A 72,089-nucleotide genomic window follows, 5' to 3' on the forward strand; every position below is an offset into this window, starting at 1 on the left:
TAGGAGTATGAATCAGCCCTTAGGTTAAACAGCGGTAAAATAGCAGTATGAATCGGCCCTTAGGTTAAACAGCGGTAAAATAGGAGTATGAATCGGCCCTTAGGGTAAACAGCGGTAAAATAGGAGTATGAATCGGCCCTTAGGTTAAACAGCGGTAAAATAGGAGTATGAATCGGCCCTTAGGGTAAACAGGGTAAAATAGGAGTATGAATCGGCCCTTAGGTTAAACAGCGGTAAAATAGCAGTATGAATCGGCCCTTAGGTTAAACAGCGGTAAAATAGGAGTATGAATCGGCCCTTAGGTTAAACAGCGGTAAAATAGCAGTATGAATCGGCCCTTAGGTTAAACAGCGGTAAAATAGGAGTATGAATCGGCCCTTAGGGTAAACAGCGGTAAAATAGGAGTATGAATCGGCCCTTAGGTTAAACAGCGGTAAAATAGGAGTATGAATCGGCCCTTAGGTTAAACAGCGGTAAAATAGGAGTATGAATCAGCCCTTAGGTTAAACAGCGGTAAAATAGCAGTATGAATCGGCCCTTAGGTTAAACAGCGGTAAAATAGCAGTATGAATCGGCCCTTAGGGTAAACAGCGGTAAAATAGGAGTATGAATCGGCCCTTAGGTTAAACAGCGGTAAAATAGGAGTATGAATCAGCCCTTAGGTTAAACAGCGGTAAAATAGCAGTATGAATCGGCCCTTAGGTTAAACAGCGGTAAAATAGCAGTATGAATCGGCCCTTAGGGTAAACAGCGGTAAAATAGGAGTATATGAATCGGCCCTTAGGTTAAACAGCGGTAAAATAGGAGTATGAATCGGCCCTTAGGTTAAACAGCGGTAAAATAGGAGTATGAATCGGCCCTTAGGTTAAACAGCGGTAAAATAGGAGTATGAATCGGCCCTTAGGTTAAACAGCGGTAAAATAGGAGTATGAATCGGCCCTTAGGTTAAACAGCGGTAAAATAGGAGTATGAATCGGCCCTTAGGTTAAACAGCGGTAAAATAGGAGTATGAATCGGCCCTTACACTCTCTGCGTGTGCCGGCAACAGACCTAACAGGACCTCACAGACCTCACAGACCTCACAGACCTCACAGACCTCACAGACCTAACAGACCTCACATACCTCACAGACCTCACAGACCTCACAGACCTAACAGACCTCACAGACCTCACAGACCTCACAGACCTAACAGACCTCACAGACCTAACAGACCTCACAGACTTCACCCAGAAAACAAGACGTGACCGAGAGGTGCTTCTGTGGCGACTAAATGGAAACCAAATGAAAACTAAAACTAAGACTAAATCAACAAATAAAAACTAGACTAAAATGTCAGGAAGGGACTAGTGGACAAGAGATCCAGTATGAGTCATTTTACACTTGGTTGCATGCTGAAAATAGCCGATCTACAAGCTTGTAGATCGGCTATTTTCAGCAAGTGTAAAAAACACATCAAGGCCCGCCAAAATACATTTCAGTCGACTAAATCAACTGTAGATTTAGTCGACTAAAATCTTATATTTAGTCGAGTAAAACTAGACTAAACACTGAGACATTCCAGCTGACTAAAATGGGACTGAAACTAAATTAAAACTACAGCGCTGTCTGCTATTTTTAGAAAAGACGTGGCACAAATCTTTGACCATAATATACTTTCAGAGCAAACGTTTTTAAAACGTTGTTCAGATCTTTGCTTCTGGGGGGGGGGGGGGGGGCATGTTTTCAGATGGGGGTCGGCAGCCAAATACAGACAATTCTGGAGGTTCATTGACATGATATAGAAACATGAGGTTTAACCCTGTGAGAACCACTGATATAGAAACATGAGGTTTAACCCTGTGAGAACCACTGATATAGAAACATGAGGTTTAACCCTGTGAGAACCACTGATATAGAAACATGAGGTTTAACCCTGTGAGAACCACTGATATAGAAACATGAGGTTTAACCCTGTGAGAACCACTGATATAGAAACATATGGTTTAACCCTGTGAGAACCACTGATATAGAAACATGAGGTTTAACCCTGTGAGAACCACTGATAATATAGAAACATGAGGTTTAACCCTGTGAGAATCACTGATATAGAAACATGGGGTTTAACCCTGTGAGAATCACTGATAATATAGAAACATGAGGTTTAACCCTGTGAGAACCACTGATATAGAAACATGGGGTTTAACCCTGTGAGAACCACTGATAATATAGAAACATGAGGTTTAACCCTGTGAGAACCACTGATAATATAGAAACATGAGGTTTAACCCTGTGAGAACCACTGATATAGAAACATGGGGTTTAACCCTGTGAGAACCACTGATAATATAGAAACATGGGGTTTAACCCTGTGAGAACCACTGATAATATAGAAACATGGGGTTTAACCCTGTGAGAACCACTGATAATATAGAAACATGAGGTTTAACCCTGTGAGAACCACTGATAATATAGAAACATGGGGTTTTTCAGAAAACTGTCAGGATTCAGAAGCCTTTTTAGTAAATTGACCTCAGTCCAAAATTGGTGACAGTAACAGTAACATTCTGGGACTCTAAATGAATACTGGACAACTCGCCCCGGTGCGTGCCCGTTTTTCCTCCCGGAATCTTCCCCAGTGAGGGGGATAACTTTGTAATATGCTATTGGCTGTTTGTAAATATAAAAAGATACTCCTGTGGAAAGGTTATATTATTTGACTTATATTGAACCTATAAACAATTTGGTATTATTTAGTATATGTAAGGTTTTGCCCCCTCAAATGGTACCTCGTCAGATAATCCCCACATATCCTACAACAACTTCTGTGAACAGACTTCACTGTAGTAGCTTTTCATAAATTATATTTGTACTTAGGCTGTTCTGCTGTCATGAAAGTTTATAGTTAGAGAAATTCAAAGTCCAGCCGTCTGCTGTCCAGCCTCACCCACCCCTCACTGGGGAACATTCTGGGAGGAAAACAGAAACGGGGTGAGTCTTCTTGTTACCCTCCAAATAACCACACTTGGAGAGTATTCAAACACGTACAGGTCTTTACTGAGTGACTCTCCAAGCAGAACTGAACAGTAACACACTCAGAGGCTACAACAGGCTGCAGGCGATCTATGCTAATCAGCACAGGTGGAAATAATGTTCTCAATCAGTGGCGTGCTCTTTCACCTAGAAGACACTCTATTACAGTAACTATTACAGTAATAGTAACATATTATAGCAAAGGGACATGAAATAAATCTAAATCTAAATATAGAACCCATCGTAGAAGAAGGAGAAGTTCCTACGGCGTGAGAATCAGAGACTGAAAAGGAGATCCTTTGTCGGGGTTTTTTTTAATCAAAGTGATTAAAACGTATTTGACTAAAAAACTAAATTAGCATCTGTGATCAATACAGACACCCCACACACACACACACACACACACACACACACACACACACACACACACACACACACACACACACACACACACACACACACACACACACACACACACACACACACACACACACACACACACACACACACACACACACACTCTAGATTTCAAAGGTCACGGTCCAGATGTCCTGCCTTGCATAATGACCGCTGGCCATTGTGTGTGTGTGTGTGTGTGTGTGTGTGTGTGTGTGTGTGTGTCTGGGGCCAGAGCTGACCCATGACATATGACCTCCGACCTCTATGCCCCCCCCCCCCCCCCCCCCACACACACACACACACACACACACACACACACACACACACACACACACACACACACACACACACACACACACACACACACACACACACACACACACACACACTTCAGCTGGACTTGAACAACAGCCGTGACCTCCAGTGACCTCTAGGCGTGGGACCGACCCCCCCCCCCCCCCCCTCTCCCTTTGCTGTCCAATATGCAAATATAAATGTGACCTGCTCTATGCTAGGGGTTGGGGGTGGGGGGGGGGTTTGGGGGTCCACCAAAGTCAGAGTCATCTAGGATCAATAAGTAAAGCTAAAGAACCTAACAGTGGAATATCTATATAATTAAACTACACACTAAACCCAAGCGTTTGATGAATTGAACAATGTGGACCCTGTTGTAAACAAGTGTAATGCTTAATTGGGTCGTCCACTCACAGTTAACAGTCTCTGTATTGAGTTTGTGCTTGAAATGTACTGTAAATTCTGCAAACTGTTAATAAATATTTCAATCAATCAATCAATCAAAAAATGTTTAAGTTTTAAAAACTTATTTGTAACACTTTTTAAACGTGTGACAGTGTTTAGATTATAAACAGAAGAACATGTTTAATCGCCTGTAACACTTTTTAAACACATAAACGTGTTTAGTTTTTACAATCAAAGTCAGTCATATTATAGGTGTTTAGAATTTGAACACTAGGTGTTCTCGTGAGGTGTTAGAGTGAACTCGTGTTCTACCGGATTTTATGACCATTAATAAACATTTGGCATTTAATTATTACACACATGGTGTTTAGGTTTTAAACGCGTCACATGTTCCAGGGATTTACAGTGTATGAGTCTACTCTACACTATAGAATGCTATACGTCGTTGGTCTTGTAGATCTGCAATTTTTTGAAAAATGGAAGAACGACTGACATAGAGAAACATAGCTTTGTTTACAAACTAACCATATCTTGCTCAATTTTCAACCGATTTTCAAACGGTTTGGTTTGTTATAAACGTCAGAGACGTCCGCATATACTTATATATGCTTTTATAAGACATTAATGTAAAAAAAAAAGGAACCCGTTTTGGTGTTAGCATTACGTTATGCTTTAGCTATTGGAAAATAGCAGATCTACAAGCTCAGCAGATCTGGCGCGCTACGAGCTTGTAGGTCTGCTATTTTTTGAAAAATCGAAGAACGACCGACATAGAAACACAGCTTTTTCAGAAAACTGTCAGGATGTGGAAGAACATTTATATAATCTGATCTCAGGTCAGAAAAGCATTATTATTATGAATGTGCGTATACGTGGCGGTACGTTTCTCTCTCGGAGATGTTTTCACCGTCTTTCCGTCACCGTCAAGTTTGTCTCTTTAAACTGAAGGCCAAGAACACAAAGACCCCTCCCTTTCGCCCCCCCCCCCCTGTCCACCCCCCCCCACCCTGTCCACCCCCCCTGAGCCCTGATTCCTTCTGTTCCCCTTGACCCCCCCCCCCTCCCCCCCCCCCCTAAACGACCCCTCCCCTCCCCCAACCCGGACACCACAGTGGTCAACACGCCTCCTACTCACACAGCAGCCTGCAGCCTTTCACAGCAAATTTACATTTTAGTTTTAGTCATACTACACACTAAACCCAAGCGTTTAGGTTATAAACTGTTTTAAACACATATTTGTAACACTTTTTACAGTCACAGTGTCACAGTATTTAGATTATAAACAGAAGAACATGTTTAATCGCCTGTAACACTTTTTAAACACATAAACGTGTTTAGTTTTTACAATCAAAGTCAGTCATATTATAGGTGTTTAGAATTTGAACACTAGGTGTTCTCGTGAGGTGTTTGAGTGAACTCATGTTCTACTGTATTTTATGACCATTAATAAACATTTGGCATTTAATTATTACACACATGGTGTTTAGGTTTTAAACGCGTCACATGTTCCAGGGATTTACAGTGTATAGTCTCTTGAATAGTTTTCATTTAGTTTTAGTCACATTTTAGTCACCTGGCTAGTTCGTTGACTATATAGCCTATAATCTACAGTAGATTTAGTCGACTAAAATGTATTTTGGCGGGCCTTGATTGCCGTCGTAATGACTGTTTTTATACACTTGCTGAAAATAGCCGATCTACAAGCTCACAACGCGACGCGTTGTGAGCTTGTAGATCTGCTATTTTCAGCATGCAACCAAGTGTAAAATGTCTTATACTGGATCTCTTGTCCACTAGTCCCTTCCTAACATTTTAGTCTAGTTTTATTTTTATCGACAATATTGTCAGTATATTTAGTCTTAGTTTTAAGTCATCATGGTTCAGTTTTCATTTAGTTTCCTTTTTTCCCCCCGTCAGTTAGAAGTTAGAAGTATTTCCATCTGGGATGTAGTGAAGTAGAAGTATTTCCAGTTGAAGTAAAAGTATTGGATTTGAAAATGCTTAATAAAGGCCTACCTCAAAATCCATCACTCCATCACCAGCGTTATAGCACCACCCAGAGGCATGTTGAGGTATTGTCTTGTTAGATGGCTGACTAAGACCTCCATATGGGCATAAAGTAGCCTGGCTCCAGCCCCTGAATCGCTAGCCACCCTTTTTGCAAAATGTTAATGACGTTTAGAAGCTTTAGAACACTTTCCTGGGGGTCTTTTTGTGTGTAATATGTGGTTTTAGAACACTTTCCTGGGGGTCTGTATGTGTGTAATATGTGGTTTTAGATATTTTAGATTGTAGCAGTGAGCCTGTTGTCTCTGATGTCATGGACACTGGGCTCACTTCCTTCCTGGACTACATGTTGTCTCAGTAAGACAGATCTCCCCCTATCCACAAGGAGGAGCAGTGCACCAAATAATTATGGGAATTGTAGTCCAGGAAGGTAGTGAGACCAGTGTCCATGACATCAGAGACAACAGGCTCACTGCTACAATCTAAAATAACTAAAACCACATATTACACACATAAAGCCCCCCAGGAAAGTGATCTAAAGCTTCTAAACGTCATTAACATATATTTTTTTGCAAAAAGGGTGAAGTGTCCCTTTAAAAAAATATGTTCAGGCGATTTATGGAGTGAAACTAAATGAAAATTGAGTGTCAGGCTAGGCATAAAGGGGACAAAGACATAATAACTGGGTGGGGAACTTGCATCGTTCCAAGTAGGCCAGTGCCCACCGGGCAGCGCTCTAGTTTAGCAAATACATTACATTACATTACAATACAATACAATACAATACATTACATTACATTACATTACATTACATTACAATACAATACAATACAATACATTACATTACATTACATTACATTACATTACATTACATTACATTTGTGTAAAACTAGTGTAGGTTTTTTTAAGGGAAAGATTTATTATTATGGATATAAATAAGTAAACACAGTGATTCTCTGGCCAATAGATGGACATTGTATTTGTTTGTATTCATTGATGTATATATTGATGTATATATTGATGTATATATTAATGTATATATTCATGTATATATTCATGTATATGTATATATTTGATGTATATATTAATGTATATATTAATGTATATATTAATGTATATATTAATGTATATATTAATGTATATATTAATGTATATATTAATGTATATATTAATGTATATATCAATGTATATATTAATGTATATATTGTATGTATATATTAATGTATATATTGATGTATATATTAATGTATATATTGTATGTATATATTAATGTATATATTAATGTATATATTCATGTATATATTAATGTATATTAATGTATATATTGTATGTATATATTAATGTATAATAATTAATGTATATATTCATGTATATATTCATGTATATATTCATGTATATTAATGTATATATTGTATGTATTTATACATCAGATCCCAGGAGGAAGTATCACGTCAAACTTTTGGCGTTCAGTGACGCTGGAGACGGTTACCATGTCGACCAGACCGTCAGCACGCCTGGATGTGTGTGTAAGTGACGCACACACACACACACACACACACACACACACACACACACACACACACACACACACACACACACACACACACACACACACACACACACACACACACACACACACACACACACACACACACACACACACAAATATAATCACATTTTGTGTACCAGCGTCTTAAGGATGCTATTATAAAGCTTGGCTACAGATGTAAACTACGTGTGTTCATATTTGGAAGCCTCGGTAATGTCCATAAATCAGTGGTGAGGGGCAGGGGGGCAGTCAGCCAGATATTTCGTGAAGCCTCATTTGAAATCGGTAGTTCATATAATGGCCTGTTGTGGCGCTGGACTGGACCCAAAAAGCCCCATAGCTCCATAGAGGCCCATGTATTTTGGCCCAACTTCACCTAGACTGTATTACCTTAATAAACATGGTCATGAATACTTTCTTCTTCCAGTCACTAGTTTAAAGTCTCATTTCTAATGTCATAATATTCTTTTTGGAAAATTATGGTCCCATTAATTAAAAAAATGACCATAAAGTCGCGTATGTTCTGAGGGGCGTGGCTACCGTTACAGTCTATGATCGGGATTCCCCTGCCACTCAAGAGTCTTCTCCTCCCACTCGAGTCAAAATAAAAACCAACAGAGAAGAAGGGGGGAAGTCCCGCCTCGTTGTCTGGGCAGCCAATGACCAGCTGGTACAAAACGGAGCCAGCCAATGGCCAGCTGGTACCAAAAGATGGCGACTTACATCAGGAATTAGCATATCATTACAGGCTTCATTTTACGTTCATGTTAGACCCGGGGAACGCTTTGTCCATATTTTTTACAGTCTATGGTGAGGGGCCTGCAGATTGCAGGCATGCCCAATAAGCCGAGAGCTGATCAGGCATCGGCAAAATTCTGTTCTAGTGTCTGCAATAATTGGCAGTCTCCATATATGGAGAAGGCGATGCTTTCTGTATCCTGAAGCACTTGTTGTAGAGTTTTCTTTCTCAAGTTTGCGCATCCACTATTGTTTGTGTTCAAGACATTTCTTTGTAAAATGTGAACGCAAATAAAGACGTTAAATGTGTTAAATGTGTTCAATGCGTTCAATGTGTTCCTCAGCCCCGCGAGACCACCCGGTCGCCACGCCGCTCCCGCCCCCCCCAGACCATGTGACCGCCGTGGCCGCGACCAATCACAGCTCTCCCTCCTCCGTGTTGCTGAGCTGGAGGCGACCGGACTTCCCGAACAGCCGCCCCGTGAGCTATACGGTCCGCTGTACGCCCGTAGGGCCCCACGAAGACACCACCGTACGCTACGTTACCATGTAAGATATGATCTGTACGGCCGTAGGGCCTCATGAAGACACCACCGTAACGCTACGTTACCATGTAAGATATGATCTGTACGGCCGTAGGGCCCCCATGAAGACACCACCGTAACGCTACGTTACCATGTAAGATATGATCTGTACGGCCGTAGGGCCCCACGAAGACACCACCGTAAGCTACGTTATAGGCATGTAACGATACACTCAACTCGTACGATACGATACGTATCACGATATGAGGTTCACGATACGATTTTTCACGATATTTTCAACACGATTATTTTCCAGACAAATTACCTTCTTTTTTTTAATGATTTATCTTCCCCCCCCCCCCTCCCAAAGCTGTTTTCACAATTTTTATTTAACTACATTGCAAAGATAATTGCCTTCCTTGATGTGTTAATGAGCATCAATAACGACCATCACCTGGGCACAGTCACAGACACACATACAGCTCCCCTCTGCAGGCCTCTACTGTCTCATTCCTCTACAGTCACAGACACACATACAGCTCCCCTCTGCAGGCCTCTACTGTCTCATTCCTCTACAGTCACAGACACACATACAGCTCCCCTCTGCAGGCCTCTACAATTTACAATTTACAATTTAGGCATTTAGCAGACGCTCTTAATCCAGAGCGACTTACATTTAAGCAAGAACAAAAGCATGGGAATACATCACATAAAAGTATTTATCATGAAACATGCGTAAGCTAAGAAAGTAACTCTACTGTCTCATTCCTCTCCACAATCATGTGAATATGATGGAATATGTTTACAGCTGACATTTCTTATCACACACTAGCCCCCCCTAAAAAAAATATATATATATCGATATAATATCGATATATCGCGATATACGATATATCGTTACATGCCTACTACGTCACCATGTAAGATATTATGATATCTACAGCCGTACATCACCATGTAACGAACACACAAACACACCAAGCTGGCCATAGGGGGCGCTAGCTCCCCTCAAAGAGCCAGAATGCAAAATGCTTGCCATTCAGCCTCACTTTGAGTTGCTCAGTGGACTGTCTTTCACACAGCGATATGGAGAAACATATCACACCCGCGTGACGTGAGCGGCACTATTATCAGCATACATCACATTCCGTGCTCAGCCAGTCAGCTTGAGCACATTCCGCGCACGCGCGCATGCACACACAGCCTCAAAATACAACACAAGTGTTAGGGAACCTTGTAGCGTGTGGAAGACCCATAGATCCATAGATCCATAGATCCATAGATCCATAGACTCCAAGGTAGCCGCAATTAAGTAATAAATATAGCAATAGAGTTCAAAGGGTGCAGATGAAGAACAGCTGCACTAATTGGCGTCGTTAAGGCGTGCATGGCAACAGTTTGTGTCTTGTGTGATGTCACACCAGAAGATATAAGATGATGCACCGTGTTGAAAATGACTGTAGACGTCGAGAGAGAGAAGAGAGCTAGACAGACAGACAGACAGACAGACAGACAGACAGACAGACAGACAGACAGACAGACAGACAGACAGACAGACAGACAGACAGACAGACAGACAGACAGACAGACAGACAGGGTGATGTTGTCTTGGACCGTTTCCAAAGCAGGAGGACAAAAGCGAGCCCATCATGCTGCTGTAGCAGTGAGGAACAATCTGTATTCATTTGGAGGCTACTGTGATGGAATGACCTCCAACATCATGGAACAGATGGATGTCCATGTCTTCAACACAGTGTCTTTATGCTGGAAGAAGTTACCTCCAGTGGAACCTGGAAGAGGAGACGGTGACCTTGAGGTTCCATTCAAGCGCTACGAACACATAGCTGTGTTGGTTGAAGATACAGTCTACATCTGGGGAGGCTATCCTTACTGCAATGTGCTTTATGCATTTGATGTTGACTCCCACAGATGGTCCCAACCCAGGGTTTCTGGGACTGTTCCAGAGGAGAGGAGCTACCACTCAGCATGTGTGTTGGAGAAGGTCATGTTTATCCATGGAGGATACACCAAGCTGACTGAATGCACTAATGACATGTACAAGTTGGACACCAGCACAATGGTCTGGTCTTTAATTAACACCAGAGGAACTCCACCTCCTGATTCATCAGCTCACTCTGCCACCATCATTGGTACCAAGATGTTTGTATTTGGGGGCCGTGGGTCCCAGGGGGGCTACAACAGCATCAGAGTGTTTGACACAGAGACAAACGCTTGGCTTGACACAACTTCTGCACAACTTCTACCAGAAGGACGCTGTTGGCATTCAGCATTTATCTACAATGGAGAGCTGTACATATTTGGTGGCCGGAACGGTTACCAGACCTTCAATGATGTGTGGAAATTCAGTCCAGAGACCTTCTCCTGGAAGAAGGTTGAGCCCAAGGGGAAAGGACCATGTCCAATGCGTGGTATGTGCTGTTGCATTGTGGGAGAACAAATCATCTTCTTTGGAGGATACAAAGGAGATCAAACTATGTCTGATGAGCTGTTCATCTTAGACTTGAGTCCTTGTCTTAAGACGTTATGTAAGCTAGAAGTTATTCAGTACGCTCTGGACCAATCAGAACTCCCACACGACATCAGGTGGGAACTGGCAGCCATGGCAACCAACAGACGACAATAGCAATAACAACCGAGACCACATTCCAGACGAAGGAACAGCAGAAAGATCAAGAAATGATGGATCAACATCTCATCCCACCTGATTGTGAGCCACCTCTCAGCATCTCTTACTGAGATTCAAACCTCAGGAGACTCCTTCTCTCCAGACAGGCTCTCTAACCATTCAGCTAGGCATCAAACAATGACAATTGTTCCGTCCAACACAATGCGGTGGAAACACAAACCTGTGTCTGTATGTTCCAAACTGAACACAGTGGAACTCTCTTTATTGTATATTTATTTCTATGATATTTTTTAATTTAAACGACCAAGGAGTCCTGAAAGGACTTGGTCTTCTATTGTTATTGTTAGTTTTTTTTTCCTTCTCCTTCTGCCAAAAAAATACCAGTTTTAGCAAAACTTTTTTTTTAAAGGGAAAAAAAAGGATTATCGGCCTACAGAAAAAACAAAAATCTTAAAGACTATCTGGTACACAGCAAGCTAAAAGGAATCAACACACCAGCACGCCAGAGACCAGAATACTTCAAACCCAAACAAATAGTTAAAAATAGAACTACAAAATGCATGTTGGAGATTAAACAACAGATAACAGCCAGCACCAGCAACTGTGTTTATTTAATCACACGTGAAAAATGTGGCTTACAATATGTCGGAGAAACGAGTAAAACAATAGCTACAAGGCTGAGACAACACAGATACAATATTAACAATGCAAAAAAGACAACTACAAGGATTGTTCAACATTACATGGCACATGGCATTGAAGCTCTAAAAGTATCTGGACTTCAACACAATCCCAACTGGACAGTAGGACAAAGACGTTTTAATGAAAAACAATGGATCAAGAACCTCAACACGGATTCTCCTGGAGGTTTAAACATGCCAAAATATTAGACAAGTTGTTTTGATTTTGTACCAAAACTCCACAGCCACATAGATACTAAAACACAACCAACAATCAATGGAAATCAGACTTTGAATATAGGGGACAAATTAGCACATTCCACACCAAGCCAACCTGGGACACGAAGCAAGAGGTGTCACTGACACCCAATGGGCCATTAGACACCGGGCCCAGGAAACAAAAGAGAAACTCATGACAGGGACACCTTGACATATAAATGTTAATTAGAAGAGCCTGGGTTTTTTTTTCTTTTTTAAATGGAAACAGTAAAAACTCAAATAACAAAAAAAATATCTAGTTTTAAAGAATAGACCAAATACGTGAACCTAAATCCCAACGCTAAACCTAAACCTCACAGGAAGCCACGAGCTAGTCATAAAACCTGCCACTGGCTAATTGAGGAGCCATGGGGTGAATTAACCCTAAACAAAGCCCAATAAGGCTAAATAAACTAATCCTAAAACAATAGGGTAAACTTAAACTCAGGGATAAACTGGAGAAAATCTAAGAGTGGTTAGATCAGGCTTCCTTCAGATAAAGGGCCAATGCACTCATTCCTTGCATTGTACTTACATAATGTAAGCGACAAACCTCGCCATGTAAGAACACTATCTGTACGAGTGTAGGGACTCACTACGAAACCCCTCCCCCTCTCTCCTCAGGGCCAATCAGAGCGCTCTCATCGGCTCACTTTGAACAGAACAGTGTTTATGAGCTGGTGTTTCGTCTCATTACCATATTAAACCCCTCCCCTCTCTCTCTCTCTCTCTCCTCAGAGCCAATCAGAGCGCGGTTCTCCAGAGTCTGGACCAGAACAGTATGTATGAGCTGGCGGTTCGTCTCACCGTGGACCAGAGGTCGTCTCCATGGAGCTCTGTGGTGTTATACCACACTCCGCCACAAGGTGGGGCTGTTTCACATGGTTACGCCGCACTCCACCACAAGGTGGGGCTGTTTCACATGTTTACACCGCACTCCACCACAAGGTGGGGCTGTTTCACATGGTTACACCGCACTCCACCACAAGGTGGGGCTGTTTCACATGGTTACGGCGCACTCCACCACAAGGTGGGGCTGTTTCACATGTTTACACCGCACTCCACCACAAGGTGGGGCTGTTTCACATGTTTACACCGCACTCCACCACAAGGTGGGGCTGTTTCACATGGTTACGCCGCACTCCACCACAAGGTGGGGCTGTTTCACATGTTTACACCGCACTCCACCACAAGGTGGGGCTGTTTCACATGGTTACGGCGCACTCCACCACAAGGTGGGGCTGTTTCACATGGTTACACCGCACTCCACCACAAGGTGGGGCTGTTTCACATGGTTACACCGCACTCCACCACAAGGTGGGGCTGTTTCACATGGTTACGGCGCACTCCACCACAAGGTGGGGCTGTTTCACATGGTTACGGCGCACTCCACCACAAGGTGGGGCTGTTTCACATGTTTACACCGCACTCCACCACAAGGTGGGGCTGTTTCACATGTTTACACCGCACTCCACCACAAGGTGGGGCTGTTTCACATGGTTACACCGCACTCCACCACAAGGTGGGGCTGTTTCACATGGTTACACCGCACTCCGCCACAAGGTGGGGCTGTTTCACATGGTTACGCCGCACTCCACCACAAGGTGGGGCTGTTTCACATGGTTACACCGCACTCCACCACAAGGTGGGGCTGTTTCACATGGTTACGCCACACTCCGCCACAAGGTGGGGCTGTTTCACATGGTTACGCCGCACTCCACCACAAGGTGGGGCTGTTTCACATGGTTACACCGCACTCCACCACAAGGTGGGGCTGTTTCACATGGTTACGCCGCACTCCACCACAAGGTGGGGCTGTTTCACATGGTTACACCGCACTCCACCACAAGGTGGGGCTGTTTCACATGGTTACGCCGCACTCCACCACAAGGTGGGGCTGTTTCACATGGTTACACCGCACTCCGCCACAAGGTGGGGCTGTTTCACATGGTTACGCCGCACTCCACCACAAGGCGGGGCTGTTTCACATGGTTACACCGCACTCCACCACAAGGTGGGGCTGTTTCACATGGTTACGCCGCACTCCACCACAAGGCGGGGCTGTTTCACATGGTTACGCCGCACTCCACCACAAGGTGGGGCTGTTTCACATGGTCACTCCACCACAAGGTGGGGCTGTTTCACATGGTTACGCCACACTCCACCACAAGGTGGGGCTGTTTCACATGTTTGCTATGAGGCTGATTTGAATTATTTTACGTGGCATTTCTTCCTCGGCCTAGTGGGATTGTGTGTGCATATTTTCACGGAAATCGCACGCTGTGGCCATGGTTTGTGGCATTTTGTTCATTTTGTCCTGCAAACTTTGGAAGACAATCCTTAGCCAATGGGGATGGGATATGGGGAAGCGGACAGGGCCGTATTGATCACATGACTATGGAGATAGTGTATACCGATTTACGTGATGTATGGCTAAAATGTGTACGAGTAACGTAATCAAATGTGCTTAGCAAACATCGGCCTCCTGGTGGCGCTGTAGGCGCTCAGGTTCTCCATTGGCATCCGTTGGGGAATGTAATAATAATAGTGTGCCCCCCCCCTCCCCCCCTGCAGCGCCCAGCCGCCCCCCCGCGGGGTTAAAGGTCATGCTCATCGAGGAGGACACAGCGTTGGCGTCGTGGAGAACGCCCGAGGAGAGCAACGTCCTGGTGACGCGCTACACCGTCCGCTACGCTAACCGCTACGCCGCCACGGAGGGACGCTGGAAGGTGCTGCATGTAGAGGGTGAGTCTGACAGCGCTACGCTGACCGCTATGCTAACTGCTACGCTAACCGCTATGCTAACTGCTACGCTGACCGCTATGCTAACTGCTACGCTGACCGCTATGCTAACTGCTATGCTAACCGCTATGCTAACTGCTACGCTGACCGCTATGCTAACTGCTACGCTGACCGCTATGCTAACTGCTACGCTGACCGCTATGCTAACTGCTACGCTAACCGCTAACTGCATGTAGAGGGTGAGTCTGACAGCGCTACGCTGACCGCGATGCTAACTGCTACGCTAAACGCTAACTGCATGTAGAGGGTGAGTCTGACAGCGCTACGCTGACCGCGATGCTAACTGCTACGCTAACCGCTATGCTAACTGACTGCTACGCTAACCGCTAACTGCATGTAGAAGGTGAGTCTGACCGCTATGCTAACTGCTACGCACAGGGCCCTGCAAACTGAGGGCCCTGGAGGCTGTGGGCCCTGGAGCACAGGGCCCTGACAGGATCTTAACCCATTCTGACCTGAGATCAGATTCTAAAAATGTCTTCTACATCCTGACAGTTTTCTGAAAAAGCTATGTTTCTATGTCAGTGGTTCTTCGATTTTTCAAAAATAGCAGACCTACAAGCTCGTAGAGCTTGTAGATCTGCTATTTTTCAATAGCTAAAGCATAACATAATGCTAACACCAAAAGGCGTTCCCGACCCAAAATGGGTTAAGCTTCCAGTCAGTTCCATTCCAATTGTTAATCCGGGCCTGAGGACAAGGCAGAGTTCAAAGTGAATATGAATATAAATCTAATATTTCCACCAACAGGCAGTAACAGCATGGCTCTGCTGGAACACCTCACGGCGGGACAGACGTACATGGTCAAAGTCTCCGCCTCCAACCAGCGGGGAGACGGACCCTTTAGCCTAGCGGTGGAGCTGGCCCCTCCCCCTAGCCCCCCGTCGCACCGCGGTGGGGGGTCCCACCGCAAGAACCGACACTCCCACCCCCCCCTCCCGGAAAACATCCCCCCCGCCCAGGACACCCCAGGTGAGACACCCCCCCCCCCCACCCATTTAATGGTTTTATGACATTCATTTTAATTTATTTTTGTTTATCTTTTTTGTTTTAGGTTTTATGACCTCAATTACACCCAAAAAACCTGAACTTTGAACATTCAGTGGATTTTCTGTGGTCTGGAGTTTTCTTTGGGTTTTTTTGGGCCGTTTGAGCTACAATGAAAACAGGCAACACAGTGAAAACAGTGACATCTGCTGGCAAATCCCATAGAGCACCGAAGTCCTGACGTAACTCGCTCATCCCTTCGATTTCCCTGGTTCACGGAAGTAATTTCTCTATGGAGAATAACATGGGGTGATCTTAATATCGTCTACTATAAGCGTTGTGGTCCAAAAATAAACAAGCTGTCTCGGCGTTATTGTCAGGGAGGTGTCTCTGTATCGTTTGCAACAGTCAGTCACTCATATATGATACAGTCTGCTTCTAGCGAAAATCTAACTAATTCAGCAGCAGTAACATTAGCGTTTTCTCTCAGTCAGTTGATTCTTCATATCCATATGAGTGAAGCGGCCGGGATGACATGTTCATTTTTCAAACACAGTTCTTATATGAAGCAATCTAAAAATCCTCCTATGGTGATTTCAATGCAACAAAAAAAATACATGAACCTGGGGACTGACGCCCTCTACTGAAAGTGACGTCAGACTTCGGTGCTCTATTGACATATATGGGATTTGCAGGGTCTTACATCACAAACTGCCAGCAAATCAGAGCACCTGTTTGAGCCAGAAAACCCCAGATCACAGAAAATCTACTGAATGTTAAAAGTTCATGTTTTTTTGGGTGCAATTGAGATTAGAAAACCTAAAAGAAATAAGAACAATTCCAAAACCTTTTTTTTAATGTCACAATCCCTTTAAAATGTAGGCATTTAGCAGACGCTAAATGCCTACATTTTGCCTACGCTTTATTACATAAATAAATAAATAAATGTACACAAAACACAACACAACAAAACAAGATATTTCCTTGCTTGCGGTACTGAAATATTCCATGGAAAACATGGAAGCGAGTTGATCAAATAGAATCAATTTTCTCACTCAAAATGTTTTCTAAAACATTCTTGAGAGCAACGTGTGGTTCCAGATTATTTTAGAGTGTAGCAGTACGTGAGCCCAGTGTCTCTGATGTCACGGACACTGGGCTCACTTTACTTCCTGGACTACATGTTGTCTCAGTAAGGCAGCCCCTCCCCCTATCCACAAGGAGGAGCAGTGCACCAAAGCATCATGGGAACTGTAGTCCAGTTTTTTTTTGCAAAAAGGATGAAGTGTCCCTATAAGTGTGTATGCCGGTAGCTTCTTAATCCAGTGTTGTCAGACGGTCTATACATTAACCCTGTGTGTTCCAGACGGGCCGTACCATCCTTGTATAAATGAACCCTGTATGAACTGTATTAACCCTGTGCGTTCCAGACGGGCCGTACCATCCTTGTATAAATGAACCCTGTATGAACTGTATTAACCCCGTGCGTCCCAGACGGGCCATACCATCCTTGTATAAATGAACCCTGTTTGAACTGTATTAACCCCGTGCGTTCCAGACGGGCCGTACCATCTTGTATAAATGAACCCTGTTTGAACTGTATTAACCCCGTGCGTTCCAGACGGGCCGTACCACATGGACCAGCGCAGCGTGACGGGCGTGGCTGTGGGCGTGGTCATCGCGTTGGCGTGCATCGTCACGTGTGCCTTGATCCTCATCAGCAAGAGCCGGTCCGGGTAAACAAACCTCCTCATATCCATGATTTACTAACAACCACTCAGAAAACAGTTACTTGTAAACCTGTTTTCGACGTGCTAACACTGGATGGTATTTGATGATGGTCTCGTCATTCTGTGTGACACACAGGAAGTCGTTCAATCCCAAGGCGGGGGGCATGGGGGGAGGCCCCCCCACGGTGCGGGGGGGCATGGGGGGAGGCCCCCCCATAGGGCGGGGGTCCGCGGGGGCTCGCCCCCCCGCCGGGGGCCAGCAGCGTCCCGACAACGCAGAGGTCCTCGTTCCCATGACGTCACCTCAGCTCTTCTACCGCGACAAGGTGGGTCGTTAAAACGAGGGATTTATCAAACACTCTTAATCACATCAGTCCCCACACCCTACCCCAAAACCCCAACCCTAAACCTATATAACCTCACAGGAAGCCACAGGTTAGTTTTAACCTGCCACACGTGTTGGGATGAGCCACGGGTGAGTTTTAACCTGCCACGGGATAGTTGTAACAATAGCAGCGCATGTCGGTGTTATCGGACTAATGCCTGCTGGACTGTTAGTATGTGTCTAATCTCTGAGGGCTTAGAAAAGAGCTATGAAAATGTAACTAAAAAACATGGCATGGAACCACCTGGGACGCATCCTCAGTGATGAGGTCATCACCTGGGACGCATCCTCAGTGATGAGGTCATCACCTGGGACGTATCCTCAGTGATGAGGTCATCACCTGGGACGCATCCTCAGTGATGTATCCCTAAGGTCACCACCTGGGACGTATCCTCAGTGATGTATCCTGAGGTCATCACCTGGGACGTATCCTCAGTGATGTATCCTGAGGTCACCACCTGGGACGTATCCTCAGTGATGTATCCTGAGGTCATCACCTGGGACGTATCCTCAGTGATGTATCCTGAGGTCATCACCTGGGACGTATCCTCAGTGATGTATCCTGAGGTCATCACCTGGGACGTATCCTCAGTGATGTATCCCGAGGTCATCACCTGGGACGTATCCTCAGTGATGTATCCTGAGGTCATCACCTGGGACGTATCCTCAGTGATGTATCCTGAGGTCACCACCTGGGACGCATCCTCAGTGATGTATCCTGAGGTCATCACCTGGGACGTATCCTCAGTGATGTATCCTGAGGTCATCACCTGGGACGTATCCTCAGTGATGTATCCTGAGGTCATCACCTGGGACGCATCCTCAGTGATGTATCCTGAGGTCATCACCTGGGACGTATCCTCAGTGATGTATCCTGAGGTCACCACCTGGGACGTATCCTCAGTGATGTATCCTGAGGTCATCACCTGGGACGTATCCTCAGTGATGTATCCTGAGGTCATCACCTGGGACGCATCCTCAGTGATGTATCCTGAGGTCATCACCTGGGACGTATCCTCAGTGATGTATCCTGAGGTCATCACCTGGGACGTATCCTCAGTGATGTATCCTGAGGTCACCACCTGGGACGTATCCTCAGTGATGTATCCTGAGGTCATCACCTGGGACGCATCCTCAGTGATGTATCCTGAGGTCATCACCTGGGACGTATCCTCAGTGATGTATCCTGAGGTCAATGGGGTTCCGGGTCTCCCAACATCATACCCCTCACTCAGGCGACCCAGCCCGACTTGCGTCCCAGTAGCTACCCTCGATCAGTCCCACTAGGGAAAAACCTACTCCTGCCAGGGCTGGGAGGTACACTTCTGGCAAAATGCAATTAATTAAATTATGAATCCATTATTTCTCGTCACCGTTCCAGGATGTGGTGGTCAGCGTGAGCGACGCGTCTGGCCAGAGGTGGGCGCTGTTCAACAACAGAGACGGACACCTTCCCAACAACGAACACCACGTAAGATCACACAACGAACACCACGTAAGATCACACAACGAACACCACGTAAGATCACACAACGAACACCACGTAAGATCACACAACGAACACCACGTAAGACACAACGAACACCACGTAAGATCACACAACGAACACCACGCAAGATCACACAACGAACACCACGTAAGATCACACAACGAACACCACGTAAGATCACACAACGAACACCACGCAAGATCACACAACGAACACCACGTAAGATCACACAACGAACACCACGTAAGATCACACAACGAACACCACGTAAGATCACACAACGAACACCACGTAAGATCACACAACGAACACCACGTAAGATCACACAACGAACACCACGTAAGACACAACGAACACCACGTAAGATCACACAACGAACACCACGTAAGATCACACAACGAACACCACGTAAGATCACACAACGAACACCACGCAAGATCACACAACGAACACCACGTAAGATCACACAACGAACACCACGCAAGATCACACAACGAACACCACACAACCACACCACACAACGAACACCACACAACCACACCACACAACGAACACCACGTAAGATCACACAACGAACACCACGTAAGATCACACAACGAACACCACGTAAGATCACACAACGAACACCACGTAAGATCACACAACGAACACCACGTAAGATCACACAACGAACACCACGTAAGATCACACAACGAACACCACGTAAGATCACACAACGAACACCACGTAAGATCACACAACGAACACCACGTAAGATCACACAACGAACACCACGTAAGATCACACAACGAACACCACGTAAGATCACAGAATGGGACCAGTTACAATGTAGTTACAATTTACAACGTATAGGCATTTATCAGACGCTCTTAATCCAGCGCGATTTACAGTAAGCTCGTTGAGCCTTTGCATACGCCTGTAAGATCGTCGAGGCTAGGGCAAGTGCTACGGGCTAAGGGCCGATTCATACTCCTATTTTACCGCTGTTTCGGCGCTGTAGAGCCGAAATGATTTCGTCTCGTCAGAAATTTTCAGTAGCACCGAAGAGCCGACTTTAGGACGGTACCCCCCCCCCCCCCCGAACCTCAAATGACGTCACATTGTAGGCTCTACAGAGCCAAATGACGTCACATTGTAGGCTCTACAGAGCCAGATGACGTCACATTGTAGGCTCTACAGAGCCAAATGACGTCACATTGTAGGCTCTACAGAGCCAAATGACGTCACATTGTAGTCTCTACATAGCCAAATGACGTCACATTGTAGTCTCTACAGAGCCAAATGACGTCACATTGTAGTCTCTACAGAGCCAAATGACGTCACATTGTAGGCTCTACAGAGCCAAATGACGTCACATTGTAGGCTCTACAGAGCCAAATGACGTCACATTGTAGGCTCTACAGAGCCAAATGACGTCACATTGTAGGCTCTACAGAGCCAAATGAAGTCACATTGTAGGCTCTACAGAGCCGAACCGACTTTTATTCGGCTCTAAAATAGTAGTATGAATCATCCCTTAGATGGAGTCTGAACAGGTGGGTTTTCAGACTACGGTGGAAGATTGGGAACGCAATGGGAAGTTAATTCCATATAGTTTGGCAGCCAGACTGTACTGTATTATTTCATACAGAAGGATGGTCTTCCTGCTGTCTTTGTCGCACCTCCAACGGTGCCATGGAGGACTCTGCATGGCACCGGCATCCTCTTCCCTGAGCCAAGCCCAAGCCTGACCGCATACCATAACTGCGTACTGTACAGTAATATAGTGATACTGTGTATCATGTCTGCAGGTGGAGAACGGCGCCTGTCTGTACGAGGCCGGTAAGACGGTTCTGTGCTTCGACGGACCCCCCCCGCTCCCCCGTGGCTCCGCCTCCCAGAGCGGTGGCGAGGAGGAGGAGGAGACGAGCGGGGAGACGGGCGACTCGGGACACTACTCCGCCAACGAGGAGACGAGCGACGAGAACCGCCACCGTCACCGCCACAGCTCTCCATCCTCCAAACCCAGAGGCCGGGAGGTGGACGGGCTCTCGGTCTTACCGCCTCGCTGCCTCACCGTGGACCCCTAATTGGGGTCCAGGGGGGACCAGGGGTCCCCGCGGGCCGCTAATTGGGGAACCCTGACCTAAAGCACCTAAACCCATTCTGACCTGAGATCAGACTCTAAAAATGTCACAGTCGTTCTTCGATTTTTCAAAAATAGCAGACCTACAAGCTCGTAGCACGCCACTCGGTGGCGCGATATGAGCTTGTAGATCTGCTATTTTTCAATAGCTAAAGCATAACATGATGCCAACACCAAAACGGGTGCCCGGTCAGAATGGGTTAAATGTGACTGGTTATTATAACCTAAAGCGTCTTAAATATGACTGGTTATTATAACCTAAAGCTCACCCAGACGATGAATGTCCAAGAGAACGTTTTATTTAATGACGTTATATACACTTCAGCAGAGGGTTGTGGGTTTGAAATGTTTAATTCTATACCTCAGTTCTCTCATTCTGTTACAAACACACCACTACCTCATTTTATACAACTATACAGTATTATGAACACATTAATTAACACGTGAATGAATGAATGAATGAATTCAGTATTACTCAGGGGATAATCTTTATGACGTGTAATTTTCTTCGCCTCATCTCCATAACGTGTTTTTTGGAGCGTCATCGGGTGGAAGTGTTTGTGTGTTCTTGTGTCTGTCCTGATTTCAGTCGTGAAGTCGTGGAGGTGAAAGAAAGACGGAGTGTGTTATGAATTCTCAAAGGATGCGAGTGTGAGGATCATAGAACGAAGGTTACGCAAGGTAACCATGGTTATGTGTGAGGATCAGGGAACTAGAAATAGTATCAAGTGCACTGAACTGAACTCGAAAAGCTTTAAAAACTACAAAGATGGCCTTAACGTTTTTTTTTTAAAAGGGCTTTTTAATGAAATCCAAAGAACGAGTTGAATCATTTACCCAAAGATGGACTCTGTGTCCAAATCACTGCTTCTCAACATGAAGGGGTTCTTTCAGGGGGAAGGCCCCCATGGCCTGGGGGGTCCTTCAGGGGGGACCCACAGGCTAAATGATTCATAGGTAGAGGAACCACATGGACCCGTATTGGTCTGTGACTCCAAAAAGGACCTGTGAAATCATTACTACGGGTCTGTTTGGGTTCAAATGTTTGGGGTTTCCCAGAGATACAAGTGGTACCTCTATGGTCTGATGATGTAATGCACATGGAACTGGGTCCTTCAGGGGGTTCCCAGGGCCCGGGGGTCCTTCAGGGGGTCCCCCTAATGCATATGAAACTGGGTCCTTCAGGGGGTTCCCAGGGTCCCCCTAATGCATATGAAACTGGGAATCCTTGAAAAATAAAACACAAATTAAATAAATGATTTAGATTAACCTCAGGCTATAAATGACACCGTCGTTCTACAGAGTAGAGAATTAGTCCACGGTGTCCTTTTATGCTGATGTCCTAAAAGGTGTCGATGGAAAGCTTTATAATAGTGCCATAACGTTTAATATCTTGATGGAAAGCTTTATAATAGTGTGATAACGTTTAATATCTTGATGAAAAGCTTTATAATAGTGTGATAACGTTTACTATCTTGATGAAAAGCTTTATAATTGTGCCATAACGTTTAATATCTTCATGGAAAGCTTTATAATAGTGCGATAACGTTGGTATTACTTTAATATCTTGATGAAAAGCTTTATAGTGCCATAACGTTTAATATCTTCATGGAAAGCTTTATAATTGTGCCATAACGTTTAATATCTTCATGGAAAGCTTTATAATTGTGACATAATGTTTAATATCTTCATGGAAAGCTTTATAATTGTGCCATAACGTTTGCCTTCTAGATCACGATGCTATTATCCAAAGAGTTGTCTTTTCTTCTGCAGGTGTTTGTTTGGGTTTTAATACAAATAACAGATAATATACGGTATAAAAGCTTTATAACACGGTACGGGTGTCACGATGTGTCGCAGTGACAACGGTCTTAAGACTATAGGGTTCCTTCTAGATGTGTTACTGTGACAACGGTCTTAAGACTAGGGTTCTAAGTGAAGTAAAGAATACCTCAAAATTGTACTTGAGTTAAGTGTACTTAGTTACTTTCCCCTACTGGACAAAGCCCTGTCCAGGTGTGACACTGACTGTCCAGGTGTGATTAACCTGTACCTGTCCAGGTGTGATTAACCTGTACCTGTCCAGGTGTGATTAACCTGTCCAGGTGTGATTAACCTGTACCTGTCCAGGTGTGATTAACCTGTACCTGTCCAGGTGTGATTAACCTGTACCTGTCCAGGTGTGATTAACCTGTCCAGGTGTGATTAACCTGTCCAGGTGTGATTAACCTGTACCTGTCCAGGTGTGATTAACCTGGCCAGGTGTTATCCTGACCAGGTGTTATCCTGAACAGGTGTGACAATGACAAAAACGATTGTGACGATCAAAAATAAAACACAAACCCGACAACGACGGAGTGAAGAGCGACATAATCATTATAATCTTTGTGACCAAAGAAATGTTATTTAGTGATTTTACTTTGGTTTGAGAACAAACAAAAATTATAATTTGCATATTAATGTGATCAGATCTTTTTTAAAGCTGGGGTTTTTCAACTCGTTAGAAAAAGGTATTTTTTAACATAAAGAGTTAGTTTAGATCTTTATCGTGCTTTTTAATTTGACGCTTGAGAGGTCAACGAGAGGTCAACGAGGTTTCTCACTGAAAGACGGTGAAATACTTTTGGATAATATTTGTTTTATATATTGTTTTTTTTTCCTTTAGTTTTATCATGACAATGTTTTGTAGTTTTATCATGATGATGTTTTGTAGTTTGTGACATTTTGGTCTGTGTGCGTTGACTAGGGCTGGGGACAATTGGACAATAATTAACCCAAAATACATCTAGACTGAAATATAAAACTCATAACTAATAACTTAATCTTGCTCTTAAACCCAGACTACTTGCGTTGCGGTGGTTTGAGCCTTATAGGTTAATCAAATCAACAACAATGTTTTCACAAATAAGGGCCTTTCTCGGCCTCACCCCTCTCCAATTGTTTATAATTGTGTTTAGTTTCCTAGATGGCCGCCTCACCAAGAGGGGGTGGGGTCGGCATACTGTGTGTGCTGCGTTCACACATTCAAGACACCCTGTCTTGAATGTGTCTTGTGTCTGTGTTTAATGGCCGCTCCAATGCATTTCCAATGGAAACCCATAATGGTTCCATTGGTTGGGGGAAGCAGAACACATCCATCAAAGCTGTGTTCAGTCACAAGTCAGGTGTCTTGAACGCATATGTCGACCCCGCCCGCTCACCTCCGCCCCAACCCCTCCTGGTACAGCGGCCATCTTGGAAACTAAACACAATATAAACTATTGAACAGTGGAAGGGGGGGGGGGGGGGGGAGAAAGGCCCTAATTGTTTTCTTATATTATATCAACACAAAGTAACTCAAAACACTTTTTTATAATCGACAAACTCAGTTGTATCACACTTTATTGTACAATTGTTGTGTAAAACGATAGCAATATCGTGTTCTTCGATCGTCCAGCCCTAGTTTGACATTGTGTCTGATTGTGTTGAAGGTCGGATCATTGATTTGTACATTTTAGAATGTAGATTTTTATTTTATTGTTATTATTTAAATGATGCTTTTCCAATGTTTCATTATCCACGTTGGAACATGTACTACAGTACGGTATCTGTTATTTCTCTTGCAATATAAGTGTTGAAATATGAATATTGCTGCTGGACTGTTTGATGCTCTCAAGATGATTTCCGATAGATTAATACATTTGTTCCTGAAAAATGCACTCTCTTGTCAATCTATTGTGTTTATCGTCACTAGACCATGCAGCAGACATCTATCCCGGAACGATGCAAGTTGGGAATGCCCCGCAGCGGCTACAATTTAAAAGGCATTTATCAGACGCTCACATTTAATGCCGGAAGTGCATCAAAATAGAAGCTCCGGGGTGCCAGAGTTGTCTGATCGCTTTTACTTTGAAAGCCATGAAACAGGAAACACTTGCCTAAAAAAGTTGACTTTACAAAGGGACCTCAGATCCCCGATCATCTTAATATATTGTTTTACGCTCCAAAAAGCGTTCATATTTTGCGGGAGAGACGGATGAGGAGCAGAAATGAAGCACCAGCATATCGATCCATTCATCACCACGGAGAGCGCCCTGGATTAGGAGATACGAGACATTCTTTCCGCCGCGCTAACATGGGAGTCAATGACAAGCTACTAGTTGCACTGAGCGTTAGCATACGGAAAGCGAAAAGCTAAATGCCAAAAAAAAAATAGGACAAATTCTGAATATTCGTATCTCGCCCCGCGTCGCTAGGACGTCGCTGGGACGTCGCTGGGACGTCGCTGGGACGTCCACAGACGTCAGAGGCACCAATATTTCGGGATCCTTATGACGTGCTCACACGTGTTTTGTCTTAATTGTGTTAATGCAAGACACCGTTTCTGGTATTCCACAGGGCTCAATTCTTGGTCCTTTATGCTGCCACTGCAAAGCCACAGTTCAGTAAGAGTGTCTTTGGACACACGGACTCAGCTGTGTATCCCCAAGGTGTAAATACCTGCTTTGTGTATGCTTTAAAATCGCCAAAGTAGTAACTAAAGATTTCAAATAATTGTAGTGGAGTAAAAGTACTATTTTTGTCTCTGAGATGTAGTGGAGTAGAAGTAGAAATACTGGAGATTTGTACTTAAGGTTGGCATGCAGGGTAATATCCAGGGTCAGGTTATCTCCACATGCAGGTCAGGATTATCAACGATGTCCATCGCTGTGTGTTCTGAGATGAAGAAGAAGTGAAACATCTTATTTTGTACGTTTTTCTGTCCATTTTTATTTAGGAAAAAAAACTAAAAAACTAAACAAAGTAGAAGTTATAATATTCATTTGGTAGGAAAATCCTTCATGAAACAAAACAATGATAATAACAATGAATACATGAGCACAGAAACAAACCATTACTACTTCTACATGCAGATAAATACCATCTGAACTCTACTCTATCTGTATGTGAAGATCTACTATTTACAACACACTACTCTAGTCAGAGTCAGAGTCAGAGAACTCTAGTCAGAGTCAGAGTCAAATAACTCTAGTCAGAGTCAGAGAACTCTAGTCAGAGTCAGAGAACTCTAGTCAGAGTCAGAGTCAAATAACTCTAGTCAGAGTCAGAGTCAGAGAACTGTAGTCAGAGTCATAGAACTCTAGTCAGAGTCAGAGTCAGATAACTATAGTCAGAGTCAGAGAACTCTAGTCAGAGTCAGAGTCATAGAACTCTAGTCAGAGTCAGAGTCATAGAACTCTAGTCAGAGTCATAGAACTCTAGTCAGAGTCAGAGTCAGATAACTCTAGTCAGAGTCAGAGTCAGAGAACTCTAGTCAGAGTCAGAGTCAGAGAACTCTAGTCAGAGTCAGAGTCAGAGAACTCTAGTCAGAGTCAGAGTCAGAGAACTCTAGTCAGAGTCATAGAACTCTAGTCAGAGTCAGAGTCAGATAACTCTAGTCAGAGTCAGAGAACTCTAGTCAGAGTCAGAGTCAAATAACTCTAGTCAGAGTCAGAGTCAGAGAACTGTAGTCAGAGTCATAGAACTCTAGTCAGAGTCAGAGTCAGATAACTATAGTCAGAGACAGAGAACTCTAGTCAGAGTCAGAGTCATAGAACTCTAGTCAGAGTCATAGAACTCTAGTCAGAGTCAGATAACTCTAGTCAGAGTCAGAGTCAGATAACTCTAGTCAGAGTCAGAGTCAGAGAACTCTAGTCAGAGTCAGAGTCAGAGAACTCTAGTCAGAGTCAGAGTCAGAGAACTCTAGTCAGAGTCATAGAACTCTAGTCAGAGTCAGAGTCAGATAACTATAGTCAGAGTCAGAGAACTCTAGTCAGAGTCAGAGTCAGAGAACTCTAGTCAGAGTCAGAGTCAGAGAACTCTAGTCAGAGTCAGAGAACTCTAGTCAGAGTCATAGAACTCTAGTCAGAGTCAGAGTCAGATAACTCTAGTCAGAGTCAGAGAACTCTAGTCAGAGTCAGAGTCAGAGAACTCTAGTCAGAGTCAGAGTCAGATAACTCTAGTCAGAGTCATAGAACTCTAGTCAGAGTCAGAGTCAGATAACTATAGTCAGAGTCAGAGAACTCTAGTCAGAGTCAGAGTCATAGAACTCTAGTCAGAGTCAGAGTCATAGAACTCTAGTCAGAGTCATAGAACTCTAGTCAGAGTCAGAGTCAGATAACTCTAGTCAGAGTCAGAGAACTCTAGTCAGAGTCAGAGTCAGAGAACTCTAGTCAGAGTCAGAGTCAGAGAACTCTAGTCAGAGTCAGAGTCAGAGAACTCTAGTCAGAGTCATAGAACTCTAGTCAGAGTCAGAGTCAGATAACTCTAGTCAGAGTCAGAGAACTCTAGTCAGAGTCAGAGTCAAATAACTCTAGTCAGAGTCAGAGTCAGAGAACTGTAGTCAGAGTCATAGAACTCTAGTCAGAGTCAGAGTCAGATAACTATAGTCAGAGACAGAGAACTCTAGTCAGAGTCAGAGTCATAGAACTCTAGTCAGAGTCATAGAACTCTAGTCAGAGTCAGATAACTCTAGTCAGAGTCAGAGTCAGAGAACTCTAGTCAGAGTCAGAGTCAGAGAACTCTAGTCAGAGTCAGAGTCAGAGAACTCTAGTCAGAGTCAGAGAACTCTAGTCAGAGTCATAGAACTCTAGTCAGAGTCAGAGTCAGATAACTCTAGTCAGAGTCAGAGAACTCTAGTCAGAGTCAGAGTCAGAGAACTCTAGTCAGAGTCAGAGTCAGAGAACTCTAGTCAGAGTCAGAGAACTCTAGTCAGAGTCAGAGTCAGAGAACTCTAGTCAGAGTCAGAGTCAGAGAACTCTAGTCAGAGTCAGAGAACTCTAGTCAGAGTCATAGAACTCTAGTCAGAGTCAGAGTCAGATAACTCTAGTTAGAGTCAGAGACCTCTAGTCAGAGTCAGAGACCTCTAGTCAGAGTCAGAGTCAGAGAACTCTAGTCAGAGTCAGACAGAGTCAGAGAACTCTAGTCAGAGTCAGAGAACTCTAGTCAGAGTCATAGAACTCTAGTCAGAGTCAGAGTCAGAGAACTCTAGTTAGAGTCATATAACTCTAGTCAGAGTCAGAGTCATAGAACTCTAGTCAGAGTCATAGAACTCTAGTCAGAGTCATAGAACTCTAGTGTCAGAGTCATAGAACTCTAGTCAGAGTCAGAGTCAAATAACTCTAGTCAGAGTCAGAGTCAGAGAACTGTAGTCAGAGTCATAGAACTCTAGTCAGAGTCAGAGTCAGATAACTATAGTCAGAGTCAGAGAACTCTAGTCAGAGTCAGAGTCATAGAACTCTAGTCAGAGTCAGAGTCATAGAACTCTAGTCAGAGTCATAGAACTCTAGTCAGAGTCAGAGTCAGATAACTCTAGCCAGAGTCAGAGTCAGAGAACTCTAGTCAGAGTCAGAGTCAGAGAACTCTAGTCAGAGTCAGAGTCAGATAACTCTAGTCAGAGTCAGAGTCAGAGAACTCTAGTCAGAGTCATAGAACTCTAGTCAGAGTCAGAGTCAGATAACTCTAGTCAGAGTCAGATAACTCTAGTCAGAGTCAGAGTCAGAGAACTCTAGTCAGAGTCAGAGTCAGAGAACTCTAGTCAGAGTCAGAGAACTCTAGTCAGAGTCATAGAACTCTAGTCAGAGTCAGAGTCAGATAACTCTAGTCAGAGTCAGAGAACTCTAGTCAGAGTCAGAGTCAGAGAACTCTAGTCAGAGTCAGAGTCAGATAACTCTAGTCAGAGTCAGAGAACTCTAGTCAGAGTCAGAGTCAGAGAACTCTAGTCAGAGTCAGAGTCAGAGAACTCTAGTCAGAGTCAGAGAACTCTAGTCAGAGTCATAGAACTCTAGTCAGAGTCAGAGTCAGATAACTCTAGTTAGAGTCAGAGACCTCTAGTCAGAGTCAGAGACCTCTAGTCAGAGTCAGAGTCAGAGAACTCTAGTCAGAGTCAGACAGAGTCAGAGAACTCTAGTCAGAGTCAGAGAACTCTAGTCAGAGTCATAGAACTCTAGTCAGAGTCAGAGTCAGATAACTCTAGTTAGAGTCATATAACTCTAGTCAGAGTCAGAGTCATAGAACTCTAGTCAGAGTCATATAACTCTAGTCAGAGTCATAGAACTCTAGTCAGAGTCAGAGAACTCTAGTCAGAGTCATAGAACTCTAGTCAGAGTCAGAGAACTCTAGTCAGAGTCAGACAGAGTCAGAGAACTCTAGTCAGAGTCAGAGACCTCTAGTCAGAGTCAGAGTCAGAGAACTCTAGTCAGAGTCAGACAGAGTCAGAGAACTCTAGTCAGAGTCAGAGACCTCTAGTCAGAGTCAGAGAACTCTAGTCAGAGTCAGACAGAGTCAGAGAACTCTAGTCAGAGTCAGAGAACTCTAGTCAGAGTCATAGAACTCTAGTCAGAGTCAGAGAACTCTAGTCAGAGTCAGAGAACTCTAGTCAGAGTCATAGAACTCTAGTCAGAGTCAGATAACTCTAGTCAGAGTCAGAGAACTCTAGTCAGAGTCAGAGTCAGAGAACTCTAGTCAGAGTCAGAGTCAAATAACTCTAGTCAGAGTCATAGAACTCTAGTCAGAGTCAGAGTCAGATAACTCTAGTCAGAGTCAGAGAACTCTAGTCAGAGTCAGAGTCAGAGAACTCTAGTCAGAGTCAGAGTCAAATAACTCTAGTCAGAGTCATAGAACTCTAGTCAGAGTCAGAGTCAGATAACTATAGTCAGAGTCAGAGAACTCTAGTCAGAGTCAGAGTCATAGAACTCTAGTCAGAGTCAGAGTCATAGAACTCTAGTCAGAGTCATATAACTCTAGTCAGAGTCAGAGTCAGATAACTCTAGTCAGAGTCAGAGAACTCTAGTCAGAGTCAGAGTCAGAGAACTCTAGTCAGAGTCAGAGTCAGAGAACTCTAGTCAGAGTCAGAGTCAGAGAACTCTAGTCAGAGTCATATAACTCTAGTCAGAGTCAGAGTCAGATAACTCTAGTCAGAGTCAGAGAACTCTAGTCAGAGTCAGAGTCAAATAACTCTAGTCAGAGTCAGAGTCAGAGAACTGTAGTCAGAGTCATAGAACTCTAGTCAGAGTCAGAGTCAGATAACTCTAGTCAGAGTCAGATAACTCTAGTCAGAGTCAGAGTCAGATAACTCTAGTCAGAGTCAGAGTCAGAGAACTCTAGTCAGAGTCAGAGTCAGAGAACTCTAGTCAGAGTCAGAGTCAGAGAACTCTAGTCAGAGTCAGAGAACTCTAGTCAGAGTCATAGAACTCTAGTCAGAGTCAGAGTCAGATAACTCTAGTCAGAGTCAGAGAACTCTAGTCAGAGTCAGAGTCAGAGAACTCTAGTCAGAGTCAGAGTCAGATAACTCTAGTCAGAGTCAGAGAACTCTAGTCAGAGTCAGAGTCAGAGAACTCTAGTCAGAGTCAGAGTCAGAGAACTCTAGTCAGAGTCAGAGAACTCTAGTCAGACTCATAGAACTCTAGTCAGAGTCAGATAACTCTAGTTAGAGTCAGAGACCTCTAGTCAGAGTCAGAGACCTCTAGTCAGAGTCAGAGTCAGAGAACTCTAGTCAGAGTCAGACAGAGTCAGAGAACTCTAGTCAGAGTCAGAGAACTCTAGTCAGAGTCATAGAACTCTAGTCAGAGTCAGAGTCAGAGAACTCTAGTTAGTCATATAACTCTAGTCAGAGTCAGAGTCATAGAACTCTAGTCAGAGTCATAGAACTCTAGTCAGAGTCATAGAACTCTAGTGTCAGAGTCATAGAACTCTAGTCAGAGTCAGAGTCAAATAACTCTAGTCAGAGTCAGAGTCAGAGAACTGTAGTCAGAGTCATAGAACTCTAGTCAGAGTCAGAGTCAGATAACTATAGTCAGAGTCAGAGAACTCTAGTCAGAGTCAGAGTCATAGAACTCTAGTCAGAGTCAGAGTCATAGAACTCTAGTCAGAGTCATAGAACTCTAGTCAGAGTCAGAGTCAGATAACTCTAGTCAGAGTCAGAGTCAGAGAACTCTAGTCAGAGTCAGAGTCAGAGAACTCTAGTCAGAGTCAGAGTCAGAGAACTCTAGTCAGAGTCAGAGTCAGAGAACTCTAGTCAGAGTCATAGAACTCTAGTCAGAGTCAGATAACTCTAGTCAGAGTCAGAGAACTCTAGTCAGAGTCAGAGTCAGAGAACTCTAGTCAGAGTCAGAGTCAGAGAACTCTAGTCAGAGTCAGAGAACTCTAGTCAGAGTCATAGAACTCTAGTCAGAGTCAGAGTCAGATAACTCTAGTCAGAGTCAGAGAACTCTAGTCAGAGTCAGAGTCAGAGAACTCTAGTCAGAGTCAGAGTCAGATAACTCTAGTCAGAGTCAGAGAACTCTAGTCAGAGTCAGAGTCAGAGAACTCTAGTCAGAGTCAGAGTCAGAGAACTCTAGTCAGAGTCAGAGAACTCTAGTCAGAGTCATAGAACTCTAGTCAGAGTCAGAGTCAGATAACTCTAGTTAGAGTCATATAACTCTAGTCAGAGTCAGAGTCATAGAACTCTAGTCAGAGTCATATAACTCTAGTCAGAGTCATAGAACTCTAGTCAGAGTCAGAGAACTCTAGTCAGAGTCATAGAACTCTAGTCAGAGTCAGAGAACTCTAGTCAGAGTCAGACAGAGTCAGAGAACTCTAGTCAGAGTCAGAGACCTCTAGTCAGAGTCAGAGTCAGAGAACTCTAGTCAGAGTCAGACAGAGTCAGAGAACTCTAGTCAGAGTCAGAGACCTCTAGTCAGAGTCAGAGAACTCTAGTCAGAGTCAGACAGAGTCAGAGAACTCTAGTCAGAGTCAGAGAACTCTAGTCAGAGTCATAGAACTCTAGTCAGAGTCAGAGTCAGAGAACTCTAGTTAGAGTCATATAACTCTAGTCAGAGTCAGAGTCATAGAACTCTAGTCAGAGTCAGAGTCATAGAACTCTAGTCAGAGTCAGAGTCATAGAACTCTAGTCAGAGTCAGAGTCATAGAACTCTAGTCAGAGTCATATAACTCTAGTCAGTCATAGAACTCTAGTCAGAGTCATAGAACTCTAGTCAGAGTCAGAGTCATAGAACTCTAGTCAGAGTCAGAGTCATAGAACTCTAGTCAGAGTCATAGAACTCTAGTCAGAGTCATAGAACTCTAGTCAGAGTCATAGAACTCTAGTCAGAGTCATAGAACTCTAGTCAGAGTCATAGAACTCTAGTCAGAGTCATAGAACTCTAGTCAGAGTCATAGAACTCTAGTCAGAGTCAGAGCCAGAGAGTAAGACACAGTTACGACATAAACATGAAGAGACTTTAGTTGTTACTGTACAGTGCTTTAAACAGTTGTCATGTTGCACACATGCCTAGTTGTTACTGTACAGTACTTTAAACAGTTGTCATGTTGCACACATGCCTAACATTGCTGATATTTCGTTGAAAACAATGTATTTCCAACTCGGCTGCATGAACGGTTTTCTGACCCCTTTAATGTGGTAACTCTGCCTTACTGTATGGCTCTGCTCAGGGTTAGGGGTCGGGGGTCACCGGGGGTCATCGGGGGTCACCGGGGGTCATTAGGGGTCAGGGTTCAATCATCTCGTATTTGTCCTTCACGGAGCTGTCCATGTCGTCCTCCAGCTCTTCGTCCTCGTCCTCCTCCTCGTCCTCGTGCTCGTGGGTGGGGCCAGCGTCCTCGTCGCTGTGGCAACGGGCGGGGGAGGGGTGGTGCATCTGGACCAACAGGAAGTAGAGCCCCGCCCCCACGGGACCCCCCAGCATGGGCCCGGCCACGGGGACCCACCACCAGTACCCCCCAGTACTGGGAACATAACCATAAACAATACATTATAACACCCACCACCAGTACCCCCCAGTACTGGGAACATAACCATAAACAATACATTATAATATGTACCCCCCAGTACTGGGAACATAACCATAAACAATACATTATAATATGTACCCCCCAGTACTGGGAACATAACCATTTACAACACATTATAATATGTACCCCCCAGTACTGGGAACATAGCCATATACAATACAGTATAATACCCCCCCAGTACTGGGAACATATCCATATACAATACATTATAATACCCCCCAGTACTGGGAACATATCCATATACAATACATTATAACACCCACCACCAGTACCCCCCAGTACTGGGAACATAACCATAAACAATACATTATAACACCCACCACCAGTACCCCCCAGTACTGGGAACATAACCATAAACAATACATTATAACACCCACCACCAGTACCCCCCAGGACTGGGAACATAACCATAAACAATGCATTATAACACCCACCACCAGTACCCCCCAGGACTGGGAACATAACCATAAACAATACATTATAACACCCACCACCAGTACCCCCCAGGACTGGGAACATAACCATAAACAATACATTATAACACCCACCACCAGTACCCCCCAGGACTGGGAACATAACCATAAACAATACATTATAACACCCACCACCAGTACCCCCCAGTACTGGGAACATATCCATATACAATACATTATAGTACACCCCATCAGTACCCCCCAGTACTGGGAACATATCCATATACAACACATTATAATATGTACCCCCCAATACTGGGAACATAGCCATATACAATACATTATAGTACACCCCATCAGTACCCCCCCCCCGTACTGGGATCATAACCATATACAATACATTATAATACCCCCCAGTACTGGGAACATATCCATATACAATACATTATAACACCCACCACCAGTACCCCCCAGTACTGGGAACATAACCATAAACAATACATTATAACACCCACCACCAGTACCCCCCAGTACTGGGAACATAACCATAAACAATACATTATAACACCCACCACCAGTACCCCCCAGTACTGGGAACATAGCCATATACAATACATTATAACACCCACCACCAGTACCCCCCAGTACTGGGAACATAACCATAAACAATACATTATAATATGTACCCCCCAGTACTGGGAACATAACCATAAACAATACATTATAACACCCACCACCAGTACCCCCCAGTATTGGGAACATAACCATAAACAATACATTATAACACCCACCACCAGTACCCCCCAGGACTGGGAACATAACCATAAACAATACATTATAACACCCACCACCAGTACCCCCCAGTACTGGGAACATAACCATAAACAATACATTATAACACCCACCACGAGTACCCCCCCAGTACTGGGAACATAACCATAAACAATACATTATAACACCCACCACCAGTACCCCCCAGTACTAGGAACATAACCATAAACAATACATTATAACACCCACCACCAGTACCCCCCAGTACTGGGAACATAACCATTTACATCACATTATAATACACAGTACCCCCCAGTACTGGGAACATAACCATAATATACAATACATTAGAATATCCACCACCTGTACCCCCCAGTACTGGGAACATAACCATACCCCCCAGTACTGGGAACATAACCATACCCCCCAGTACTGGGAACATAACCATATACAATATTATATAACCATAACCATACCCCCCAGTACTGGGAACATAACCATATACAACATTATCTTGTGGACCAGACCCATTGCAAGATGCTGTACTCTGTGTACAGAGGGTGGTAATAGTTACCTGAACACCTCCATGGCGTAGCCAGCCACCAGGGTACAGAGGGTGGTAATAGTTACCTGAACACCTCCATGGCGTAGCCAGCCACCAGGGTACAGAGGGTGGTAATAGTTACCTGAACACCTCCATGCCGTAGCCAGCCACCAGGGTAAAGAGGCGCGGCCCCAGGTCCCGGGCGGGGTTCAGCGGGTAGCCACAGTTCAGGCCCATGGACACCCCAATGGCCATGACCACCAGGCCGATGGCCAGAGGCTCCACCCCTTTGGGAGCGCCGATGTTCCCTCCGTCGATGATGGCCAGGATGCAGAGCACCAGCATGCCTGTTGCTATCACCTGAAATACAATACAATATGAATACAATATGAATACAGGATGAATACAGGATGAATACAATATGAATACAGACAGACAGACAGACAGACAGACAGACAGACAGACAGACAGGCAGGCAGGCAGGCAGGCAGACAGGCAGGCAGGCAGGCAGGCAGGCAGACAGACAGGCAGGCAGGCAGGCAGGCAGGCAGACAGGCAGGCAGGCAGGCAGGCAGGCAGGCAGACAGGCAGGCAGGCAGGCAGGCAGGCAGACAGACAGGCAGGCAGGCAGGCAGGCAGGCAGGCAGACAGGCAGGCAGGCAGACAGGCAGGCAGGCAGGCAGACAGGCAGGCAGGCAGGCAGGCAGGCAGGCAGGCAGGCAGGCAGGCAGGCAGGCAGGCAGGCAGGCAGGCATAACGGATGTGGAGTAAAGATCATTGAACGACTGGAAGTGGGTCATGGCAGTGGGGGTGGGGGGTGTTTGGAGGGGGTGGGGTGTGTGTGTGGGGGGTATGTGTGTGTGTGTGTGGGGGGGGGGGGTATGTGTGTGTGTGTGTGTGTGTGGGGGGGGGGGGATTGGGGTAAGTGGGACAATCAATCTGTATTCAGTCACATTTCTGTCAGAACAGCAGTTTTTCATCACTGAATGGAACCAGGAGAACAGACTGAATGGAACCAGTAGAACAGACATTTAGGTCCACCCACCTGGTCCACTAGTCCTCCTACAGGACAGGACAGACATTTAGGTCCACCCACCTGGTCCACCAGTCCTCCCAGCACAGACAGGTGTCGTCCGGGGTACGAGGCGAAGATGTGTCCCGTGGCGTTGATGCCCGTGACGGACAGGATGCCGTTGGTGAAGTCCATGATGGAGTCTGGAAGCAACGCCACAACGTTGTTGTTATTATTTCATTGAGACACAGCGCTGCTATCTCCGATTATCTGTGCACCGAGACACAGCGCTGATATCTCAGATTATCTGTGCACCTAGACACAGCTCTGATATCAACGACCCCCCCCCCCCTCCAGAGCAGAGCCAAAGATACAATAATCCATGAGCAACAATACACAGTAATAACACATCAACACATGATTCAACACAATTAATCTACACAATCGCAAACAATACAATAATATCCCAAAGCTGTCAAGCACGAGCTGCTTGACAGTAATGACTAGCGACAGCGTTACTGACGTGTATAGATGCTAACTCCATTGGACCCTCAAAGCAGCTAACTCCACCACCTCTCCCCCTCTCAAACTGTCTGTTAAAGCAGCCAACTCCACCACCTCTCCCCATCTCAAACTGTCTACTAAAACAACTAACTCCACCCCCTCTCCCCCTCTCAAACTGTCTGCTAAAGCAGCTAACTCCACCACCTATCTCCCTCTAAAATGTCTGCTATAAAGCAGCTAAATACACCACCTCTCTCCCTCTCAAACTGTCTGCTAAAGCAGCTAACTCCACCATCTCTCTCCCTCTCAAACTGTCTACTAAAACAACTAACTCCACCCCCTCTCCCCCTCTCAAACGGTCTGCTATAAAGCAGCTAACTCCACCACCTCTCCCCCTCTCAAACTGTCTGTTAAAGCAGCCAACTCCACCACCTCTCTCCCTCTCAAACTGTCTGCTAAAACTACTAACTCCACCACCTCTCCCCATCTCAAACTGTCTGCTAAAGCAACTAACTACACCACCTCTCTCCCTCTCAAACTGTCTGCTATAAAGCAGCTAACTCCACCACCTCTCTCCCTCTAAAACTGTCTGCTAAACCAGCTAACTCCACCATCTCTCTCCCTCTCAAACTGTCTGCTATAAAGCAGCTAACGCCACCACCTCTCTCCCTCTCAAACTGTCTGCTAAATCAGCTAACTCCACAACCTCTCTCCCTCTCAAACGGTCTGCTAAAACAGCTAACTCCACCACCTCTCTCCCTCTCAAACTGTCTGTAAAAGCAGCCAACTCCACCACCTCTCTCCCTCTCAAACTGTCTGCTATATATTACAGTATATGTATATATATATTCCATTATATATTTACCGTAGTACAGATGTATATTACAGTATATTTATATATATATTTACCGTAGTACAGTGCAAAGACTGCAGCAGCTCCAGTGAACGCTCCCAGGAACTGAGCCAGGACGTACAGAGGAAACTTCCACAGCTTCAGTTTACCGACCAAGACCATGGCTAACGAGACCGCTGGGTTCACATGTCCTCCTGTTGGACACACAGAGACACAGAGGAGTTAACATGTCCTCCTGTTGGAGACACAGAGACACAGAGGAGTTAACATGTCCTCCTGTTGGAGACACAGAGACACAGAGGAGTTAACATGTCCTCCTGTTGGAGACACAGAGACACAGAGGAGTTAACATGTCCTCCTGTTGGAGACACAGAGACACAGAGGGGTTAACATGTCCTCCTGTTGGAGACACAGAGACACAGAGGAGTTAACATGTCCTCCTGTTGGAGACACAGAGACACAGAGGAGTTAACATGTCCTCCTGTTAGAGACACAGAGACACAGAGGAGTTAACATGTCCTCCTGTTGGAGACACAGAGACACAGAGGAGTTAACATGTCCTCCTGTTGGAGACACAGAGACACAGAGGAGTTAACATGTCCTCCTGTTGGAGACACAGAGACACAGAGACACAGAGGAGTTAACATGTCCTCCTGTTGGAGACACAGAGACACAGAGGAGTTAACATGTCCTCCTGTTGGAGACACAGAGACACAGAGGAGTTAACATGTCCTCCTGTTAGAGACACAGAGACACAGAGGAGTTAACATGTCCTCCTGTTGGAGACACAGAGACACAGAGGAGTTAACATGTCCTCCTGTTGGAGACACAGAGACACAGAGGAGTTAACATGTCCTCCTGTTGGAGACACAGAGACACAGAGGAGTTAACATGTCCTCCTGTTGGAGACACAGAGACACAGAGGAGTTAACATGTCCTCCTGTTGGAGACACAGAGACACAGAGGAGTTAACATGTCCTCCTGTTGGAGACACAGAGACACAGAGGGGTTAACATGTCCTCCTGTTGGAGACACAGAGACACAGAGGAGTTAACATGTCCTCCTGTTGGAGACACAGAGACACAGAGGAGTTAACATGTCCTCCTGTTGGAGACACAGAGACACAGAGGAGTTAACATGTCCTCCTGTTGGAGACACAGAGACACAGAGGAGTTAACATGTCCTCCTGTTGGAGACACAGAGACACAGAGGAGTTAACATGTCCTCCTGTTGGAGACACAGAGACACAGAGGGGTTAACATGTCCTCCTGTTGGAGACACAGAGACACAGAGGGGTTAACATGTCCTCCTGTTGGAGACACAGAGACACAGAGGAGTTAACATGTCCTCCTGTTGGAGACACAGAGACACAGAGGAGTTAACATGTCCTCCTGTTGGAGACACAGAGACACAGAGGAGTTAACATGTCCTCCTGTTGGAGACACAGAGACACAGAGGAGTTAACATGTCCTCCTGTTGGAGACACAGAGACACAGAGGAGTTAACATGTCCTCCTGTTGGAGACACAGAGACACAGAGGAGTTAACATGTCCTCCTGTTGGAGACACAGAGACACAGAGGAGTTAACATGTCCTCCTGTTGGAGACACAGAGACACAGAGGAGTTAACATGTCCTCCTGTTGGAGACACAGAGACACAGAGGAGTTAACATGTCCTCCTGTTAGAGACACAGAGACACAGAGGGGTTAACATGTCCTCCTGTTGGAGACACAGAGACACAGAGGAGTTAACATGTCCTCCTGTTGGAGACACAGAGACACAGAGGAGTTAACATGTCCTCCTGTTGGAGACACAGAGACACAGAGACACAGAGACACAGAGGGGTTAATATGTCTTCCTGTTGGAGACACAGAGACACAGAGGAGTTAACATGTCCTCCTGTTGGAGACACAGAGACACAGAGGAGTTAACATGTCCTCCTGTTGGAGACACAGAGACACAGAGGAGTTAACATGTCCTCCTGTTGGAGACACAGAGACACAGAGGAGTTAACATGTCCTCCTGTTGGAGACACAGAGACACAGAGGTTAACATGTCCTCCTGTTGGAGACACAGAGACACAGAGGAGTTAACATGTCCTCCTGTTGGAGACACAGAGACACAGAGGAGTTAACATGTCCTCCTGTTGGAGACACAGAGACACAGAGGAGTTAACATGTCCTCCTGTTGGAGACACAGAGACACAGAGACACAGAGGTTAACATGTCCTCCTGTTGGAGACACAGAGACACAGAGGAGTTAACATGTCCTCCTGTTGGAGACACAGAGACACAGAGGAGTTAACATGTCCTCCTGTTGGACACACAGAGACACAGAGGAGTTAACATGTCCTCCTGTTGGAGACACAGAGACACAGAGGGGTTAACATGTCCTCCTGTTGGACACACAGAGACACAGAGGAGTTAACATGTCCTCCTGTTGGACACACAGAGACACAGAGGAGTTAACATGTCCTCCTGTTGGAGACACAGAGACACAGAGGAGTTAACATGTCCTCCTGTTGGAGACACAGAGACACAGAGGGGTTAACATGTCCTCCTGTTGGAGACACAGAGACACAGAGGGGTTAACATGTCCTCCTGTTGGAGACACAGAGACACAGAGGAGTTAACATGTCCTCCTGTTGGAGACACAGAGACACAGAGGAGTTAACATGTCCTCCTGTTGGAGACACAGAGACACAGAGGAGTTAACATGTCCTCCTGTTAGAGACACAGAGACACAGAGGGGTTAACATGTCCTCCTGTTGGAGACACAGAGACACAGAGGAGTTAACATGTCCTCCTGTTGGAGACACAGAGACACAGAGGAGTTAACATGTCCTCCTGTTGGAGACACAGAGACACAGAGGAGTTAACATGTCCTCCTGTTGGAGACACAGAGACACAGAGGAGTTAACATGTCCTCCTGTTGGACACACAGAGACACAGAGGAGTTAACATGTCCTCCTGTTGGAGACACAGAGACACAGAGGGGTTAACATGTCCTCCTGTTGGAGACACAGAGACACAGAGGAGTTAACATGTCCTCCTGTTGGAGACACAGAGACACAGAGGGGTTAACATGTCCTCCTGTTGGAGACACAGAGACACAGAGGGGTTAACATGTCCTCCTGTTGGAGACACAGAGACACAGAGACACAGAGACACAGAGGAGTTAACATGTCCTCCTGTTGGAGACACAGAGACACAGAGGAGTTAACATGTCCTCCTGTTGGAGACACAGAGACACAGAGGAGTTAACATGTCCTCCTGTTGGAGACACAGAGACACAGAGGGGTTAACATGTCCTCCTGTTGGAGACACAGAGACACAGAGGAGTTAACATGTCCTCCTGTTGGAGACACAGAGACACAGAGGTTAACATGTCCTCCTGTTAGAGACACAGAGACACAGAGGAGTTAACATGTCCTCCTGTTGGAGACACAGACACAGAGGGGTTAACATGTCCTCCTGTTGGAGACACAGAGACACAGAGGAGTTAACATGTCCTCCTGTTGGAGACACAGAGACACAGAGGAGTTAACATGTCCTCCTGTTGGAGACACAGAGACACAGAGGAGTTAACATGTCCTCCTGTTGGAGACACAGAGACACAGAGGGGTTAACATGTCCTCCTGTTGGAGACACAGAGACACAGAGGAGTTAACATGTCCTCCTGTTGGAGACACAGAGACACAGAGGAGTTAACATGTCCTCCTGTTGGAGACACAGAGACACAGAGGAGTTAACATGTCCTCCTGTTGGAGACACAGAGACACAGAGGAGTTAACATGTCCTCCTGTTGGAGACACAGAGACACAGAGGGGTTAACATGTCCTCCTGTTGGAGACACAGAGACACAGAGACACAGAGGAGTTAACATGTCCTCCTGTTGGAGACACAGAGACACAGAGGAGTTAACATGTCCTCCTGTTGGAGACACAGAGACACAGAGGGGTTAACATGTCCTCCTGTTGGAGACACAGAGACACAGAGGTGTTAACATGTCCTCCTGTTGGAGACACAGAGACACAGAGGTTAACATGTCCTCCTGTTGGAGACACAGAGACACAGAGGAGTTAACATGTCCTCCTGTTGGAGACACAGAGACACAGAGGAGTTAACATGTCCTCCTGTTGGAGACACAGAGACACAGAGGGGTTAACATGTCCTCCTGTTGGAGACACAGAGACACAGAGGGGTTAACATGTCCTCCTGTTGGAGACACAGAGACACAGAGGAGTTAACATGTCCTCCTGTTGGAGACACAGAGACACAGAGGAGTTAACATGTCCTCCTGTTGGAGACACAGAGACACAGAGGAGTTAACATGTCCTCCTGTTGGAGACACAGAGACATAGAGGAGTTAACATGTCCTCCTGTTGGAGACACAGAGACACAGAGGAGTTAACATGTCCTCCTGTTGGAGACACAGAGACACAGAGGGGTTAACATGTCCTCCTGTTGGAGACACAGAGACACAGAGGAGTTAACATGTCCTCCTGTTGGAGACACAGAGACACAGAGGAGTTAACATGTCCTCCTGTTGGAGACACAGAGACACAGAGGGGTTAACATGTCCTCCTGTTGGAGACACAGAGACACAGAGGAGTTAACATGTCCTCCTGTTGGAGACACAGAGACACAGAGGAGTTAACATGTCCTCCTGTTGGAGACACAGAGACACAGAGGAGTTAACATGTCCTCCTGTTGGAGACACAGAGACACAGAGGAGTTAACATGTCCTCCTGTTGGAGACACAGAGACACAGAGGAGTTAACATGTCCTCCTGTTGGAGACACAGAGGAGTTAACATGTCCTCCTGTTGGAGACACAGAGACACAGAGGAGTTAACATGTCCTCCTGTTGGAGACACAGAGACACAGAGGAGTTAACATGTCCTCCTGTTGGAGACACAGAGACACAGAGGAGTTAACATGTCCTCCTGTTGGAGACACAGAGACACAGAGACACAGAGACACAGAGACACAGAGGAGTTAACATGTCCTCCTGTTGGAGACACAGAGACACAGAGGGGTTAACATGTCCTCCTGTTGGAGACACAGAGACACAGAGACACAGAGACACAGAGACACAGAGGAGTTAACATGTCCTCCTGTTGGAGACACAGAGACACAGAGGAGTTAACATGTCCTCCTGTTGGAGACACAGAGACACAGAGACACAGAGACACAGAGACACAGAGACACAGAGACACAGAGGAGTTAACATGTCCTCCTGTTGGAGACACAGAGACACAGAGGTTAACATGTCCTCCTGTTAGAGACACAGAGACACAGAGACACAGAGACACAGAGACACAGAGACACAGAGACACAGAGGAGTTAACATGTCCTCCTGTTGGAGACACAGAGACACAGAGGTTAACATGTCCTCCTGTTGGAGACACAGAGACACAGAGGAGTTAACATGTCCTCCTGTTGGAGACACAGACACAGAGGGGTTAACATGTCCTCCTGTTGGAGACACAGAGACACAGAGGAGTTAACATGTCCTCCTGTTGGAGACACAGAGACACAGAGGAGTTAACATGTCCTCCTGTTGGAGACACAGAGACACAGAGGAGTTAACATGTCCTCCTGTTGGAGACACAGAGGAGTAAACATGTCCTCCTGTTGGAGACACAGAGACACAGAGGAGTTAACATGTCCTCCTGTTGGAGACACAGAGACACAGAGGAGTTAACATGTCCTCCTGTTGGAGACACAGAGACACAGAGGAGTTAACATGTCCTCCTGTTGGAGACACAGAGACACAGAGGAGTTAACATGTCCTCCTGTTGGAGACACAGAGACACAGAGGAGTTAACATGTCCTCCTGTTGGAGACACAGAGACACAGAGGAGTTAACATGTCCTCCTGTTGGAGACACAGAGACACAGAGGAGTTAACATGTCCTCCTGTTGGAGACACAGAGACACAGAGACACAGAGACACAGAGACACAGAGACACAGAGACACAGAGGGGTTAACATGTCCTCCTGTTGGAGACACAGAGACACAGAGGAGTTAACATGTCCTGCTGTTGGAGACACAGAGACACAGAGGAGTTAACATGTCCTCCTGTTGGAGACACAGAGACACAGAGGGGTTAACATGTCCTCCTGTTGGAGACACAGAGACACAGAGGAGTTAACATGTCCTCCTGTTGGAGACACAGAGACACAGAGGAGTTAACATGTCCTCCTGTTGGAGACACAGAGACACAGAGGGGTTAACATGTCCTCCTGTTGGAGACACAGAGACACAGAGGAGTTAACATGTCCTCCTGTTGGAGACACAGAGAGACAGAGGAGTTAACATGTCCTCCTGTTGGAGACACAGAGACACAGAGGAGTTAACATGTCCTCCTGTTGGAGACACAGAGACACAGAGGAGTTAACATGTCCTCCTGTTGGAGACACAGAGACACAGAGGAGTTAACATGTCCTCCTGTTGGAGACACAGAGACACAGAGGAGTTAACATGTCCTCCTGTTAGAGACACAGAGACACAGAGGAGTTAACATGTCCTCCTGTTGGAGACACAGAGACACAGAGGAGTTAACATGTCCTCCTGTTAGAGACACAGAGACACAGAGGAGTTAACATGTCCTCCTGTTGGAGACACAGAGACACAGAGGAGTTAACATGTCCTCCTGTTGGACAGACAGAGACACAGAGGAGTTAACATGTCCTCCTGTTGGAGACACAGAGACACAGAGGGGTTAACATGTCCTCCTGTTAGAGACACAGAGACACAGAGGGGTTAACATGTCCTCCTGTTGGAGACACAGAGACACAGAGGGGTTAACATGTCCTCCTGTTAGAGACACAGAGACACAGAGGAGTTAACATGTCCTCCTGTTGGAGACACAGAGACACAGAGGAGTTAACATGTCCTCCTGTTGGAGACACAGAGACACAGAGGGGTTAACATGTCCTCCTGTTAGAGACACAGAGACACAGAGGGGTTAACATGTCCTCCTGTTGGACAGACAGAGACACAGAGGAGTTAACATGTCCTCCTGTTGGAGACACAGAGACACAGAGGGGTTAACATGTCCTCCTGTTGGAGACACAGAGACACAGAGGGGTTAACATGTCCTCCTGTTGGACAGACAGAGACACAGAGGAGTTAACATGTCCTCCTGTTGGAGACACAGAGACACAGAGGGGTTAACATGTCCTCCTGTTGGAGACACAGAGACACAGAGGAGTTAACATGTCCTCCTGTTGGAGACACAGAGACACAGAGGGGTTAACATGTCCTCCTGTTGGAGACACAGAGACACAGAGGAGTTAACATGTCCTCCTGTTAGAGACACAGAGACACAGAGGGGTTAACATGTCCTCCTGTTGGAGACACAGAGACACAGAGGAGTTAACATGTCCTCCTGTTGGAGACACAGAGACACAGAGGAGTTAACATGTCCTCCTGTTGGAGACACAGAGACACAGAGGAGTTAACATGTCCTCCTGTTGGAGACACAGAGACACAGAGGAGTTAACATGTCCTCCTGTTGGAGACACAGAGACACAGAGGAGTTAACATGTCCTCCTGTTGGAGACACAGAGACACAGAGGAGTTAACATGTCCTCCTGTTGGAGACACAGAGACACAGAGGGGTTAACATGTCCTCCTGTTGGAGACACAGAGACACAGAGACACAGAGACACAGAGGGGTTCACATGTCCTCCTGTTGGAGACACAGAGACACAGAGGAGTTAACATGTCCTCCTGTTGGAGACACAGAGACACAGAGGAGTTAACATGTCCTCCTGTTGGAGACACAGAGACACAGAGGGGTTAACATGTCCTCCTGTTGGAGACACAGAGACACAGAGGAGTTAACATGTCCTCCTGTTGGAGACACAGAGACACAGAGGAGTTAACATGTCCTCCTGTTGGAGACACAGAGACACAGAGGTTAACATGTCCTCCTGTTGGAGACACAGAGACACAGAGGGGTTAACATGTCCTCCTGTTGGAGACACAGAGACACAGAGGGGTTAACATGTCCTCCTGTTGGAGACACAGAGACACAGAGACACAGAGGTTAACATGTCCTCCTGTTGGAGACACAGAGACACAGAGGAGTTAACATGTCCTCCTGTTGGAGACACAGAGACACAGAGGAGTTAACATGTCCTCCTGTTGGAGACACAGAGACACAGAGGGGTTAACATGTCCTCCTGTTGGAGACACAGAGACACAGAGGGGTTAACATGTCCTCCTGTTGGAGACACAGAGACACAGAGGAGTTAACATGTCCTCCTGTTGGAGACACAGAGACACAGAGGAGTTAACATGTCCTCCTGTTGGAGACACAGAGACACAGAGGGGTTAACATGTCCTCCTGTTGGAGACACAGAGACACAGAGGAGTTAACATGTCCTCCTGTTGGAGACACAGAGACACAGAGACACAGAGACACAGAGGTTAACATGTCCTCCTGTTGGAGACACAGAGACACAGAGGAGTTAACATGTCCTCCTGTTGGAGACACAGAGACACAGAGGGGTTAACATGTCCTCCTGTTGGAGACACAGAGACACAGAGGAGTTAACATGTCCTCCTGTTGGAGACACAGAGACACAGAGGAGTTAACATGTCCTCCTGTTGGAGACACAGAGACACAGAGGAGTTAACATGTCCTCCTGTTGGAGACACAGAGACACAGAGGGGTTAACATGTCCTCCTGTTGGAGACACAGAGACACAGAGGGGTTAACATGTCCTCCTGTTGGAGACACAGAGACACAGAGACACAGAGGAGTTAACATCACATAAGATCACATTTTAACGCACTGATGTTATTATATGCCTTTATCTTCTGGATGATTGAACCTCAATGGAAACGCACTGATTAAACATCCTCTTTGCAGAATTTGATAAATTGATAGATACAATAAAAACAGTCTTTCTCATATTTTTGAGTGGTGCAACCACTCCTACAACCAAGGAGCACGAGTGGTGTGCGCATGCGTGGAACCAGCAATGTCCGTGTGGGGTAATGCTGCGTGCGTGCATTTATTATTACCAGCAGGGGGTGCCAGCAACAGAGAGAGGGGTAGTGCTGAGAGAGAGAGAGAGAGAGAGAGAGAGGGAGAGGGAGAGGGAGAGGGAGAGGGAGAGGGAGAGGGAGAGGGAGAGGGAGAGGAGAGAGAGAGAGAGAGAGAGAGAGAGAGAGAGAGAGAGAGAGAGAGAGAGAGAGAGAGAGATATATGCAAGGATTCATTGACATGATGGATTCCTTAACATGCAAAGTGCCTCATCATGGATACGTACATATCGATGATAACACCTACTGTAACCGCTAACCCACACTGCTCACCTCCTCATGGAGGACACAGGCTGGGGCGCTAACCCACACTGCTCACCTCCTCATGGAGGACACAGGCTGGGGCGCTAACCCACACTGCTCACCTCCTCATGGAGGACACAGGCTGGGGCACTAACCCACACTGCTCACCTCCTCATGGAGGACACAGGCTGGGGCGCTAACCCACACTGCTCACCTCCTCATGGAGGACACAGGCTGGGGCGCTAACCCACACTGCTCACCTCCTCATGGAGGACACAGGCTGGGGCGCTAACCCACACTGCTCACCTCCTCATGGAGGACACAGGCTGGGGCGCTAACCCACACTGCTCACCTCCTCATGGAGGACACAGGCTGGGGCGCTAACCCACACTGCTCACCTCCTCATGGAGGACACAGGCTGGGGTGCTAACCCACACTGCTCACCTCCTCATGGGGGCGCTAACCCACACTGCTCACCTCCTCATGGGGGCGCTAACCCACACTGCTCACCTCCTCACGGAGGACACAGGCTGGGGTGCTAACCCACACTGCTCACCTCCTCATGGAGGACACAGGCTGGGGCGCTAACCCACACTGCTCACCTCCTCATGGGGGCGCTAACCCACACTGCTCACCTCCTCATGGGGGCGCTAACCCACACTGCTCACCTCCTCATGGAGGACACAGGCTGGGGCGCTAACCCACACTGCTCACCTCCTCATGGAGGACACAGGCTGGGGCGCTAACCCACACTGCTCCCCTCCTCATGGAGGACACAGGCTGGGGCGCTAACCCACACTGCTCACCTCCTCAGAGGACACAGGCTGGGGCGCTAACCCACACTGCTCACCTCCTCATGGAGGACACAGGCTGGCGCTAACCCACACTGCTCACCTCCTCATGGAGGACACAGGCTGGGGCGCTAACCCACACTGCTCACCTCCTCATGGGGGCGCTAACCCACACTGCTCACCTCCTCATGGGGGCGCTAACCCACACTGCTCACCTCCTCATGGAGGACACAGGCTGGGGCGCTAACCCACACTGCTCACCTCCTCATGGAGGACACAGGCTGGGGGCGCTAACCCACACTGCTCACCTCCTCATGGAGGACACAGGCTGGGGCGCTAACCCACACTGCTCCCCTCCTCATGGAGGACACAGGCTGGGGCGCTAACCCACACTGCTCACCTCCTCATGGAGGACACAGGCTGGGGCGCTAACCCACACTGCTCACCTCCTCATGGAGGACACAGGCTGGCGCTAACCCACACTGCTCACCTCCTCATGGATGACACAGGCTGGGGCGCTAACCCACACTGCTCACCTCCTCATGGAGGACACAGGCTGGGGCGCTAACCCACACTGCTCACCTCCTCATGGAGGACACTGCAGGCTGGGGCGCTAACCCACACTGCTCACCTCCTCATGGAGGACACAGGCTGGGGCGCTAACCCACACTGCTCACCTCCTCATGGAGGACACAGGCTGGGGTGCTAACCCACACTGCTCCCCTCCTCATGGAGGACACAGGCTGGGGCGCTAACCCACACTGCTCACCTCCTCATGGAGGACACAGGCTGGGGCGCTAACCCACACTGCTCACCTCCTCATGGAGGACACAGGCTGGGGCGCTAACCCACACTGCTCACCTCCTCATGGAGGACACAGGCTGGGGCGCTAACCCACACTGCTCACCTCCTCATGGAGGACACAGGCTGGGGGCGCTAACCCACACTGCTCACCTCCTCATGGAGGACACAGGCTGGGGCGCTAACCCACACTGCTCACCTCCTCATGGAGGACACAGGCTGGGGCGCTAACCCACACTGCTCACCTCCTCATGGAGGACACAGGCTGGGGCGCTAACCCACACTGCTCACCTCCTCATGGAGGACACAGGCTGGGGGCGCTAACCCACACTGCTCACCTCCTCATGGAGGACACAGGCTGGGGCGCTGACCCACACTGCTCACCTCCTCATGGAGGACACAGGCTGGGGCGCTAACCCACACTATAGTGCCATGTCTACATACATGCTATAAGTTCCATAAACGGAGTCTTTCCATATGCCTGTGAGGTCGTCGAGGCTAGGGGAAGTGCTATGGGCTAAGATGGATTCTGAAGAGGTGGGTTTTTCAGACTACTAGCGTGCGTGACAGAGTATGGTGTGCTTCTCAATTCAATTCAATAATTTATTTGCCATGTCAACAAGTTGATAGGAATTTGTCTTGGTTCATACTAAACATATACAGACAACCATAGATACACAAACAAGAAGGACAAAACAATAGAGAAACAGAAACCAGCAGCATAAGAAATTACATTCAGTTTCTTTTAAAATGGCTACAGGGTAAGTGCTATCCCTGAAGCGACATGTTGAGCTCTGGATACTTCTATATCTCCTGCCTGATGGGAGGAGATTGAAGAGGTGATGTCTGTGCAGGATGGGAGTTGTCTGCAATGATTTTATTTGCCTTCCTCTTTTTTTCTTTTTTTTTAAAATATTTTTTTATCCCACAATTCTGTAACCCATTTTTCACCCCTGTGTCAATTATCTAATGTGATCCTGGGCTCTACACACCCTCCGCCAACCTAGTCCCCATATATGGGGGACAAGGGGAGACCAACCTAGTCCCCATATATGGGGGACAAGGGGAGACCAACCTAGTCCCCATATATGGGGGACAAGGGGAGACCAACCTAGTCCCCATATATGGGGGACAAGGGGAGAACATGTGAGGGTACCTACCCTAGGGGACACGGGGAGAACATGTGAGGGTACCTACCCTAGGGGACACGGGGAGAACATGTGAGGGTATCTACCCTAGGGGACACGGGGAGAACATGTGAGGGTACCTACCCTGGGGGACACGGGGAGAACATGTGAGGGTACCTACCCTAGGGGACACGGGGAGAACATGTGAGGGTACCTACCCTAGGGGACACGGGGAGAACATGTGAGGGTACCTACCCTATAGGGGACACGGGGAGAACATGTGAGGGTACCTACCCTATAGGGGACACGGGGAGAACATGCAAACTCCACACAGAAAGGCCCTTTCTCCCAACCCCGCCTTCGGGTATGGGCACTGATGACGCGGAGGAGGAAACACGCTGCCAGCACCCACAGCGTCCCGAGCGGGGAATCGAACCCAGGACCTTCTAGCTGTGAGGCGACAGCACTACCGACTGTGCCACCTACCGTGCTCCCTATTTATTTGCCTTCCTAATTATTCTGGTGGAATAGAGTGAGGAAAGTGTAGGGAGGCTGCATTACATGCAATGTTTCTTTGATGCGCGACGTACTATACTCTTTCCAGCTTGCTTGCGTGGCACTGCATGTGTGCGTGTGTGTGTGTCACAGTGTGACAGTGTGACAGTATGGCGTGTGTGTGTGTGTGTGTGTGTGTGTGTGTGTGTGTGTGTGTGTGTGACATGGATGTATCTTTGCAGGACATGGACAGCCTCGGGGCTCAGTGTGACCGACATTGAGGTTCAGCAGCAGCACGGAAATCAATCAATGGTCACTCCACAGCTTCACGTGCACTATGTGTGTGACCGCCACAGCGTCACATGCACTAAATGACTGTGACCAACGCCGTGGTGGCACGTTTTGTGTGATCCTGGAGGCCGGGGGGGTGGGGGGGGGGGGGGGGGGGGGCAGGCCGGGGGGGTGGCACACACAGGACAGGCTAACCTGTAACCACCATAAGTAGTAGCCTTGCCGAGCCATGAGGCCCATAGGGGCAGGAGCCTATGTCCTGTTTCTGTAGCCATGGGGCCCATAGGGGCAGGAGCCTATCTCCTGTTTCTGTAGCCATGAGGCCCATAGGGGCAGGAGCCTATCTCCTGTTTCTGTAGCCATGAGGCCCATAGGGGCAGGAGCCTATCTCCTGTTTCTGTAGCCATGAGGCCCATAGGGGCAGGAGCCTATCACCTGTTTCTGTAGCCATGAGGCCCATAGGGGCAGGAGCCTATGTCCTGTTTCTGTAGCCATGAGGCCCATAGGGGCAGGAGCCTATCTCCTGTTTCTGTAGCCATGAGGCCCATAGGGGCAGGAGCCTATCTCCTGTTTCTGTAGCCATGAGGCCCATAGGGGCAGGAGCCTATCTCCTGTTTCTGTAGCCATGAGGCCCATAGGGGCAGGAGCCTATCTCCTGTTTCTGTAGCCATGAGGCCCATAGGGCAGGAGCCTATCTCCTGTTTCTGTAGCCATGAGGCCCATAGGGGCAGGAGCCCATAGGGCAGGCCTATCTCCTGTTTCTGTAGCCATGAGGCCCATAGGGCAGGAGCCTATCTCCTGTTTCTGTAGCGTGAGGCAGCTTGATGTATAAGTACACCCCCTGGACATGACGCTAGTATGTCGCAGGGACTTACCCCCCATACAACCCTTGATGCTGAGTGTCAAGCAGGGAGGCACTGGGTCCCATTTTTAGAGTCTTTGGTATGACCCGGGCCGGGGATCGAACCCCGACCTCCCAGTCTCAGGGCGGACACTCTAACCACAAGGCCATTGAGTATGGCAACCGCCATACCATACTGTATATCTGCACCATACTGTACTATATTACCACAATCCAAGCATTAGTTTTGCACAAAAAACACAAAAAACAATTCGGCCATATCCACTTGCCCAAATAATATGCCCCAATGTGCTGACCTCATCGCATTCATGATGATGGCTATGGCCGTTCTTTAGCCCAAGGAGTGTTTTTTGTGAAAAACTAATGTTTGGGATGGATTCAGAATCATGAAACCCCCTAGTTTGACACGTCACATGATGCTACTTAAAGTATAATGACATTTAGGACATTTTGAGAGCAGGCCTCTCATTATGTGAACCTTATTAACCTGACCTGAGATCAGATTCTAAAAATGTCTATTACATCCTGACAGTTTAATTATTAACCCATTCTGACCTGAGATCAGATTCTAAAAGTGTCTTCGATTTTTCAAAAATAGCAGACCTACAAGCTCGTATCGCGCCACTCGGTGGCGCGATATGAGCTTGTAGATCTGCTATTTTTCAATAGCTAAAGCATAACATGATGCTAACACCAAAATGGGTGCCCGGTCAGAATGGGTTAATGACCAAAAAAACACAAATAAAAAGGACGGCGTCACAGGTCCTGTCCAGCGTTGGGCCTGACAGAGGGTGACAGACGGTGGGTTACCTGACAGACGGGGGGTTACCTGACAGACGGGGGGTTACCTGACAGACGGGGGGTTACCTGACAGACGGGGGGTTACCTGACAGACGGGGGGTTACCTAAACAGAGCGTGACAGACGGGGGGTTACCTAAACAGAGCGTGACAGACGGGGGGTTACCTAAACAGAGCCTGACAGACGGGGGTTACCTAAACAGAGCGTGACAGACGGGGGGTTACCTAAACAGAGCGTGACAGACGGGGGGTTACCTAAACAGAGCGTGACAGACGGGGGGTTACCTAAACAGAGCGTGACAGACGGGGGGTTACCTAAACAGAGCGTGACAGAGGGGGGGTTACCTGACACTCCTCCAGAGACGTACGCGGCCATGGCCAGGCCCACGGAGAACCCGATGTGGACCGTCAGAGGTTCTCCTAGAGTGTTCCGACTGAGCACCGTCTGGGCCACGGAACCCACACCGAACAGCTGGAGAACACACACACACACAGGCACACACACACACACACACACACACACACACACACACGCACGCACGCACGCACGCACACGCACACACACACACACACACACACACACACACACACACAGATGCAGTAGTTACATTCACGCATGCAAAGCAACTACATAGATTAGTGAGTGAGTGAATAACTTAATAAATGCATAGATTAGTGAGTGAGTGAATGACTTAATAAATACATAGATTAGTGAGTGAGTGAATGACTTAATAAATACATAGATTAGTGAGTGAGTGAATAACTTAATAAATGCATAGATTAGTGAGTGAGTGAATAACTTAATAAATGCATAATTAGTGAGTGAGTGAATAACTTAATAAATGCATAGATTAGTGAGTGAATAACTTAATAGTTACATAGATTAGTGAGTGAGTGAATAACTTAATAAATGCATAGATTAGTGAGTGAATAACTTAATAAATGCATAGATTAGTGAGTGAATAACTTAATAAATACATAGATTAGTGAGTGAGTGAATGACTTAATAAATGCATAGATTAGTGAGTGAGTGAATAACTTAATAAATGCATAGATTAGTGAGTGAGTGAATAACTTAATAAATGCATAGATTAGTGAGTGAGTGAATAACTTAATAAATGCATAGATTAGTGAGTGAATAACTTAATAGATACATAGATTAGTGAGTGAGTGAATAACTTAATAAATGCATAGATTAGTGAGTGAATAACTTAATAAATGCATAGATTAGTGAGTGAATAACTTAATAAATACATAGATTAGTGAGTGAATAACTTAATAAATGCATAGATTAGTGAGTGAATAACTTAATAAATGCATAGATTAGTGAGTGAATAACTTAATAAATGCATAGATTAGTGAGTGAGTGAATAACTTAATAAATGCATAGATTAGTGAGTGAATAACTTAATAAATGCATAGATTAGTGAGTGAATAACTTAATAAATGCATAGATTAGTGAGTGAGTGAATAACTTAATAAATGCATAGATTAGTGAGTGAATAACTTAATAAATACATAGATTAGTGAGTGAGTGAATAACTTAATAAATACATAGATTTACATAGATTAACATAGATTTACATAGATTAACTCACCACCAAGACGAAGGTTCCCAGGAACTCGGCCAGCACTTCCCGTAGGATGGTGCTTTTGAGAGCGCAGCGTCGCCTCATGATCTGTCTGTCTGTCTGTCTGTCTGTCTGTCTGTCGTTCTGTCGTTCTGTCGTTCTGTCGTTCTGTCTGTCTGTCTGTCTGTCTGTCTGTCTGTCTGTCGTTCTGTCGTTCTGTCGTTCTGTCGTTCTGTCGTTCTGTCGTTCTGTCTGTCTGTCTGTCTGTCTGTCTGTCTGTCTGTCTGTCGTTCTGTCTGTCTGTCTGTCTGTCTGTCTGTCTGTCTGTCGTTCTGTCTGTCGTTCTGTCTGTCTGTCTGTCTGTCGTTCTGTCTGTCGTTCTGTCTGTCTGTCTGTCTGTCGTTCTGTCTGTCGTTCTGTCTGTCGTTCTGTCTGTCGTTCTGTCTGTCTGTCTGTCTGTCGTTCTGTCTGTCGTTCTGTCTGTCTGTCTGTCTGTCTGTCGTTCTGTGTCTGTCGGTCTAATAATTCACTCCATCAACGGGTCCCCTGAAGCCTTCCCAGCAAAGCGGGCCTGGATGTCTCCCAGCTCCTCTTCGTTCCAATCAGAGAATCCGGTTGTATTTTAACAGCGACAGCTAGCCTTCATCTGTGACAGTGGATACGCCAAGCTCCACCCTCTGTCTGTCTGTCTGTCTGTCTGTCTGTCTGTCTGTCTGTCTGTCCGTCCGTCTGTCGATCTATACTGACCACTGGTTTACATGTAGACCACTGCTGTTTGTCACAGCCCCACCCCCACAGCCAATCAGCTGTTGGGGGGGGGGGGGGGGGAGGGGGGGTGGTAATGACCCCCCCCCCCCCCCCCCCCCCCGATTGGCTTAGGATTGGTTTAGGATCATCTGAAAGTGATCAACGATCAATGGATCATTGATCACTTTCAGATGATCCTATAAACATGTTGAATGGTGCACTGAGGTGTGGAAAGGGGGCGGGACAGGCCTATTCTAAAACTGTAAAACTAGCAGACCTACAAGTTCAAACCGCGTGGCTTGGAGATGCATTGCAAGCTTGTAGATCTGCTACTTTGATGCTTTTGTGTGACGCTGTAGTTGGTATGAAGTAGGATGTCACGATTGTCACGTTAACCCATTCTGACCTGAGATCAGATTCATACGAGGTTTCCACTGGACACACACTGGTCTGATTAATATACGAAACAGTAAATAATTACTGAACTGTTCAAACTGTATTATTATATATTTTATTATTATTAGATATCGTTCCAAACTGGTAAATCTCTAATCAAGACACAGAGGCGTAGAAAAGTGAGCCAGCCACAAACAAATCAAATGTTAAATAATAATTAAAATGTTACATTTCATATTATTAAAGTCTACCAGCATGGATCATAATATCCAAACATAACTCCGTAACAGTGTTGTTTTCGTCGACTAAAACTAAGATGAAAAATGTTCGTCGACTACCTTTTTTCACTGACAAAAACAAATGGAAACTAAATGAAAACTAAGCTACGACGACTAAAACTAAGACTAAATATAGTGACAATTTCGTCAACAAATAAAAACTAGACTAAAATGTCAGGAAGGGACTAGTGGACAAGAGATCCACTATAAGTCATTTTACACTTGGTTGCATGCTGAAAATAGCAGATCTACAAGCTCACAACGCGTTGTGAGCTTGTAGATCTGCTATTTTCAGCAAGTGTAAAAGCACTCATTACGACGGCATCAAGACCCGCCAAAATACATTTTAGTCGACTAAATCAACTGTATATTTAGTCGACTAAAATCTTATGACATTTAGTCGACTAAAACTATAGACTAACACTAAGACGTTCCAGGGGACTAAAATGTGACTAAAACTAAATGAAGTTTCAGTCCAAAGACTATGACTAAAACTAAAATAGAAATTTGCTGCCAAAAACAACACTGCTCCGTAACAACGTTGGGCAAATTATAAATCGTTCAATCAAGACCGTCAATAACCTAATGACAGATTAATTAATAATCTCTACGATATAAATAATGAGACATGAAGATAAAAAAGGAGACATATTATTATCATTCTAAATGCATGGCCTGTGTATAAGCACTGCAATTACAAATAGTGCCACCAGAGGTCAGTCTCGTGCTGCCCATCAACATACATGTGAGATGTGAGATCCATCAGCATATACACATGTATCATGCAGATATTACACGCACGCACACACGCACACACATGTAGATATTAGAAAAACATACATGCATGTGTGTGTAACTGAACCTGTTTGACAGCTAGTCACTGTCTGTATAGACATGCTTAAAGGACAACTTTAGTTTTTTTCAACCAAGGTTCATGTCTTAGGTTGTTGTTGAGAAACTGAAAGATGAGTGTTCTTTTTCTTTCATTTGCTGCTTTCTTTCGTTTTAGGGAATTTTAGCTGGTTTAACAGGGGGGGGGGGCGGGGGCATTCGAGCATGGGGCTAAATATGTATTTTTTTACTACATTTTATAGCGATTTATTTTTGTATTATTTACTATAGTCCTAATAAACCCAATAAATTATATTTGACCACAACAGATCACAGGATCTACTGAATGTGACAAACTGGCATATTGAGCCTATGACACACAGTGTGGCTTCCCCCCCAGTAGGCTACCTTCACATTCAGTAGATCCTGTGATCTTTTGTGGCCAGATGTAATTTATTGGGGTCTAGTAGGACTATAGTAAATAATAAAAAAATAAATCACTATAACATTTTATAAAAAGATTACATTTAGACCCATGCTCGAATGCCCCCGCCCCCCTGTCAAAAACAGCTAAATTCCCTAAAACGAAAGGAAGCAGCAAATGAGAAATAAATGAACACTCATCTTTTACTTTCTCTAATAACAACCAAAACATAAAAAAACTAAAGTTGTCAGTTGTCAGTCACTCTCTGTACTCCTCTGTAGACATGTTTGTAGTCCTTTGTAGACATGTTTGTAGTCCTTTGTAGACATGGTTGTAGTCCTTTGTAGACATGTTTGTAGTCCTGACCTATACTCACTTCTACACTCTGGCTTTTAGCTGACCTTTTAAAATCCTCCTTGTTATTCATGTGCTGTTATTGGACTGTATAGCCTATACTGTATAGCGCTGGCAGCATGGGTTCATTAGAGATTGAGTTATTCATGTCCTGTTATTGGACTGTATAGCCTATACTGTAGTGCTGGCAGAATGGGTTCATTAGAGATTGAGTGAATTCTAGTTTTTAAGTCAAGTTAGAAACCTCTAAGCAGAGAAATCACCATTTTAAATGAACGGCAACACAGTTATATCTATTCTTAGAACTCACAGCTATATGTTTAGTTCATATTTACATGTTAATGTAACGTTTGTCAGACATACTCTAGTATGTGTGTAGACATACAGTACAGTACAGCACAGTACAGTACAGTACAGTACAGTACAGTACAGTACAGTACAGCACAGCACAGTACAGTACAGTACAGTACAGTACAGTACAGTACAGCACAGCACAGTACAGTACAGTACAGTACAGTACAGTACAGCACAGCACAGTACAGTACAGTACAGTACAGCACAGCACAGTACAGTACAGTACAGTACAGTACAGTACAGCACAGCACAGTACAGTACAGTACAGTACAGTACAGCACAGCACAGTACAGTACAGTACAGTACAGTACAGTACAGCACAGTACAGATAAACTAGCATAACAGGTGAACATAGATACATGTGTGTGTGAGTTCATGCACATCACCATCAGTCACAGCCGAGCCCAGGCCATCTTCATCATTGTGTGTGCGTGTGTGTGCGTGCACGTGCGTGTGTTTGTGCGTGTGTGCGTGCGTGTGCATGTGCATGCGTGCGTATGCGTGTGCATGTGCGTGCGTGCATGTGTGCGTCACCATCAGTCAGAGCCCAGGCCATCTTCATCATCATCATCATCATCATCATCCTCATCCTTCAGGACAGACCTGGACTTCTTCTGGACTCTAAAATGACGACATAAATAAATAATAACACGAATATGAATAACTTTTCAAAACAAAGTTACAGTGGTTTTCCAAAAGCAGAATGAACTAGAACTGCACTCTGTCCAGTGCATACTCGCAAGCAGAGCGTGCAAGTCCTGTCGACCGCTACAAACTGTCAAACCTCAGTTTCTCTGTGAAGGAACGTTTGAAATGTTGAATTATTAGGTTTAGCTATTTGCTACCTACCTACTTTATGCATGTAAAAAGTAGTATTATTAGTATGGTACAAGTTTCTATCTATAAAAGAAATACAGTTTTATCGATTTAGAATTATTCTGGATCCCTTTTTAGTTTCTCAAAGAAGAAAATATCATCGATATCCGATGAAAAAAAACAATATCAATACCTCAGGATGCTGCGTAGAGCATTCAGCTGGTCCTGGGTGGTCTCCATCTGGTCCATATGGTGTAAAAAATACCTCAGGGTGCTGCGTAGAGCATTCAGCTGGTCCTGGGTGGTCTCCATCTGGTCTATAAGGTGTATAAATACCTCAGGCTGCTGCGTAGAGCATCCAGCTGGTCCTGGAGGGTCTCCATCTGGTCCATAGGGTGTAAAAGGTACCTCAGGGTGCTGTGTAGAGCATTCAGCTGGTCCTGGGTGGTCTCCATCTGGTCTATAAGGTGTATAAATACCTCAGGCTGCTGCGTAGAGCATTCAGCTGGTCCTGGAGGGTCTCCATCTGGTCCATAGGGTGTAAAAGGTACCTCAGGGTGCTGCGTAGAGCATTCAGCTGGTCCTGGTCGGTCTCCATCTGGTCCATAGGGTGTAAAAGGTACCTCAGGCTGCTGCGTAGAGCATTCAGCTGGTCCTGGAGGCTCTGGTTTGCCTCCACCTGGTCGTCCAGCTCTCTCATCAGTCTCTTCTTGTCGTGTTCCAGACGCTCCATCTCCGCCTCCACCTCGTCGATCTGGCGCTTCGCCGTCTTCAGGCGCTGAGTCAGCTGCAACCGATTAAGACACATGATTGATTGATTGATTGATTGATTGGTTGGTTGGTTGATTGTCTTTAACCCGTTCTGACCTGAGATCAGATTCTATAAAATGTCTTTATACATCCTGACAGTTTTCTGACAAAGCTATGTTTCTATGTCAGTCGTTCTTGGATTTTTCAAAAATAGCAAGCTCGTAGCGCGACACTCGGTGGCGCGCTATGAGCTTGTAGATCTGCTATTTTTCAATAGCTAAAGCATGACATGATGCTATAACACCAAAAGGGGTTCCCGTTCAGAATGGGTTAACAGCATCACGGTAGCATGGTAGACAATAAGAACACTCATCGATACTTAAAAGCATGTATTTCCATAAAACACTCAAACAACTAGCAAATCATTACCTCGGAAATAATGTCTAAATGTAACAAAGCCAGGATCTGAAGCTCAATGTTTTTAATCTGCTGGAAATAGGCCTATCTCACAGCCCAGACGTCACTCCATAGACATTAATGTTAAAGGTTTTATGACATTCATTTTCATTTATTTTTCTTTTTCTTGTAGGTTTTATGACCTCAATTACACCCAAAAAACCTGAACTTTGAACATTCAGTGGATTTTCTGTGGTCTGAAGTTTTCTTTGGGGTTTTTTGGGCCTTTTGAGCTACAATGAAAACAGGCAACACAGTGAAACAGTGACATCTGCTGGCAAATCCCATTGACATATATGGGATTTGCAGTAAGTGATGTCACTTACTGCCGGCAAATCAGAGCACCTGTTTGAGCCAGAAAACCCCAGATCACAGAAAATCTACTGAATGTTAAAAGTTCATGTTTTTTGGGTGCAATTGAGATTAGAAAACCTAACAAAAACAAGAACAATTCCAAAACCTTTATTTTAATGTCACAATCCCTTTAACATCTTGTTCTCTTCATAATAATATTGGTCTTTTACATTTTAACATTTGGAAACGGCCTTGACCCATTCTGACCTGAGATCAGATTCATACGAGGTTTCCTCCGGACACACACTGGTCTGATGAACCCATTCTGACCGGGCACCCATTTTGGTGTTGGCATCATGTTATGCTTTAGCTATTTAAAAATAGCAGATCTACAAGCTCATATCGCGCCACCGAGTGTCGCGATACGAGCTTGTAGGTCTGCTATTTTTGAAAAATCGAAGAATGACTGACATTTTTAGAATCTGACCTCAGGTCAGAATGGGTTCATCAGACCAGTGTGTGTCCGGCGGAAACCTGGTATGAATCTGATCTCAGGTCAGAATGGGTTAAATGGTGCAGAGAAAGCTCTGGTCCATATAAGGCTCTGGAACAGGTCTATGGAGTGACGTCATGTCATCACCACTAGCTCTGAAAAGGGGGCGTGGCATGGCTGTGAGACAGGCCTGTTGTTTAACCCATTCTGATTCATACGAGGTTTCCACTGGACACACACTGGTCTGATGAACCCATTCTGACCTGAGATTAGATTCTAGAAATGTCAGTCGCTCTTCGATTTTTCAAAAATAGCAGACCTACAAGCTCATATCGCGCCACTCGGTGGCGCGATATGAGCTTGTAGATCTGCTATTTTTAAATAGCTAAAGCATAACATGATGCTGACACCAAAATGGGTGCCCGTTCAGAATGGGTTAACCTGAGATGGAAACCAGGGTCCCTTTTCACCAAACTTGGATTAGACATTAAGCCGGGATTTAACAGATATCCCGGCTTAATATATCCTGGATATAGATTATTATTATATGGATTTAACAGATATCCCGGCTTAATATATCCTGGATATAGCGATTAACCAGTTTCATGAAAACTGGTTAATCTTGCCAGATTAATTTGGCCAGTTAACCTGGATATGTTGAGGCTTGATTCAGTTTCATGAAAGCAATGTCACACTATAGTTACCATGAAACCAGGATATTTGTTAAATCCCAGTTTAATCTCTAATCCAAGTTTCGTGAAATAGGTCTGATTGGTGGGTGTGTTACCTGGTCTCTGATTGGTCGGTGTGTTACCTGGTCTCTCTACAGACATTCTGATTGGTGGGTGTGTTACCTGGTCTCTGATTGGTGGGTGTGTTACCTGGTCTCTGATTGGTGGGTGTGTCACCTGGTCTCTGATTGGTGGGTGTGTCACCTGGTCTCTGATTGGTGGGTGTGTTACCTGGTCTCTGATTGGTGGGTGTGTTACCTGGTCTCTGATTGGTCGGTGTGTTACCTGGTCTCTGATTGGTGGGTGTGTTACCTGGTCTCTGATTGGTCGGTGTGTTACCTGGTCTCTGATTGGTGGGTGTGTTACCTGGTCTCTGATTGGTGGGTGTGTTACCTGGTCTCTGATTGGTGGGTGTGTTACCTGGTCTCTGATTGGTGGGTGTGTTACCTGTTCTCTGATTGGTCGGTGTGTTACCTGTTCTCTGATTGGTCGGTGTGTTACCTGTTCTCTGATTGGTCGGTGTGTTACCTGGTCTCTCTGGGTCTGCAGAGTCAGGTGTTCTTCTCCAACGTGCATCTTCATTTCCTTCACTTTGCGCTCCAGTTTACGATTGGTTTGATTCAGGATGGAGTTGTCCCTTTAAGAGAGGAGAACCACACTAAAACCACACTATGGTGCAGGTACCAGTTGTCCCTTTAAGAGGAGAACCACACAAAACCACACTATGATGCTAGTGCTAACACTACTATGTCTCCTCTCCCCTCCACCCCACCTCATTAAACCCAATGTCTCCTCTCCTCTCCTCTCCTAGACCTCATTAAACCCAATGTATTCTCTCCTCTCCTCTCCTTCCCTAGACCTCAGTAAACCAGTCTCCTCTCCTCTCCTAGACCTCATTAAACCCAATGTCTCCTCTCCTCTCCTTTCCTTTCCTCTCCTCTCCTCTCCTCTCCTCTCCTCTCCTCTCCTCTCCTAGACCTCATTAAACCCAATGTATTCTCTCCTCTCCTCTCCTCTCCTTCCCTAGACCTCAGTAAACCAGTCTCCTCTCCTCTCCCCTCCACCTCATTAAACCCAATGTCTCCTCTCCTCTCCCCTCCCCTCCACCTCATTAAACCCAATGTCTCCTCTCCTCTCCTTTCCTTTCCTCTCCTCTCCTCTCCTCTCCTCTCCTCTCCTCTCCTAGACCTCATTAAACCCAATGTATTCTCTCCTCTCCTCTCCTCTCCTTCCCTAGACCTCAGTAAACCAGTCTCCTCTCCTCTCCCCTCCACCTCATTAAACCCAAATGCATTCTCCCCTCCTCTCCCCTCCCCTCCACCTCATTAAACCCAATGTCTCCTCTCCTCTCCTCTCCCCTCCCCTCCCCTCAACCTCATTAAACCCAATGTCTCCTCTCCTCTCCTCTCCTCTCCTCTCCTCTCCTCTCCTCTCCTCTCCTCTCCTCTCCCCCTCATTAAACCCAAAGTATTCTCTCCTCCCCTCTCCTCTCCTCATTAAACCCAATGTATTCTCACCTCTCCTCTCCTCCCCTCTCCTCTCCTCATTAAACCCAATGTATTCTCTCCTCCCCTCTCCTCTCCTCATTAAACCCAATGTATTCTCTCCTCCCCTCTCCTCTCCTCATTAAACCCAATGTATTCTCACCTCTCCTCTCCTCCCCTCTCCTCTCCTCATTAAACCCAATGTATTCTCTCCTCCCCTCTCCTCTCCTCATTAAACCCAATGTATTCTCTCCTCCCCTCTCCTCTCCTCATTAAACCCAATGTATTCTCACCTCTCCTCTCCTCCCCTCTCCTCTCCTCATTAAACCCAATGTATTCTCTCCTCCCCTCTCCTCTCCTCTCCTCATTAAACCCAATGTATTCTCTCCTCCCCTCTCATCTCCTCATTAAACCCAATGTATTCTCACCTCTCCTCTCCTCCCCTCTCCTCATTAAACCCAATGTATTCTCTCCTCCCCTCTCCTCTCCTCATTAAACCCAATGTATTCTCACCTCTCCTCTCCTCCCGTCCCCTCCACCTCATTAAACCCAATGTATTCTCTCCTCTCCTCCCCTCTCCTCTCCTCATTAAACCCAATGTATTCTCTCCTCCCCTCTCCTCTCCTCATTAAACCCAATGTATTCTCACCTCTCCTCTCCTCCCCTCCCCTCCACCTCATTAAACCCAATGTATTCTCTCCTCCCCTCTCCTCTCCTCATTAAACCCAATGTATTCTCTCCTCCCCTCTCCTCTCCTCATTAAACCCAATGTATTCTCTCCTCCCCTCTCCTCTCCTCATTAAACCCAATGTATTATCTCCTCCCCTCTCCTCTCCTCATTAAACCCAATGTATTCTCTCCTCTCCTCTCCTCTCCCCCTCATTAAACCCAATGTATTCTCTCCTCTCCTCTCCTCTCATCATTAAACCCAATGTATTCTCTCCTCCCCTCTCCTCTCCTCATTAAACCCAATGTATTCTCTCCTCTCCTCTCCTCTCCTCTCCTCTCCTCTCCTCTCCTCTCCTCTCCTCTCCTCTCCTCTCCTCATTAAACCCAATGTATTCTCACCTCTCCTCTCCTCCCCTCCCCTCCACCTCATTAAACCCAATGTCTCCTCTCCTCTCCTCTCCTCCCCTCTCCTCTCCTCATTAAACCCAATGTATTCTCACCTCTCCTCTCCTCCCCTCCCTGCCACCTCATTAAACCCAATGTCTCCTCTCCTCTCCTCTCCTCCCCTCTCCTCTCCTCATTAAACCCAATGTATTCTCTCCTCCCCTCTCCTCTCCTCATTAAACCCAATGTATTCTCACCTCTCCTCTCCTCTCCTCTCCTCATTAAACCCAATGTATTCTCACCTCTCCTCTCATCCCCTCTCATCTCCTCATTAAACCCAATGCATTCTCCCTCCTCTCCCCTCCCCTCCACCTCATTATGTCTCCTCTCCTCTCCTCTCCTCTCCTCTCCTCTCCTCTCCTCTCCTCATTAAACCCAATGTATTCTCACCTCACCTCTCCTCTCCTCCCCACTCCTCTCCTCTCCTCATTAAACCCAATATATTCTCTCCTCTCCTCTCCTCCCCTCTCCTCTCCTCATTAAACCCAATGTATTCTCACCTATCCTCTCCTCCCCTCCCCTCCACCTCATTAAACCCAATGTATTCTCACCTCTCCTCTCCTCTCCTCTCCTCATTAAACCCAATGTATTCTCACCTCCCCTCTCCTCTCCTCATTAAACCCAATGTATTCTCACCTCTCCTCTCCTCCCCTCTCCTCTCCTCATTAAACCCAATGTATTCTCACCTCTCCTCTCCCTGCAGCCTCTCCTCCAGCTGTGTGATGTGAGCGTTCAGTCTGGAGACCACAGAGTCCTGGCTGCTCTTCTGGGATCCTTCCAGGTGTCCCAGTCTGGCCTTCAGATCCTTGTTCTATAAATATAAAAATAGAATATCTTCATTACATCACCATAGAGACAGTTATACCCTGGCATTGGTACACATCTTCATTACGTCACCATAGAGACAGTTATACCCTGGCATTGGTACATATCTTCATTACGTCACCATAGAGACAGTTATACCCTGGCATTGGTACATATCTTCATTACGTCACCATAGAGACAGTTATACCCTGGCATTGGTACATATCTTCATTACGTCACCATAGAGACAGTTATACCCTGGCATTGGTACATATCTTCATTACGTCACCATAGAGACAGTTATCCACTGGCATTGGTACACATCTTCATTACGTCACCATAGAGACAGTTATACCCTGGCATTGGTACATATCTTCATTACGTCACCATAGAGACAGTTATCCACTGGCATTGGTACACATCTTCATTACGTCACCATAGAGACAGTTATACCCTGGCATTGGTACATATCTTCATTACGTCACCATAGAGACAGTTATACCCTGGCATTGGTACATATCATCATTACATCACCATAGAGACAGTTATCCCCTGGCATTGGTACACATATTCATTACATCACCATAGAGACAGTTATACCCTGGCATTGGTACACATCTTCATTACGTCACCATAGAGACAGTTATACCCTGGCATTGGTACATATCTTCATTACGTCACCATAGAGACAGTTATACCCTGGCATTGGTACATATCTTCATTACGTCACCATAGAGACAGTTATCCACTGGCATTGGTACACATCTTCATTACGTCACCATAGAGACAGTTATACCCTGGCATTGGTACACATATTCATTACATCACCATAGAGACAGTTATACCCTGGCATTGGTACACATATTCATTACGTCACCATAGAGACAGTTATACCCTGGCATTGGTACATATCCTCATTACGTCACCATGGAGAGACAGTTATCCACTGGCATTGGTACACATCTTCATTACATCACCATAGAGACAGTTATCCACTGGCATTGGTACACATCTTCATTACGTCACCATAGAGACAGTTATACCCTGGCATTGGTACATATCTTCATTACGTCACCATAGAGACAGTTATACCCTGGCATTGGTACATATCTTCATTACGTCACCATAGAGACAGTTATACCCTGGCATTGGTACATATCTTCATTACATCACCATAGAGACAGTTATACCCTGGCATTGGTACACATCTTCATTACATCACCATAGAGACAGTTATACCCTGGCATTGGTACACATCTTCATTACATCACCATAGAGACAGTTATCCCCTGGCATTGGTACATATCTTCATTACGTCACCATAGAGACAGTTATACCCTGGCATTGGTACATATCTTCATTACGTCACCATAGAGACAGTTATCCCCTGGCATTGGTACATATCATCATTACGTCACCATAGAGACAGTTATACCCTGGCATTGGTACACATCTTCATTACGTCACCATAGAGACAGTTATCCCCTGGCATTGGTACATATCATCATTACGTCACCATAGAGACAGTTATCCCCTGGCATTGGTACATATCATCATTACGTCACCATAGAGACAGTTATACCCTGGCATTGATACACATCTTCATTACATCACCATAGAGACAGTTATACCCTGGCATTGGTACATATCATCATTACGTCACCATAGAGACAGTTATACCCTGGCATTGGTACATATCTTCATTACGTCACCATAGAGACAGTTATACCCTGGCATTGGTACATATCTCAATCATTACGTCACCATAGAGACAGTTATACCCTGGCATTGGTACACATCTTCATTACATCACCATAGAGACAGTTATCCCCTGGCATTGGTACACATCTTAATTACGTAATGACAGACAGACAGACAGACAGACAGACAGACAGACAGACAGACAGACAGACAGACAGACAGACAGACAGACAGACAGACAGACAGACAGACAGACAGACAGACAGACAGACAGACAGACAGACAGACAGACAGACAGACAGACAGACAGACAGACAGACAGACAGACAGACAGACAGACAGACAGACAGACAGACAGACAGACAGACAGACAGACAGACAGACAGACAGACAGACAGACAGACAGACAGACAGACAGACAGACAGACAGACAGACAGACAGACAGACAGACAGACAGACAGACAGACAGACAGACAGACAGACAGACAGACAGACAGACAGACAGACAGACAGACAGACAGACAGACAGACAGACAGACAGACAGACAGACAGACAGACAGACAGACAGACAGACAGACAGACAGACAGACAGACAGACAGACAGACAGACAGACAGACAGACAGACAGACAGACAGACAGACAGACAGACAGACAGACAGACAGACAGACAGACAGACAGACAGACAGACAGACAGACAGACAGACAGACAGACAGACAGACAGACAGACAGACAGACAGACAGACAGACAGACAGACAGACAGACAGACAGACAGACAGACAGACAGACAGACAGACAGACAGACAGACAGACAGACAGACAGACAGACAGACAGACAGACAGACAGACCTGTCTCTCCATCGTGCTCTTGTCAACCTCCAGGTCTTGACGGACAGCTCTCTCCTGCAGCAGTTCAACCCTCATCTGGTCCATCTGGGGGAGAAGGACAGAACTACAGTACACTACACATACAGTAAACTACAGTAAACTACACATACAGTAAACTACAGTAAACTACACATACAGTAAACTACACGTACAGTAAACTACAGTAAACTACACGTACAGTAAACTACACGTACAGTAAACTACAGTAAACTACACATACAGTAAACTACAGTAAACTACACGTACAGTAAACTACACGTACAGTAAACTACAGTAAACTACACGTACAGTAAACTACAACTACAGTAAAAAGTAGACTGAAAGTACGACGGAAGCATTTATATTTTACTCGTGATCAGAGCTTCCGTTGCTCCAGACTGTACGACGGAAGCATTTATATTTTACTCATGATCAGAGCTTCCGTTGCTCCAGACTGTACGACGGAAGCATTTATATTTTACTCGTGATCAGAGCTTCCGTTGCTCCAGACTGTACGACGGAAGCATTTATATTTTACTCGTGATCAGAGCTTCCGTTGCTCCAGACTGTATGACGGAAGCATTTATATTTTACTCATGATCAGAGCTTCCGTTGCTCCAGACTGTACGACGGAAGTATTTATATTTTACTCATGATCAGAGCTTCCGTTGCTCCAGTCTGTACGACGGAAGCATTTATATTTTACTCATGATCAGAGCTTCCGTTGCTCCAGACTGTACGACGGAAGCATTTATATTTTACTCGTGATCAGAGCTTCCGTTGCTCCAGACTGTACGACGGAAGCATTTATATTTTACTCGTGATCAGAGCTTCCGTTGCTCCAGACTGTACGACGGAAGCATTTATATTTTACTCATGATCAGAGCTTCCGTTGCTCCAGACTGTACGACGGAAGCATTTATATTTGACTCATGATCAGAGCTTCCGTTGCTCCAGACTGTACGACGGAAGCATTTATATTTGACTCATGATCAGAGCTTCCGTTGCTCCAGACTGTACGACGGAAGCATTTATATTTTACTCATGATCAGAGCTTCCGTTGCTCCAGACTGTACGACGGAAGCATTTATATTTTACTCGTGATCAGAGCTTCCGTTGCTCCAGACTGTACGACGGAAGCATTTATATTTTACTCATGATCAGAGCTTCCGTTGCTCCAGACTGTATGACGGAAGCATTTATATTTTACTCGTGATCAGAGCTTCCGTTGCTCCAGACTGTACGACGGAAGCATTTATATTTGACTCATGATCAGAGCTTCCGTTGCTCCAGACTGTACGACGGAAGCATTTATATTTTACTCATGATCAGAGCTTCCGTTGCTCCAGACTGTATGACGGAAGCATTTATATTTTACTCGTGATCAGAGCTTCCGTTGCTCCAGACTGTACGACGGAAGCATTTATATTTGACTCGTGATCAGAGCTTCCGTTGCTCCAGACTGTACGACGGAAGCATTTATATTTTACTCATGATCAGAGCTTCCGTTGCTCCAGACTGTACGACGGAAGCATTTATATTTTACTCATGATCAGAGCTTCCGTTGCTCCAGACTGTACGACGGAAGCATTTATATTTTACTCGTGATCAGAGCTTCCGTTGCTCCAGACTGTACGACGGAAGCATTTATATTTTACTCGTGATCAGAGCTTCCGTTGCTCCAGACTGTACGACGGAAGTATTTATATTTTACTCATGATCAGAGCTTCCGTTGCTCCAGACTGTACGACGGAAGCATTTATATTTGACTCATGATCAGAGCTTCCGTTGCTCCAGACTGTACGACGGAAGCATTTATATTTTAGTCATGATCAGAGCTTCCGTTGCTCCAGACTGTACGACGGAAGCATTTATATTTTACTCGTGATCAGAGCTTCCGTTGCTCCAGACTGTATGACGGAAGCATTTGAACATTGCGAGAGGCAACCGTCTGGTAACGCGAGACTACAAGTGGACAGACTGGACAGGAAGTGGACAGACTGGACAGGAAGTGGACCGACCTGCTCCTTGGTTTTGTCTACTCTCTCCATCAGGCGGTCAGCGCTGCTCCGTTCCTCCCTGAGGTCGTCTTCTAGTTGACCCAGACGACCCTGAAACACAACGTCCGAAACGGTTGAGAAATGACAGAGTTACCATGTGGTGGTCCATAGCGTCCACAGTGATTACCCCACCCCCTTAGATAGCATCTGATACAGACGTATAGCATGTTATGTAGACAGCACTATAATTGCATTGTATGTAGTCATAGCACGCCATAGTACATATGTATAGCATAGTAGTAATATGTATAGTTTCATTATAATAGATATTCCACTGTTACTTTCTTAGCTTCCGCATGTTTCATGATAAATGCTTTCATGTGATGTATTCCTAAGCTTTTTTGTTCTTGCTTAATGTAAGTCGCTCTGGATTAAGAGCGTCTGCTAAATGCCTACATTGTAAATTGTAAATTGTGGTCCCCCTACTGTACCCTGTACTGTACTGTACTGTACTGTACTGTACTGTACTGTACTGTACTGTACTGTACTGTACTGTACTGTACTCAGGGGCGGCCTTAGGAATCTGGAGGCCCGTTTCAATACCAAATATGAGGCCCCCATATACCTATGACATCATTATTATGTTGATACAGCCGTATATTGATACGAATAGTTTGACTGTTCAATATCACACGCAGCCATTACTCTCCACAATTAGCAACAATTTACCTCCCAATGCTGCACATTTTACCATGTTATTTACATAAAATAGGTGTAACTTTACTAACTTAACATTAACATTGTGGGAGAGAGCAAGGCAGAGAGAGAGAGAGTGAGAGTGAGAGTGAGAGTGAGAGTGAGAGTGAGAGTGAGAGAGAGAGAGAGACAGAGAGACAGAGAGAGAGAGAGAGAGAGAGAGAGAGAGAGAGAGAGAGAGAGAGAGAGAGAGAGAGAGAGAGAGAGAGAGAGAGAGAGAGAGAGCGCGCCAAGAGTGGCGGGGGTTGACTGAGGGGACGTCAGTGCATTGTACTTACATTATGTAAGCACAATGTAAGGAATGAGTGCATTCACCATGTATCTGAAGGAAGCCTGATCTAACCATGTATCTGAAGGAAGCCTGATCTAACCATGTATCTGAAGGAAGCCTGATCTAACCACTCTTAGATTTTCTCCAGTTTATCCCTGAGTTTAAGTTTACCCTATTGTTTTAGGATTAGTTTATTTAGCCTTATTGGGCTTTGTTTAGGGTTAATTCACCCCATGGCTCATACATTAGCCAGTGGCAGGTTTTATGACTAGCTTGTGGCTTCCTGTGAGGTATAAGTTTAGCGTTGGGTTTTAGTTTTAGTTTTAGTTGTCCCCTATATTCAAAGTCTGATTTTTAGTATCTATGTCGCTTTTGGTACAAAATCAAAACAACTTGTATAATATTTTGGCATGTTTAAACCTCCAGGAAAATCCGTGTTGAGATTCTTGACCCATTGTTTTTCATTAAAACGTCTTTGTCCTAAAACTGTCCAGTTGGGATTGTGTTGAAGTCCAGATACTTTTAGAGCTTCAATGCCATGTGCCATGTAATGTTGAACAATCCTTTTAGTTGTCTTTTTTGCATTGTTAATATTGTATTTGTTGTCTCAGCCTTGCAGCTATTGTTTTACTCGTTTCTCCGACATATTGTAAGCCACATTTCACATATTAAATGAACACAGTTGCTGGTGCTGGCTGTTATCTGTTGTTTAATCTCCAACATGCGTTTTGTAGTTCTATTTTTAACTATTTGTATGGGTTTGAAGTATTCTGGTCTCTGGCGTGCTGGTGTGTTGATTCCTTTTAGCTTGTTGTGTACCAGATAGTCTTTATGATTTTTGTTTTTTCTGTAGGTAGATATAATCTTTTTCTTTTCTTTTTTTCTTTAAGTTTCGCTAAAACCGACTGCACGGTTCAGCCAAAACTGCCATTTTTTGGCAGAAGGAGAAGAAAAAAAACTGAATGGTTAGAGAGCCTGTCTGGAGAGAAGGAGGCTCCTGAGGTTTGAATCTCAGTAAGTGATGCTGAGAGGTGGCTCACCATCAGGTGGGATGAGATGTTGATCCATCATTTCTTGATCTTTCTGCTGTTCCTTCGTCTGGAATGTGGTCTCGGTTCTTGTTGTTGTCGTCTGTTGTCGTTGGTTGCCATGGCTGCCAGTTCCCACCTGATGTCGTGTAGGAGTTCTGATTGGTCCAGAGCGTACTGAATAACTGCTAGCTTACATAACGTCTTAAGACGAGGACTCAAGTCTAAGATGAACAGCTCATCAGAGATAGTGTATTCTCCTTTGGATACTCCAAAGAGGATGATACGATCTCCCACAATGCAACAGCACTTACCATGCATTGGACATGGTACTTTCCCCTTGGGCTCAACCTTCTTCCAGGAGAAGGTCTCTGGACTGAATTTCCACACATCATTGAAGTTCTGGTTATTGTTCCAGCCACCAAATATGTACAGCTCTCCATTGTAGATAAATGCTGAATGCCAACAGTGTCCTTCTGGTAGAAGTTGTGCAGAAGGTGTGTCCAGCCAGGCGTTGGTCTCTGTGTCAAACACTCTGATGCTGTTGTAGACCTCCTGGTACCCCCTCATGCCCCCAAATACAAACATCTTGGTACCAATGATGGTGGCAGAGTGAGCTGCTGAAGCAGGAGGTGGAGTTCCTCTGGTGTTAATTAAAGTCCAGACCATTGTGCTGGTGTCCAACTTGTACATGTCATTAGTGTATCCAGTCAGCTTGGTGTCTCCTCCATGGATAAACATGACCTTCTCCAACACACAGGCTGAGTGGTAGCTCCTCTCCTCTGGAACAGTCCCAGAAACCCTGGGTTGGAACCATCTGTGGGAGTCAACATCAAATGCATGAAGCACATTGCAGTAAGGCTCCCCTCCCCAGATGTAGACTGTATCTTCAACCAACACAGCTGTGTGGCCGCAGCGCATGGATGGAACCTCAAGGTCACCGTCTCCTCTTCCTGGTTCCACTGGAGGTAACTTCTTCCAGCATAAAGACACTGTATTGAAGACATGGACATCCATCTGTCCCATGTTGTTGAAGGTCCCTCCATAACAGTAGCCTCCAAATGAATACAGTTTGTCCCTCACTGCTACAGCAGCATGATAGGCTCGCTTTGGTCCTCCTGCTTTGGAAACGGTCCAAGACAACATCTGTCTGTCTGTCT

The 72,089-nt window shown here is 45.7% G+C and overlaps 2 protein-coding genes across 2 annotated transcripts in view; both read right to left on the bottom strand.

Moving 5' to 3' along the window:
• Positions 1 to 33,533: 33,533 nt before the first annotated feature.
• Positions 33,534 to 54,083, bottom strand: LOC310857297 (aquaporin-9-like; the record flags this gene model as incomplete). The annotated part of the gene is made up of 6 exons (XM_083762910.1): positions 33,534 to 33,771; positions 35,708 to 35,925; positions 36,662 to 36,780; positions 37,991 to 38,128; positions 52,753 to 52,879; positions 54,006 to 54,083. The coding sequence occupies 6 exons, from the start codon at positions 54,081 to 54,083 to the stop codon at positions 33,534 to 33,536; spliced, it is 918 nt and encodes a 305-aa protein (XP_083619036.1).
• Positions 54,084 to 57,880: 3,797 nt separating this feature from the next.
• Positions 57,881 to 72,089, bottom strand: part of LOC310857298 (cingulin-like protein 1) — a gene marked incomplete at its 5' end in the record, with an annotated part of 35,779 nt that continues 21,570 nt past the window's right edge. The window contains 6 exons of the mRNA XM_083762911.1: positions 57,881 to 57,983; positions 58,802 to 58,965; positions 61,431 to 61,539; positions 64,186 to 64,310; positions 66,857 to 66,940; positions 68,896 to 68,985. Of these exons, the coding sequence (XP_083619037.1) occupies positions 57,899 to 57,983; positions 58,802 to 58,965; positions 61,431 to 61,539; positions 64,186 to 64,310; positions 66,857 to 66,940; positions 68,896 to 68,985 (657 nt within the window). The 3' untranslated portion in view covers positions 57,881 to 57,898. The remainder of the gene's footprint in view (positions 57,984 to 58,801; positions 58,966 to 61,430; positions 61,540 to 64,185; positions 64,311 to 66,856; positions 66,941 to 68,895; positions 68,986 to 72,089) is intronic.

This window comes from Protomyctophum parallelum, assembly GCF_964188405.1.
Source record: "Protomyctophum parallelum genome assembly, chromosome: 4".
NCBI lineage: Eukaryota > Metazoa > Chordata > Actinopteri > Myctophiformes > Myctophidae > Protomyctophum > Protomyctophum parallelum.